The sequence below is a fragment of the Phyllobates terribilis genome, unplaced genomic scaffold (assembly GCF_046119375.1).
Source record: "Phyllobates terribilis strain yellow unplaced genomic scaffold, ASM4611937v1 Scaffold_2__4_contigs__length_985480577, whole genome shotgun sequence".
In the NCBI taxonomy this organism is placed as follows: domain Eukaryota; kingdom Metazoa; phylum Chordata; class Amphibia; order Anura; family Dendrobatidae; genus Phyllobates; species Phyllobates terribilis.
This window is the reverse complement of record NW_027362762.1, coordinates 833,818,442-833,890,530: the sequence shown is the minus strand read 5'-3', so window position 1 is coordinate 833,890,530 and position 72,089 is coordinate 833,818,442. Positions and strand designations below refer to the sequence as shown.

The following is a 72,089-nucleotide window of genomic DNA, read 5'->3' as shown; positions in this document are numbered from 1 at the left end:
CAGGTACAAGTAAGAAACCTAATTTCTTAGCCCACATTCACATGTTCAGTATTTGGTCAGTATTTTACCTCAGTATTTGTAAGCCAAAACCAGGAGTGGAACAATCAGAGGAAAAGTATAATAGAAACACGTCACCTCTTCTGTATTTATCACCCATTCCTGGTTTTGGCTTACAAATACTGATGTAAAATACTGACCAAATACTGAACGTACACGTGGTCTTAGGGTATATGCACATGTCATATGTTTCAGGTAGATTCTGACTGAAAAAGCGTTGCAAAACCACCCCAAAAAATGAACATAATGTGCACTAATGTCAAAATGATATTGCTGTGCACATTTCCGTCTTGGGTCACTTTTAACCGTTTCAGGGTTCAGAAACACTGAAGCAACTGAAAGAAGTAACATGCTCATTCTTGGGGCAGCTTTCTTTGGAAGCCCCTCACACTATTTAATGGAAAGTACAGAGAAAGGCTGCTGCAAAGATGACTGAAAAGACAGCAAAGACGTCTCAGGAAAATGACTGTGGGTTCTAAAGAAGTGTTTTTGCCTTGGAAAACTTGGATTTGTCTTGGAGCGCGGATTTGCCAGTCTCTTAACAATGCCATGTGCACATACCCTTAGACCCAGTGGTAATTTGAAGCTCATGAGCCCCAATGCAAATTCTTCTATAGGGTCCCCAACTATTGCAGGTTTTTAAGAGTAATAGTCTTTTCTTATGGGCCAGAGGGACCTTTTGGACCCCCCCCCCCCCCCTATGCTCCAGGGCCCAGTAGTGATTGCAACCAATGCATCTATTATAGTTACACCCCTGCTTAGGCTATATATTAGCAATACTTATGCTGATACTGCACTTTGTGACAAATAACCCTTTAGTATGTAAACCAATGAAGGGTAAAAAATAAAAAGAGAAATGTAATTAAAATATTAATATTAGAATTAATATTAAATATGGCATAAACTTGAAATGATATACAGTGAAACGTTGGATTACGAGCATAATTCGTTCAGGGAACGTGCTCGTAATCCACACCACTTGAATATCAAAGCAAATTTTCCCATAAGAAATTATTGAAACGCAGACGATTCGATCCACAACCCAAAAATATTTATTCATATAAAATTATTAATACCAAATAAAACGTAAAACAAATTAAACTGCACTTTACCTTACAATAAAATCATTGGTGTGAAGGAGACAAAAGAGATGGCAGATGAGAAGGGTTATTGAGAATGAGAATACGTCTGAAAAAGATATTGCGTGAGCATACCCTAAAGCGTTGAGGGGCTTTACGCTCTGTTCACATGAGCGGTTCTTATCCATCTGTAAAAGATCCAGTATGAAAAAGACTGAATGCATTACAAAAAGAACAAAAACAGATGCAAAAGAGAAAGCAACATTTCTGGTTTTGAATGCACCCTTCTTCAACACTACGTTCCCATGATGAGCTTTTGGTGCGTTTTTGATTTTGCAGAATTTCTGCACTTATTATTTAAATTAGGTTACTTGCGGTTTTTCTTTGCGTTTTTATGTGCGTTTTTTTTTACATGCGTTTTTTTGTTTCTTTTTGCTGTGTCATGTTTTTAATAACCTGCTTTGTTTTTTATACTTCCTGGTATTTGGTTTTGATAAAATTCTATTAATATACCCAGGTTAGGACTACCTGTATTTTTGATGCATTTCCCCTGCAGAAATGCACTTAAAACGCAAGTGCATTTCTTACCTGAGGATTTTCTGCATCTAATGCAAGTCTATGGGGAAATTCCACACAGGAAACTCAGTGTGCCCGCAAGAGAAATTGACGTGTTGCGGATTTGAATCATGCACCGCAGGTCAGTTTACGCTGCGTTAAAAAGAAGCACAGTGGGCTGGAGATTTCTATAAATCTCATTCACTTTGCTGGAACTGTTTTTGACACAGCAAAAATATGCAGCATCAAAAATGCGATAAAAGCTCATCGTGGGAACGTAGCCTAAAAAGGAAAAAAGAAACATTTAGTAAGAGACACTTTAATTCCTGTTTTTCATATGTCTTTATTGTGTTTTTAATGGAATCATTAGCAGACGACCAGATGTTACGATCTGCTTCCCATAGACGTCAATGTTAGAGGACCTGTCACCAGGAAAAAAAGTGGACAGTTATTGTTCCTATTTTATTAAGTTTTTTTGCTGTTTTTTTTTTTTTTTTTTTTTTTTAATCCGCCATCTAGTTTTAGAGATATGGGCCTTTTTCACTCAGTGCTACTTTCTATGGTCTTTACCAAGGAGGTGTTAGAATGTGACCATTAGAGTTGATGCAAATCGATTCGCAGGACAGGAGCCCTGAAAACCGCCTCTTACCTCTCGGTGTCCACGGCTCTTATATTGATTTGCCGGCCTGATGTGATGTCATCGTTGCTGTGTGACACGCATGCAAATTACATCATACCCAGCGGGCCAATCACAATAAAAGCCATAGACATTGGGAGGTAAGAGGCGGTTTTCAGGGCTCCCATCTGCAGCCATCTCCCATTTCCAGGGCTTCCATCTCCCATCCCAATAGAATGTATGAACACACGCGGATTTACCTGCGTGATTGAACGCAACATAAATACGTTGATTCCAAAATGCTGCTATTTCCTGGTCATGGGAACATACCCTTATTTAACCCCTTTACAACCCAAGGTGGTTTGCACGTTAATGACCAGGCCAATTTTTACAATTCTGACCACTGTCACTTTATGAGGTAATTACTCTGGAACGCTTCAACGGATCCCCCTGATTCTGAGATTGTTTTTCTGTGACATATTGTACTTCATTATTGTGGTAAAAGAAAATTTAAAACGGAAATTTCACAATTTTCAAACTTTGAATTTTCATGCCCTTAAATCAGAGAGATATATCAAACAAAATAGTTAATAAATAACATTTCCCACATGTCTACTTTACATCAGCACAATTTTGGAAACAATTTTTTTTTTGGTTAGGGAGCTATAAGGGTTAAAAGTTGACCAGCGATTTATCATTTTTACAACAAAATTTACAAAACCATTTTTATAGGGTCCACGTCACATTTGAAGTCACTTTGAGGGGCCTTTATGACAGAAAATACCCAAAAGTGACATCACTCTAAAAACTGCACCCCTCAAGGTGCTCAAAACCACATTCAAGAAGATTATTAACCCTTCACTTGCTTCACGGCAATTAATTGAACGTGAAAGGAAAAAATGAACATTTAACTTTTTTTTCACTAAAATTTTACTTTAGACCCCAATTTTTTTAATTTCACGAGGGTACTGTGAAGCCCAGCTGTGCTTGGTATCACAAATCCAAGAAGGGTGTATTGAAGGATTCCTCCACAAGAGGCCCCCATAACCATTCACACATCTCCACCTTCCACCTCAGACCACCAGAGGGAGCCCGTTAGGGATATAAAAGGGAAGGTGGAGCCAGGCAGCAGTTAGTTGGAGTCAGAGTCTAAGTGAGAGTCTGGTTTAACAGTGAGTCCAGTACAGCCTGAGTGGAGTTACCTCAGAGGACAAAAGCCTGTTCCAGCTCCTGCAATTGCTATCCCGCAGTGGAGCTTATCCAGATCAAGACTTGGTGTAGCTCAGTGAGGTGAGCTTTAGGTGTGCCGGCGCCATAAGATCGGTGAAGAGCGGCACGCTGCCGTTAGTGTGAGTAGCCTATTGAGCGTCCGAGTAGGCCGAAGGCGAAGAGTAGAGAGAGTTAGTTCATAGGGGGCAGAGGAGCTTAACTAGCTCACCCCGAAGAAGCAGTTACCGGGCACCGGGTCCGAAGTTTGCCGGGATCTCCATGACCCAGTAAGATAAACCGGAATCCCTGGAGAACTACAAGTCCCAGGATCACTAAAGTGCTGATACGTACCAGAGCCAGGAGACACATAGGCCCCGTAAGTCGGGAGCGTGCACTCCAAGAGAAGGCCCTACCACAAGGTCAGCCAGCGCAGGACAGAGACAAAGTTAGGCCTAGCTCCAGGCAGGTCAGAAACTTACTACGCTGAGGCAAGAAACAGGAGGCCCAAAACCCGCTCATTGGGGAGGATCCGGACATACACCCTTCACCCTACAGTGCTCCGGGGAGTGCCTGAATTTCCAGCAGTAAAAGGTACGGAAGTGACTATTGTGTCCGTCCCTGTTCTTGCTCTGACCCGGCTGAGTCTCTCTGTCCTGCATACCCCGTCCGTACCCTGCCCTGAGGCCTAGCTCCACCTGTGAGGAGCCATACCATCTAGCTGCCTTATCATCGGCTCAGTGGACTGCGCAGCGCTGGTGAATATCATCAGAAACCATAGGTGGCGTCACAAACTTTTATAAACTTGATATCTATCAACGCCTTTTTAAAGAGAGACCCCAGAGTACGGGCCCGGGAGCCGACCACCGCGACCTCCTTAAGGCTAAAGGCCCGGGTAACCGAGTCATCCCCCATCCCCTGGGCTTGTCAGTACCAGGAGAGATTGGAAACCAAAAGATGTGCAATTTCTCCTGAATACGCTGATACCCCATATGTGAGGGAAAGCCAATGTTTGGGTGCACGTCAGGGCTCGGAAGGGAAGGAGTGACGCTTTGGAATGCAGACTTTGATGGAATGGTCTGCAGGCGTCATGTCACATTCTCAGAGCCCCTGATGTGCCTAAACAGTGGAAATGCCCAATAAGGGCCCCCTTTTAGGAACTGATACCCGATTTGTGAATTCTATAATGTAGTTTTATACGTCAGTTGTGTAGGACAACCTGACGAACACTACACAACTGACGTATGACAACCTAACAAACACTACGTCAGTTGTGTAGTGTTCGTCGGGTTGTCATACGTCAGAAATTAATTTAGTAGTGCATGGAAGTATGGTACCTTTGGAAGCAGTCTTTCATGCACAGGCCAGGTTTGTCGGGGCAGGTGTTGCATTGGTAAGTGGTGTCCTTTCATATTCCCCTTTTGGAACACACTCGGCACCTCTTTTGTGACTTACTTTTTTTTCCTGTTTGAGGGACATCTCCCGGGAAATGCTGGCCTGGTACAATTCGAGGTCCTTTACTTCCGGAAGTACTGGGGCCCGCTCCGTCACCACTGCTAAATATCAGGGCCTTGATAACTGTCTCCTGGAAGTGAAGGTACGACGTAGAAGTCCTGCCTGCACATTGCGTTTTGCATTGCCATCTCAATGATGTGCACAGCCAGCTTCTTATACCATACCTTGGCCTTTCTCAAAGCACTGTATGGCTGGAGGACTTGATCAGAGAGATCAACTCCCCCATGTACTTGTTGTACCCCACTACACAGTCTGGTTTGACGACCTGTGTAGTGGAACCTCGCACAGTGCTGAGGGTGCTGCCATCACCATGTATGGGGTGGTCAAGAGAAGGACATCCCTCTTGTCCTTGTACTTGACCACCAGAAGGTGGTTGCTACATTGGGCTCTGCTCTCACCCCTTCTGAGCAGCTTCCCAATTAGCATCTTTGGGAGGCCTCTCTGATTTTTGCAGACAGTACCGCAGACTGCGGTACGTCACACAGAGAGAGACTTGAAGAGCGGGATACTTGTATAAAAGTTATCCACGTACAGGTGATAACCTTTATCCAGCAGTGGGTGTGCCAAATCCCACACAATTTTCCCACTCACTCCCAAGACAGGGGGGCATTCAAGGGGTTCAATCCGGGAGTCCTTCCCTTCGTAAACTCTAAACTTGTGAGTGTACCATGAGGTAATCTCACAAAGTTTATACAGCTTGATTCCGTACCTGGACCTTTTACTGGGCAGGTACTGCCGGAATCTAAGCCGCCCCTTAAAATAGATTAAGGACTCATCCACGCAGATGTCCCTTTGGGGCACATACACTTCAGCCAGTGGCGTACCGTGAGCTGGGGGGGCCCATAGCAGTCCAGGGGCGGACATACCGCTACTTGTGCAGCTGCGAGGGGGGCCCGCCGGTGCAGCGTCTCCCTGCTCATGGTGGGCAGGGAGCGATCCCTGCAGCTCCGCTGCTGACACGACAGAATGGCAGCGGAGCTGCAGAGATCCGTCCTCTGCTTCCTGCTCACCGCTTCCTCCCTCACACAGGCACGTGCTGCTTGATGACGTCATCATGCAGCGCGGGCCTGTGTGAGGGAGAAAATTGCAGACAACAAGGATGCTGCGGCCTGCGGGGGAACGGGCAGAGATGTAAGTGGTTTTTTTTTTTTTTTTTTTACTGAAACGCTGGGGAGAGCAATAATGGGGCTGATGGGGCTTAGAGAGCAATAATGGGGCTAATGGGGCTGAGGAGAGCAATGGTGGGGCTGGGGAAAGCAATCGTGGGGCTGATGGGGCTGGGGAGAGCAATCATGGGGCTGATGGAGCTGGGGAGAGCAGTGGTGGGGCTGATGGGGCTGGGGAGAGCGCTGATGGGTCTGGGGAGAGCAATGGTGGGGCTGGGAAGAGCAGTGATGCTGCAGCTTGAGGGGGAACGGGCAGAGAGGTAAGTGTTTTTTTTTTATTTTTACTGAAACGCTGGGGAGAGCAATAATGGGGCTGATTGGGCTGGAGAGAGCAATAGTGGGGCTGATGGGGCTGGGGAGAGCAATGGTAGGGCTGATGGGGCTTGGGAGAGCATCGTGGGGCTGATGGAGATGGGGAGAGCGCTGATGGGTCTGGGGAGAGCAATGGTGGGGCTGGGAAGAGCAGTGATGGGGCTGATGTGGCGGGGAGAGCAATGATGGGGATTAGTAGACCAATGACGGGGAAGGGGAGAGCAATGACGGGTTGCTGGGAGAGAGCAATGATGGAGGTGCTGGGAGAGTAATGATGGGGGTGCTCAGAGAGAGCAATGACGGGGGTGCAGGGAGAGAGCAAAGACGGGGGTGCTGGGAGAGAGCAATGACGGGGGTGCTGGGAGAGAGCAATAATGGAGGTGCTGGGAGAGAGCAATGATAGTGGTGCAGGGACAGAGCAATGATGGGGGTGCTTGGAGAGCGCAATGACGGGGGTGCTGGGAGACAACAATGACGGGGTGCAGGGAGAGAGCAATGACGGGGGTGCTGGGAGAGAGCAATAATGGAGGTGCTGGGAGAGAGCAATGATAGTGGTGCAGGGACAGAGCAATGATGGGGGTGCTTGGAGAGCGCAATGACGGGGGTGCTGGGAGACAACAATGACGGGGTGCAGGGAGAGAGCAATGACGGGGGTGCAGGGAGAGAGCAATGAAGGGGGAGCTGGGAGAGAGGAATGACAGGGATGCTGGGAGAGAGCAATTACTAGGGTGCTGGGAGAGCAATGACGGGGGTGCTGGGAGAGAGCAATGACGGGGGTGCTGGGAGAGAGCAATAATGGAGGTGCTGGGAGAGAGCAATGATAGTGGTGCTGGGACAGAGCAATGATGGGGGTGCTCGGAGAGCGCAATGACAAGGGTGCTGGGAGACAACAATGACGTGGTGCAGGGAGAGAGCAATGACGGGGGTGCAGGGAGAGAGCAATGAAGGGGGTGCTGGGAGAGAGGAATGACAGGGGTGCTGGGAGAGAGCAATTACGAGGGTGCTGGGAGAGCAATGACAGGGGTGCTGGGACAGAGCAATGCTGGGGGGGCTGGTAGAGAGCAATGACGGGAGGTGCTGGGACATAGCAATGACGGGGGTGTTGGGAGAGAGCAATGATGGAGGTGCTGGGACAGAGCAATGATGGGGGTGCTTACAGTTAATTGGGGAGAGTCACAGAGACTGAATAATTTATATTATTGGCAGGTGGAGATTATAGTTAATGGGGGGCACAGTGCTGCATATCACTTTATATTTTGATTACTAAGTGGCTAATAGTATATTAATGGGGGGTTACCGATCTGTATTCAGGGGTGCAGTGCGGGGGAGACACATGTATATATACAATATATGTGACCTTGTTATTATGTAGGCTGGAGATCATCATGACAAGACGAATTGTGACTGGGAGATGTCGATATGAAGGTCTGACCAGATGGAGAAGAAGCAGCAGAAGCCGACTCTGATCAGACGAGACGTAAGCGTTAAGTGCCTGGATGTAAATATTATTCTGTATCTGTGCTGTATGACTTGGAGTGATAATGTTACATGTAAAATCCCTTAGGCTGCATTCTCACATTTCTGTGAAATGTCAGATTTTTTTATCGGATGGTCCACGGACTCGTAGAGTTTTATAGATCCATTCACACATCCATGAAAATCACGGATCTGAGAATGAGGTCTGTGAGGGTCAGAGAATGTCCTGTTCTGATCCGATTTTGAGGATTAGAATAGCACATGCTCAATGCGTCTGTAAAACAGGGCAGCACACCGACACTGCACACAAATGCAGGAATGTAGCCGTATTATGTATCGCACAGTCCCTTAGTACATAGTGTACTCACTTATTATGTATAGCATACGCCCTTAGTATATAGTGTACTCGCTTATTATGCATAACGCCGTCCTTAGTTATATAGTTTCTCTTTTATTATGTATAACACCCTCCCTTATTACCTACCATCCTCTCTAGCTCTAGGGCTCACAATTGGGGGATCATACTGTGTCGGGGTCAGCAAACTTTGCCCTGGGAGTTGAGGTGAGATACAGTAGGGTCATTATACTGCACATGTGGAGGAATTCACCATGGGGGTATCATACTGTGTTTGGGGAACACTTTTGTTGATATCACACTTTATGGGACAATGAAAGAGAGATCTAGGACTACAGCAGGAGGAAAATTACTATGTAAAGGCTGGAAGGTTGTGTGATCTGCTCTTCTGTGACCCTGACAATTATTTACTTTTTTTGGGGGGGGGGGGGGGCAATTTTAACTTCTGCTATGGGGTCCCATGAATCCTATGTACGCCCCTGACTTCAGCAAACTTATTGTTGAAGTGCTCGATGACCGGCCGAACTTTGAAAAAACGATCAAAGTTCGGGTCATCGCGTGCAGGACACCTTGCATTATCGCTGTAATGCAAGAACTTGTGGATGGCCTCAAAACGTTTTCGGGTCATGACCATTCGGAACACTGGAGTGTTATACAAAACGTCAACACTCCAGTATTGCCGAAGTTCTGGCTTCTTCAGGATCCCCATATGAAGGACCAGGCCCCAAAACTTCATCATTTCTTCTGCGACTACAGGAGACCAGTTAGAAAATGATGAAGAGAGGTTTTGTTCCAAAAATTGATGAGCTTTCAAATTAGTTTGGCCCACCATGAGGTTTATAAAATCCTTAGAGAAAAAGACTTTGAAAAAGTCTATTTCTGTGAGGCCGGTGGTGTCAAACTTGATTCCTGATTCCGCCACAAAATCAGGAATCAGTGGCTCATAATTTTCGGAGAGAAGAGGTCCATACGGGGTCAGTAGTGGGAGGCGCTGGTTCATCTTCTAGCCTGGGGCGTCTTCGTGGCGGTCCAGCAGCACCTGAGGAGGAAGAGGAGGAGGAAAAGGAAGACGAGGAATCAGAAAAGTAAAGAAATGTGGGATCCTCGCCCTCACTGTCAGTGTCGGAGGCAAGGAAAGCGTATGCCTCCTCCGCTGAATAGCGAGTTTGGGATGAGCGGGACATTTTTTGTTGTGTATGTGGTGCGTGTGTGTCAGTACTTTATTTAGAGTGTGCATGTGTCAGTGTGCTTCGTGTGAACTTTTTTTTTTTCTGGAACAAAAAAAGGAACACCTGATGGGTGTGCGCGCGGATGTGTTGCAAATGAGGGGGAGTGTAAAACTGCGAGCAAAAGTGCGGATCAGTGATTTGTGGTCACTAATCAGCGCTCAGCCGCTGCAGAAAGCACAAAAAAAAAACTGAAAAAAGTCGAGAAATCAAGTACTGATCAAGTAATGATCAGCACTTGGTGGCAGAAAGGCAGATGGGAAGGGGGGAAGAGGAGATGGGAGAAAGAGGGATTGGGGTGGATGAGGACGGATCAAAAAATCCTACTTACAGTTGTCGTCTTTCAGGTGTCATCTTTCAGATGTCTTCTGTCAGATGTCTTCTGTAGCAGGATCGGCGATTGTGGTGTCACAGGCTTCTGTGGCACTGCAAGGCCCAGCACGGCGAACAATCGGACAGCGCAACCGCCCTCTACAAAAAAAAAGGTTAGTGGAAAAAAAAAAGTGTAAAGTAGCAAGCGCGAGTGCTGATCGGTGATTTGCGTCACCGGTCAACGTTCAGCGGCCGCTGGATGCACGCACGGAAGTGGTGCAAAGTGGGAGGGGGAAGGAGAAAAATGGACAGTGACAAAAAAAAAGTTCTGGAAAACAGCGAGCACGGACGTTAATCAGTGACGTAGTCACTGGTCAGCGCTCGGCTGCTGCAGGACGTACGGAAAAAAAAAGCACTCGGTGGCAGAAAAAGGGGATGGCGTGGGCGGTAAAAATAGAGGGGTGAGAGGGGGGTAAAATGAGGTCGGGGGGGGGGGTTGGGGTGGATGAGGGGAGAACAGAGATGGACTTACCAAAGTCTTCTCTGTTCTTTTTTCAGCAGGATCAGGAGCAGGGTCAATAGCAGGATCAGCAGCAGGAGACCAAAGACCCAAGCAGACCGGAGCAGGAGATCCAGGACACCGCAGCAGGACTGGAGCAGGACACCGGAGGAGCTGATCTAGAAGACTGAACACCGGAGCAGGTAGGAGAAAGGTCTTGTAGTGTCACAGAAAATTTGGTGGCACTACAGGGCTCAGCACAGAGCAGATCAGACTTGACCGCTCTGTAGAAATCCTCACCAAGTGTGAGGATCTGCAGGGCAGTCACAGGGGGGTGATAGGGGGGTGATAGGGTGGTGACAGCCAGGTCACAGGCCGGTCACCTCCCTGTCAGGTACTCTGATTGGTGCGATCGATGATGACATCGATCGCACCAATCAGAGATGGCTGGGGCCTGGGCACGCACCACAGGGGGTCACAGGGAGGTGACAGGCAGATCACAAGACGGTCCCCGTCCTCTGACTGCCCTGTCACTTGAGTTCAGATACTCTGATTGGAGCGATCGATGTCATCATCGATCGCTCCAATCAGAGGTGGCTGGGGCCTGGATTTACACTGCAGGGGGTCATGGGGAGGTGACCGGCCCGTGACCGTCCTGTCACCGCGCGGTCGCGCTATGAGCGGTGCGATCGATGTGATCGGCGATCACACCGACCATAGCCAGTTGGGGCCAGGGCTGGGGTCTACTAGCAACAGCCTAGGATCGGTGCTCTTAGGAGCACCGATCCTAGGCTGCACATCACTGTGTCCGGCAATCTGATTGCCGGAAGCAGTGAGAAATGCTGTGATTGGCTGTTCAGAATTGAACAGCCAATCACAGCGATCGTGTTAGCGGGGGGCGGCGACACCCCCCGGGATGACGGGGCCATCTACCCTGAGGTAAGATGGCGCCCTAAATTTAATGTGGTTACCGTGACTTCGGTTGCGTGACCGCATTAAAGATCGCGCGTAAGAGTACGTAGCTGGCCCTATAGGCCCAGGGCGCAGCTATGTACTATTACTGACAAGGTCGGAAAGGGGTTAAATTAGGTTATTTGCATTTTTTTCATTGCGTTTTTATCGCATTTTTTACTCTACGTTTTTGTCTCTGGTGTGCCATGCTGTAAATAAAGCTACTTTGTGTTTGATACTTCCTGTTTTTTTGCTTTAACAAAACTTTATTGATATACTGATGGAGAAACCTTTATGGAAAATTTTAGGAGAAACTCAAGAGGCTTCACACGTTTGCCAGTTTTGATCAAATCAGGGAATCGATCGATCAGAGACAAGAGAACACAACCAATTCTGTCTGTGTCCCAGACTTGTCTGCCCTCAGATGCCTGGTTACAAGTTTTTATTACAAACAACAAAGATAAGGAAAGTGGGAATGGCTTACATTACATTACCTAAAAAGGAAGATAAGTTGGGAAAAACAAAGTTGTAAATTATGTATTCCGCTGCATTCCTTAGGATCTGCCTTTATCTAGTTTACTATACGTTTAGAAACAAAGGAAGACTTTAATAAATCTCTATATCAGAGACAACACCCTGTTATTTATGAATAACTCTTATAAAGCTAATATTAAAAATACAAAATTATCAATTACATATATGAATTGTCTAAATAATGAAGCATAGTATAAATATTTACCATAACAATACTTAGGTGCAGATTACATGCGTTTTTGATGCGTTTCCACTGTGGAAATGCACTAAAAACTCATGTGTGTTCTTTATTTGTGGAATTTCTGCACCTAATGCAAGTCTATGGGGAAAACTCTGTGCACCCACAAGAGAAATTGACGTGCTGCAGATTTGAAACACTGACTGCAGCTCAGTTTACTCTGGAACTGTAAGATGATGCGTTTTTGACACAGCAAAAATACACAGCGTCAAAAAGTCACTAAAAACTCATCGTGGGAACGTAGCCTTACAGGTCCAGCAAAGTGAATGGGAGTTATAGGAATCTCCTGCACACTGTGCTTCTTATTTAATCAGAGTAAACTGATCTGCAGTGCGCTTTTCAAATCCACACCATGTCACTTTCTCTTGCTGAGTTTTCTGTGTGGAATTTTACCTATAGACTTGCATTAGATGCGGAAAATCCACAGCAATAAAAAGAAAGCACATGCGTTTTTAGAGTCTGTCCATGGAGGAAACTCATCAACAATGCATGTAATCCGCACTGTATCAATAAAGGTTTGTCAAAGCCAAATACCAGGAAATATCAAAAACAAAGCAGCTTTATTTACAGAATGACACACCAAACAGACAGAAACTGCAGCGTCAAAACGCATGTAAAAAAAAACATAATAAAAAAGGCAAATAACCTGATTTAAATAATAAATGCAGAAATGGTGCAGAAATTCTGCAACATCAAAAGCTCCTTGTGGGAACATAGCCTTACTATTTATTTTTTTTTGCTTTGTACACATCACACTGTTAGGCTTGTTACATTAAATAACGCAACAGTCATTTTCGGTGACTATCCTCGGCCAGTTATGTAGCTATGCTGGATAAAAAAAAATCTCTCCTTGTCCCTTTAAGGCGTTCAGTGAGTCAGCAGACCGCTGGAGTTTTGTCCTTCGGCAGCTGCCGTCCTAGAGTCTGATTTGGAGGTCGGGTGGCAGAGGTTACAGCTGCACCACGTGTGTGTGTGTTCAGCGCCGGCTCTGTCCTTCCAGCAGCGCGACCCTCCTCCAGCCCCAGCACAGAGGACATGGTGAGCAAGACGGAGGAGCCCGGCCTGCAGAGCCCCGCGGCCCCCGCACACTGCCCGGACAAGAGGCCCTGCTGCGGTAAGGGAGCGTCCTGCTCCAGTGTGACCTGCGGCTGACAGAGAGGACGGTCACAGGGGCGTATTAGTGTATGCAGATCGGCAGGGCACCCGCTGTGCTGCCCCTGACATTGCTGCCACCAGGATTTCTGCATAGAGTTAGTCACTAATCTTATTTATCAGCTCTGCAAGTTATATAGATTACTGCTGACCAATTACTCCAGACCGTCCGCTACTGACAGTCTGAATTGGCTCCTAATATGTGACTTTAGTCTTATGGCTTTTTTTTTAGGATACACCATAAGATACCGCCACATGGTGCACTGTCTCCAGAAACCGTCAGTGCACGCTTATTCCTGTCTGCTCCACCACTCAGCCGCTGATTGTGCAACTGTGTGCGGCCAGATGTAATGTCAGCCTTAGGCCACGGCCCCACTTTCAGTATTTGATCAGTATTCGGTCAGTATTTTTTCTCAGGAGTGGGAACCAAAACCAGGTGAGGAACAATCAGAGAAAAGGTATAATGGAAACAAGTCACCAATTCTGCATTTATCACCCACTCCTGGTTTTGTCTCCCACTCCTGAGAAAAAATACTGACCAAATACTGATAGTGGGGCCGTGGCCATACACATGGGCACAGATTGGAGATGAGTGGCAGCCGACATCACCTATAATATCGGGGGGGCTGTCTGTGAGGGGCTCAGGGGGTCTCTAGTGTTTGATTGGAATCAGGTCTAGGCGGGGGGCAGTATCAACCACTATGTTCTTTTCATTGGGTTTCATATAAAACAATGGAAACGTTGTGTCTCAGGTGAATTATCCTATAAAAGTATCTGGGCCCTGTACATGGCACGCTCTTGTGATGGCACTGCCATGTGCTTGTCTGGCAACCCGATGACCTGCTGTATGGTCAGTGTTGACTTAATGCCCTTTGGATCGGCATGGCTGGCACTATATGGTGCCCTTGTATTCCTGGCCGTGGACTACTTCCACTGCCCCGATGGCCTCTGATCCTGTAGTAAATAGCTGCTTGTTGTGGAAAGCAGCAATGTTACTGTAGGGACCGAAATGTGTATAAGTAATTCCTCTCCAGGCATGTTACTCTTGTATGGTGGGTGACATCTTTTCAGGGCAAGGGCTGTTGATGGTTGATATGTCTGATGTGCTGACGGCTCCAATGGCCTCATACATGGAGGAGGCCATTGTCTTCACATGATCCTCTGGATCTGCAGTTTGGACCGGTGTCCATCAGTGCATCCACTCCAGATTATTGCACAGGGACTGTGGGAGGAATATAATTTATCATTAGCCACGATTCAGCTTCACCTTCCAGGCTGCGGGAGTTGTGTGATTCCTCTTGTTGGTGGCAGGACATATATTTGTGCATTGTGGGATTGTGTCCTTCGCTGTGAGGTCTTCACAATATGCATCAACAGGTCTTGGAACGTGACCTGTTCCTGCATTTTTGTGAATGGGCTGTAAACCTTTATATGAAAAGAAGCAAAATTTATTTGCTGCACTTTAGTCAGTTTCCTGTCTGCTAGAAATCACTGACTGTCATGATTCCAGATGACTGTGACAACCTCCAATAAATATCTGCATGTAGCCGATTATAATACACCATCTTCATCAGTTTGTAATTGATTGCAGAGAGGCCTTTCCCACAGGCTGGATCCAGTGCTAACACACAACTGTCCTGGACCCGTAATGTCACTGATCAGAACGTGGGTCACTCCTAAAGCGTAAAGTGATCCGAGTTATGTTCTGTGTTGCAGGGTGTGCTGTGCGAGCCCCCTGTAATAAACCTAAGACTTCTCTCTTGTGGTCATAGTCTCAGGCAATAATATTCCATCCCTGGTTTATAAACCTGGAGATTCCCACGGATTATGATTGAGCCTCAGGCCGACGTCCTTTTCCCATGTACGAGATCTCTCCGTGCTTTTCTTGGATAGAACAGGTACTCATCATAGTATCTGGGCATCTTCACGGCTGTGTTGTTTTTGTGTGCACCAATAATCTGCAGGAATAAAACATGGAGGCTTGGACTCGAGATCAAACTCACTAATGCAAGTCAATGGGTTTGTGAAAAAACCTGTCAGCACAAGGATGCCATGCGAGGGCGGTACATTTTTTACTCCTTAATGGGTAGAGGTTTTGCAAAAGATATATATATATATATATTTTTTTGCATGCAACTCTGATGGAAAATGGAGGCACGGAGCAAAAAATGAATGATCAGTCTGTCATGTGAGCAAAAAGCAAAGGCCACTGAGCGCGGATTGACACGTGTGGAGTTAGTGTTTGCATGTGGTCTAATACACCACAATATCAACCGTTCAGTGTTTTACCTCAGTATTTGTAAGTCAAAACCAGGAGTGGGTGATAAATACAGAAGTGGTGACGTGTTTCTCTTATACTTTTCCTCTGACTGTTCCACTCCTGGTTTTGTCTTACAAATACTGAGGAAAAACACTGACCAAATACTGATCGCGTGACTGCGGCCTCAGCTGTTTACACCGTGCAGACATTCTGCTCCGGGCTGAGGATCTTATTATATAAATGATCCTTGTAGAGACCCGGATGTGTGAGCACTTCTATGGCCCCACGGGAGAAGTCCTCCGCAGACAGCAGCAATGACGCCACTGGTGTACATGGCCACTATCTGTACTGCAGCCCTGAGCAGCTGACTGCAGGCGGCCATAGCCCCCGTGTGTGGCGGTGACAGCAGAGCAGTGTAGGAACACGCACTCCACAGCTCCCCAGCGTGCTTGTCATCTGCTTCCCGAGCTTTCATCAAGGTCACCTTCATCCGACCAAACCATTTTCCCACACTTTTAGGGGTGCAGTGTAAATAGCGGTTCTAAGCGCAGGCTCCGTACGCCATTGCACATATTTAATTACAAATGAACTGCCGTGTTTCTCATTGTACGTAACACTACTCGGTCCCAAAGCGCCGCACGGATGCTGGAAGCTGGCTGTATAAAAGAACACCCCCGTGTAGTTTGATAGACTTGGTTGCGCCCCGTAACTCCGGAAGTGACTGCACGTCATGTTGTGGTTGGCAGTAGAAACAGGAAGTGAGTGCTAGGTTACTGAGCGGACACAGATGGTTAGGTTAACTCGTTGCGTGCCGCAGTTCATGAACCCCCTGCAGCTGCTGATTAGCCGCATTATCAGAGCTGGCAGACGTGTCAGTGCTGTGAGGGGATGTAAGGCATACATGCTCTTCTATGGCAGTACCAGCAATGTGATAATTGGGAAAGTTCACATTTGATGCGGATTTTTCTACTGTATCTGCAGCAATATTCAGTTATGCGCAATTGACATCTTTCCCGCCCATCAGTCAGCCGACTCCTCCATACACATTACATTGTTGGCCGAATCTGATGATATTGGGTGATTCAGCCGACATTAGTGTGTGATCGGGGACTTTAGGCTAATGGCCTGTTCACACAGGCAGACTGAGGAAAACCTGAGCGACGTGTAATAAACGGATGGCTCAGTGCACACAGGCTGCCATTTGTCTCAGCAGTGCCAGTCCTGATCACACAGGGTGATGCACGGCCAACAACCATGAGATTTCATGTGGTACACAAGATTTCACCCGTCTCACAGATTTAGCAAAGTGGATGAGATGTATAGAAATCTTACATCCACCCTGCTTTATTTTTTTTTCTTTTATAACAAGCGTAAACTGACCTGCGGTGCTTTTTGTTTTTGTTTTTTTTTTTAAATCTGCAACACATCAATTTCTCCTGCGTTAATTAAATATTCCTTTATGTGCATAAAATCTTATGTTTTTTAGTTTCCCCATAGACTTGAATGAGATGAGGAAAATCCACCAATAAAAAAGCAAATGCGTTTTAGTCTGTTGTAGCAGCAGAAAAAAGCGCCTGTAATCCACTCATGACCTTATCAATAGTTTTATCAAAGCCACGTAACAGTAAGTATCAAAACAAAGCAGCTTTATTAAAAACCTGACATACTGAAAAGAAACACAAGTGACCTTAAAGGGGAACCTGTCACCAGGTTTGTCCCATATGTGGTAAGACCCACCACCTTTCAGCCCTCTCATGCAGCATTCTATAACGCTGTATATAAGCCCCCAACCCGGCCTGCAAGACCAGAGAAAGAAGTTTTATTATACTCCACCAGGGGGATGGCTGTCCAAGGGGTGTCGCTCGTCTTGGTCTGGCGCTTCCCTCCTTCTTGTGATGCTGTCCTCCCTCTTGCTTCGTTTGGATGACGTGTCCCTACATCATCCACACAAGTCTCCCCGGCATCGCGCTCCTGCGCTGCCGCACTTCTCTGTCCTGACGAGGGCAGAGTACTGCAGTGCGCATGCGCCAGGGCTCTTTGGTCTTTTCTGGCGCATGCACACTGCAGTACTTTGCTCTGCCCTTCGACAGGGCCAGATGTTTTGCTTGTTTGTTACCGTCAGCCTGTTTACTGCAAGATTATCATGAAACTAATGTTCCAAGAGTTGAAGGGGTTATCCACTACTAGGACAACCCCCTTCTTCATCTAAATGTTTGGCCCCGATAAAATAAAGTCTATACTCTCCTCCTGTGCTGGCGCCATTCCAGCAGTGTCTGCACACGCGGTCCTAGGGCTCTCGTGTGGTTGTTGTGACACGTGATGCCCAGCACCCAATCAGCGCTGGCGTCACCTCACCACCCCACCCCCGTTCTGTCAAATTGAATATGAAGTGGAAATCTGAGCTGCAGCTGATCTGACTTCCTCTTCATGTTCAATTCATGTGAAGGCAGAGACACTGATGTCAGCGCTGATCTGGCGCCAGGCTCACGTGTCACCGCAACAGCGAGTGCCGACACCGTGGGAACGACGCCAGCATAGTGCGGAGAGTATAAGCTTTTTTTTCTATAATCGGGGCCAAGCGTGGGGTATGAGAAGGAATTATAGATATGCATAAACTAATAATCACAGTAGGTATAATATTTTATTGAATCAGGCAGTGTAGATGAAACACAATAAAGAATCTATAGAGAACATGGGGTAGATGATGCCCCAAAACAATCGGGTAATGGTAAGTGACCATAGCTAGAAATAAAAGGTATCAGATATGGCTCATCAGTATAGAGATATACCAGCCATATATGCCCTTGCTGGGTGTGTGCCAGCACAAGCTTTATTACTTTATGGCTACGTTCAGATGAGGGCTGAACTTTGCAGATCTGCCATGTCTGCAGATTGCAGAAGTTATTGGCTCCAGGTGCTCGCCAGCTATTAAATATGCTGAGATTTGTTGCCCATGCAGAAACTAATCACATAGTCTAACATTGGTCCATTGTGCACGTGGACCGAAAATGTGCTCGTCTGAATTTATCCTATAGATAGAAAAACCCTCCTCTAAAGTGGAGCTGTCTGGAGAAGTTTGTGATGGTGCCGATCCGGAGAGTGAATGCCTCGTGTGGAAGGCTGGTGTGGCATAGCCCCTATCCATTGTGGTTGGATGACGGACAGCCTCAGAGATGATTGGGGGCTCCTGGTCGGTGTCCTGAGTGGGAAACGCTGTCTGTCACCCATGTTCCCTAGAAGAGTCTACAGTGTGAGGAAACTTTTAGGTCATATCCTGGTTCCTGCCGGCCGGATGCGACTTGCACACAAATATTGAGGACCTGCACTTTAAAAACAAGGAGACTCTGTCCGAATTCAGATTAATTATTTGTTAGGTTTATGACAATAGTACTGTGCACTTTTTCTGCTGAAGGGCCGACAATAACAGTCGCCGATCGTATTGTCAAATCCTATTTTGGTTTGTTCTGGATTCTAAAAAGTTTTGACAAGTGTCGGGGGTCCTTTAGTTATTGACAGGAAAAATAGTGCAGCAAGCAGAATGATTGACACCTTGGTGGAAGTTATAAGACTTAGAAGGGTCCAAGGCGCCTCCGGCATCTGTTGTGTCCAGCATTGTGGCTTCCATTATAATCAGAGCGGTGGAGTCGGTATAAAATGGACTGACTCCGACTCCTAAAATATATAATAAATTGGGTGCAGTAGATCAATGCAGTTTGTGGGGAATATTTTTTCATAGGAATTTGGGAAAGTTATGAAATGTCCTATAAATGGCTGTTCTATTCCTGATCTAAGGCTACATTCACACACAGTGTTTTTGCTGCGTTTTTTTGAGGATACTTTTTTCAGCTGCAAAAGCACATCAGCTTTTTAAAAAAAAAACACATCACCTGAAAGGTTTTTGAGCTCATAGATAATGTTTTCAATAGCAAAAGCAGATTAGAAAAACGCCGCACAAACTGACATGCTCATTCTTTGTGAGGATCCGTTTTTGAGCCCAAAAACGGATCCTCACAAAACGATGTGTCTGAATGTCATATCTTGAAACCCATTGACTTTTCTGGGATGCCCAGAGACACTGCATTTTACTGCAAAAAACAGATCCGCAAAAAACGCTGTGTGTGAATCATGGCCGTAGCCAGCGAGGGGCAGGGGGGTCAGCTGCCCCACCCCCACCCCTAGAAGCAGGGCCACGCACCTATCAAAACTCACTTGTATGCTGCAGTGCTCCCATCCTGCACTGGCTCCAGACTGCAGGGGGCAATCTCCCCTCTTCTGTCCTGTCTTCTGCCGTCTTCACCAGAGAGAGGAGGGGGGAGGGGTGTCTGCCCTGCACAGGATCTGATTCCTGGGCCCGAGTTGGAGAAAGTGAAAGTACTACTGCTCATCTGTCACAGGAAGGTAACTAATGCTAATATTGTAGGTGATTATTATGTGCTCTCTGTACAATGTGTGTGAACTATATGTGCAATGTACTATTTGCTGGCTGTAGCTGTCATCTGTCTATCCCTCCATCTAAATGATTAAATGTCTGATGTTCACATTGTACTACAATAAATTTTTCACTTAAATATAAGCAATATATGTGGGAGGTGGAGTCTGAGTCGGTGTAAGGGAAATTGAGGAGTCTGAGTCGCAGGTTTGGCTTACCGACTCCACAGCCCTGATTATAATCACATTGATGAACCGGTCATGGTGTTTTCACTGCCTCCATTGGGACCTTGGGAATTTGACTTGTTGATTTTATTTTTATTCAACATTTTTTGTTCTGATACATCTAAATAAAATGAAGTTTACAATAGATATTTATCCCGTTGATATTTGATCGGTGCCATTTCCTCTAATCACGAGAACCAGGTTCCAGAACCGCATGTCCGACCTAACCGCACACCTCAGCACGGACGAGTGTGAATCAGGACCAAGTGTTTGGATCTGTGACAGTGACGGCCACATACAGCGCTCAGCTTTTTCTTACAGCCCTATACATATAGAATGGAGCGGCAAAGTAATGAGGGTGAACGTGGCAATTGGGGACCCTCATCCTAGTAATCATGGGGGTCCCATCGATCAGACATTTATCACCTATTATGTGCTAGATGTTATTTGTGGAAAAATCTCTTACGGCAGTTTTCCATTTAAATTTTTTTTCCCTAGGATTTCTCTGTTTAAAAGTTTCACAATCAATGTTTTATATCTGTCGCTACAGCGCTTCCCCTCCACTGGTGCCCCCAGATTTTGTAACATGGCTGCAGTGTGGACATCACAACTACAGTATGTGGCTGCTGCAGCTAATCTCAGTGGTCTTGTGCCACCTCCCTCAGCATCACCGCAGAGCCTAGTGATTGGCTACAGCGGTCATGTGCTGTACTAGTAGTGACACTGCAGCTATGTCAGTAAAGACCAGAGGCAGTGCTGGAACAGTAGGGTGGTTAAAGACTGATTTTGTTATTTTCCATTTCCAATAGTTGGGGGTTATTTGGAGTGGTGTCTGTCTGAAGATGACACTTTACCCAAAATGCTTAGCAAAACCTAATGCTCCGCGCCAATTCTTTGGAATGCACTACCCAGGACAGTTTGATTAATTCCCAATACCCACAGTTTGAAGCGGACCTTAAAAACCCATTTCTTTAGACTGGCGTATCGCCTAAAGACACTATCTGTCTGTCCCAGTTTTCCCCCATATTAAAATCTTCTTCAATTTCAGGTTCATACAACCATGTACTTAATAGCCTCGGTCAGGACTGTACACATACTGGCTGGCGACCAGTCCATGTATTATTATTTATCCTATTTAGTATATCAAGGCTGCATTATATAATATATGTACACTTTTTACCTTTTGTGTCTCCCCCATTTCCTCATAGACTGTAAGCTTGCGAGCAGGGCCCTCACTCCTTTTGATTTGAGAAATGCTTATTCTGTATTGTTTGTATAAGTCCCCCGTAAAATTGTAAAGTGCTGTGGAATATGTTGGCGCTATAAAAATAAAAATTATCAGCAACCCCTGAGTGTAGCTGTATTGTGGCCATCACACTGTCTTACTGTACGAGGCCTAGTCTACAACGGAATACAGCAATCCTGATCCGAGAACCGTCCTCAGCCATTTCCGACAGTCCCATAGACCAGGGTTCCCCAACTCCAGTCCTCAAGGCCCACCAACAGGTCATGTTTTCAGGATTTCCTTAGTATTGCACAGGTGATAATTCCAGCATCAGCACAGGCAATAGTTACATCACCTGTGCAATACTAAGGAAATCCTGAAAACATGACCTGTTGGTGGGCCTTGAGGACTGGAGTTGGGGAACCCTGCCATAGACCATGAATGAGGCCGAGCATGTGCACCTCCTCTCCATTCGAGATGTGGATCCCTGTTCTCGTGATCGGGGGGATCCCAGCGGTCAGACTCCAATGATCGGCAAGTTATTCAAGGTCTTATGGATAGAACTTGTGATTTGGGGAAAACCCCTCTAAAGATTTTTTTCTTCTTAAATAGTGTTGGGCAATACGTTTAAAAATGTTCCACTTCTTCTCCCTGGTCTGAAAGCTGTGCGGCATCGTTGCTGCATTTTGTAGATGTTACTGAAAAGTTGACCTTGATTCGCAGTTCCGGAGGGCACACGCTCCTGGTTTAGGCCTCTTTCACTATTCCTGTATAGGCGTCCATGAAATCCACTGTCTTTTGAGCGTCTGGGTATTGCTAGGTGCCCAGTACTGGCCTTGGGCCAATGACTTCATAGCCCATGCACCACCCTTCAGAATCACATTCAGGATCTGCAGGCTGTCCAGCCACGGTGCCTTTTTATTAATAGTAACGTCAATGCACAAGTGGCGAGTTGGGAATCATGCGGGTGAGAGGTACGTGTCCTATACAGAGGCCTCGTCAAGGATAATGGGGAACAGCATTTGTTGTCATTGCTGCGGACGCTGCCGACAAGTTGTTTTTCAGAAGCTGGGCACTCAGCCGGATGATGAAGCCACCTCACTTTTACGGGACTCGACAAGGACAAAGGCTTCTATGCAGGACCTAGCCGGCAGTGATTATGACTGCTGTCCGTACGGGACATTTGTTGATGATGAGCTTCAGACTCCGGCCTCAACCTTCTACCAAGATACATCTGAGGAGCTTTCCGAGGACTGCGCTGGTCAGGACTCTGAAGAAGACGAGGGGATCTGTGGTTGTGAACATGTTCACCCCCCTTCCAATCACTCAGGACGTTCTTCAGAGTCCTCGCACACTTCCAATGCCTTTCACAGTGACCTTCCAGCTGGCATGACGGCTGCGCCAGGCCTCCATCCCTCGCTCCCGGCCTCTGCTGCTCCAGCTTTGAACTTTGTTACTCAGCAGTCAGGGGGTCCGGGAAGAACAGCTGACCCCACCGTGGATAAAGCAAATAAAGGAATGCTGCAAAGTGAAAGGCTTGCAAGGGCTGCGGATCGCTACACTTCTGATTGTGGTAAAAGCCTGCAGATTCCCACTCCATTATGGAAGTAGATCGGGGGGAACTGGATACCAGTTGTTGTGGGGATTGTTTCCCAAAACTAAATCTCCCCGCTCCCCTCAGAAAGGGCTCCTCTTCTGTGCTGTGTATAATATTAAATTGCAGCCGCATGATGGTGAATTGGGCTGAGGTGCAATATCAGACTCTGCCATTGGGCAAGAGTGGCGCTGTACTTAAGGGGAGAGCCAAGATATTATTCTACTTTTACAGTTAACAAATCCTAATGCTAGCTATAACTATAACGAGCGGATTGTTAAGCCATATGCAACATTATGTGATGCTGTTGTGCAGCCATTAAAGAATTATTTCAATACACTAAGCTATTCCCTATCGAAAGGATAGGAGACAACTTGCTGATCGCAGGGTGTCTGACCTCCTAGGCCCCTCAACTATCTGTAAGAACATTGCACAGGGAAATGATCTGTGCAGAGTCTCGCCTGGGTAAAGGTGCGCTTCTGAAGATACAAGCAAAGAATAACCATTTAAAGTTTTTTTTCCCAATTTAGTAAATTATCCCCATTGCATAGGATGGGGAGCAGCTTACTGACTGCTGGAACCGCCAGCGATCCCAAGAACGAAACTCCGGAACCCGTCCGCTATAGAACCCTGTCTTGAATGGAGCAGATGTGCGCCTGCTTGGCATCCTCTCTACTCATTGTCATGGGACTGCTGAAGAAAACGGAGTAGCGTGCTCTCTTTCCAGCAGTCTCTACTGCTGTTCTGAACTGTGCACTCTTCTGTTGCAAGCAGAGGCAGATTTGTGACATTGGAGAAATGCATGAGTAATAAAGCTGGCTGGATCTAGCCACCTTCAGAGTAGCGCTTACAAGCGGTGTAGCTAATGGCTTGTAAGCACACACTCCTAGTCTAGGAAAAACAGCCAACTGATAGACGGCAGAGGTTGCCAGTATTCTCTGCAACGAGCTGGAGACTATAGAATTAAAAATCTTTCTGTTCTTGAGGGAATTTAAGTGAGAGGCGAATTGCAAAGTTGTTCGTTTTTACAAGCACTTTGCAATTTTATCCATTTATCAACTAAGACTACCCTTAAACTCCTCAGGCAGTTTATTGGTCACCAGTGCATAATCTTATAGGAGTTTGGCAAGTTTACCAGGAATCTGTTTAATCATTTTCTTGCGACCTGAAAACGTAAAAAAAAAAAAAAAGTTATTGCATAATAAAAGGTTATAATTCCTGAGCAACAAGATTTATGAACTGTATAGCGGAAATGATCAGTTGGGAGAATCTTGTAGAAGAAGGGAAGCCGAGAGGAACGTGAGAATTGTTCTGTGGTTTAATGATGCATCCGCGTGCGTCGCTTCTGTGTGTGACCGGCGTGCTGCTCGGCTTCCATCTCTGCAGGAGTAACACATAATATCCCTTGTTTGGATCATATGACGTTCCCGATTTGTGGTTAGTTGGAGCATGAAATGTTCCCTGCCAGGAGCTCAAACATTAAGCTGGCTCCATAACCAAGAGAGAGAATCTCTAGACGCGTTAAACCCACTCAGCCTGTTCTTCCCTCTGCCTCGGGTTGCGGACACACCCACAGCATTTTTCAAACTTTGTCTTCAATATTAGCCCAAATCTGCTCCCCTCGTGTAGTTATTACCGCAGTGCTACAGCTGTCTCTTATGGCCTCCTGTAGAGTAGTACCATGATACGCCGGTAATCATGGACATCACCGGGCTCGCTGCAGGTAACTCGGGTCATTTCTGTGTCTCTACATGATGCTTGTCGGTTCGTTTGCTTTCCTGAGCATTTCGTATGTTTGTGTCTGTGATCTCGAGGATTTCTGGTGTTAATCACATTTCCTAAGGCGGTATACAAAGAACATGTTCTGGCTGACAGAACATGTTATCTGTGGTGTTACATAGCTATGACTATCTATCTATAATTTTTTAATTTTTTTTTTTTTAATATATCTGAAGTGTTCCATAGCTGTGCTTTAACGAGATGTTCTTCCAAAAAATGGAGCTGACTTTATTGCGGACATGCAGGTTTTCCTCTATGCAGAGGGTGAAATACAGGGTGACAATTTGCAGTGTAAATGTTACAGATCTTACACGCGCACTGCAGGTTAATTTCCACAGCAATGAGATTTCCTAGAATGTAATCCGCAGTATCACGGACGGCAATCAGACAAAGTACAGTTGTCATGAGCCCTTATAGTGTAGAATACTATGGTTGAGGCTGCTGCTTGCTTTGCCACCTTGAAGTTTTTGATTTTATTGTTTCACCCATTTGTAGCTGGTGAGTAACACAAAACGTTGTGGGTTACAGTTGAGCTTGTCGACACCCGGATGCCAGACAGCCAGTTGCTACTGGCAAAAAAACTTCTTGGCTGTGTCTGTTCTGTGTAGGCTGTTGGGCCGTGGTCCCATGTAGCATAAACCTGTCGGGAAGCCTGAAAACATATGTAAAAAACAATTAATAAATAACATTGCATACAGATGTCTCCCGAGTTGCAACCATGTGACTGTCCATTGTTCAGTGTCTAAGGCTAGGAGAAGCTTGGCGTGAAAAACCTAAAGCAGTTTTCTTATTTTTTTTTAACATATCAAAGGGGGAAAAAAAAAAATGCGAATAGTCAAAAATGATCCCGAAACAGGCCCGCGGCTTATCTCCGGGAGAACAATGTGATCCGCAGTCTGAAATCTAACATGGCCAATCTACCTGTCCCCCCCGACAATCAATTGGCCGCAGTCCCATACACATTAGATTGTCAGCGGAGCCCATCGATATCTGTATTATGTGTAATACTAGATGGTGGCCCGATTCTAACGCATCGGGTAATCTAGAATATGTATGCGGCCGAACGGGCGCAATCAGCAGAGCGTTGTTTAAATTTGGCGCCAAAATCGCTGATTGGTCGCGGCCGGCAACCGCGACCAAGCAGCAAAACGGTGTTTAAATTTGGCGGCAATATCGCTGATTGGTCGCGGGTGGCAGCCGCGACCAATCAATCAGCGAACTGTGTTAGTGAGGACCGGAGAGCTTGTTTAAATTTGGCGATAAAATCGCTGATTAGTCGCGACCGCGACCAATTAGCAGAGCGGGGTTTAAATTTGGCGCCAATAATGCTGCTTGGTTGCGGCCGGCGACCGCTACCAATCAGCAGAGCATTGTTTAAATTTGGCACCAATCTCACTGATTGGTCGCGGATGGCGGCCGCGACCAATCAGTAGAGCGGCTTTAAAACTTGCCGCCCATATCGCTGATTGGTCGCGGGCGTCGACCGCAACCAATCAGCGTCATATTGGTGTGGGCCCGGGAGCGGCGCTGCTTGTGCGGCTCCATATTAGTGTGGGCCCGGGAGCGGCGCTGCCTGTGCGGCTCCTTCTGCTGGGAGATGAGCGGCTGCTCGCAGCAGAAGCTTCCCGACCGGCGGCGCCGCTCCCCGGTCCTCCGTTCACACTTGCTGTCGGGAGATCAGCGGGCCAAGCCGCTGATCTTCCGACGTTAGCCGCATGGAGGTCAGCGGCGCCGGTCGGGGTAGTTCTGCTGCTAGCGCCGCTCATCTCCCCACTGCATCGCCGCTGACCTCCGTCCAGCAGATGAGTGGCGAACGGCTGCCATCTTTTTTCTGAAATCCCGCGTCGCTGATTGGCCGCGGCCGGACCAATGAGCGACGTGGGATTTCCTGGACAGAAAGACAGACAGACGGGATAAAACAATTATATATATATATATATAGATGTGAAACACTGCGCATACAACCCTTGTGCCCACACCCTAAGCTACGTTCTGAGGTCCCCCTTGTGAAGTTCGTCCTGTATACATTCTTCTGCTTGTGATCAATTATCATGTCTGCTCTTCATGGCACGTGATTCTTGCTCAGCACTGACATTTTATATGTCTGGGTAAATGCAAGTCAACATGATTGCTGAGAATTTTATTTTGGCGTCAGCTGTGATACTCATCGGGTCAGTCAAGGTTATTGGCACCAAGCTGTACTGTCTGCAAGCACTTCAGCAAACCTTCCTGCAGTAAGCTCGGCTTCTGCATAGAGACTGGTTCACCTTTGTTGAATTCCTTGCTTTGTATCAGGATGTTCCGTATATTAAAGACTTAAGATGCCCTCCAAGTCTTGACCGCAAGAGTAACATCGCTTGTAGCCCTTCCCTTGCTGTTAAAATGACAGATGCGCCATTATAAATCAGTGTGGGCCGATGTACAGAGGCCACAACAAGCTTTGCTTACAGAGCCCAATGAAGTCCAAACCTTGAGCCCTCCCACCCATCCCCCTACTCTTGTGTGCTCTGTATAAATCTAGAACTCTTGAGTGAGCGATGGGTGGATTTTGCCAATTCTTACGTTTTCTCCATCTTTTTTTATTACTGTTTGGACTGTTGTTTTTTATTATGATTATGGGTAAGACAACACTGGAAGGGACCTGTGTGATGTGTAGGATTATAGGATACCACACTGTTCATGGTCATACACATGAGACCAGGGGTGCACAACCTTTTTTTGTTCTGAGGGCCACATTGTCAGATTGAACCAACCCCAGGGGCCGCAAAAATACTTGGTTATTAGTGGATATTGTCTGAGGCCATATCTAATAGGTGCTGCTTGTATTTTTAGGACATAAACCTATTAAGAGGCTAATGGTCCCCGCCCCTCCCCCTGTTCACTATACAGAAAGGAAGAGACCATTCATTAATTTCTCTCCATTGTAGTTAAAGGTATTGTCTGGTGTAATCTTGAACAGTGGGGCTCTGACCCCTGGGACCGTTGCCGATTGGGGCACTTTTATCTCCATTAGAATGGAGTGGCAGCGTGCATGCTCAACCGGCACTCCTTGCATTATCTATGGGGGACCACGGAGCTTTGCACTCCTTATTTTCTAGCAGCCCTTTGGAGAATGAGTGGATGGCAGTCAGGCATACGACCTGCCATTCCCTTTTGTAATGGAGAGAAGTGCCCACCATGAATATAGGAGAACTCATGCATGGCCACTTCTTCATCTCAACTTATCCATTATGTCTCCTCCCACTCGTCCATTACACCAAAAATTGGGGGTGTCCAAAAGATGCCTACACAGTGCACCATTAGTACCTATATGTCTGGTGCTACCCTCCATTCATCTTCTTTCTGACATGGAAATACATGTGAGCAGCTACCAGATACTGTCTGATGCCAGGCAGACCTCAGGGCTACACATTACAGTATTTTGGGCCACATGTGGTCCCGGGCTGCAGGTGGTGCACCCCTGCATAATACTAAAGTCAGCTGAATGCGCCAATAAACTTATTTTGGTGGGCCTGGCCAACTAAGGAACACAGGGACCACCCCCGACTTTCTCAACAGAAGATGTTGGTGAATGAGAGGCTTTCAGAAGAATTGTGGAGCTTAATAATTTTTTTTTTTTTTTTCTTAATAATGAACTTTGCTAAATTGAAATTAATTTGAAAAATAAGTGAAACACAAAAAGCTGATTTCAATAATGCTTGTGTTTTCTTTAAATGGCTGAAAGCCCTAATTCAAGATCAAGAAGTACAATCCATATGGCTTTCAAGGGCGGAATGATGTTGTGTGTTTTTTTTTTTTTTTTTTACTTTTTCTCCAGGAAATACATTGCTTAAGGGAAAGAGCTCATATAATGGGGAATTTTATTTTTTTTGGTCATCTTTTTGAACAGTATCGGGTTTCTAAGTCCCTGAATATTTGCAATCTGAAGATGCTTATTGCTGGGTTTTGTGAGCACTTGGAAGCTAAATATCAAATTTCATAACGCTGTGAAATACCAAACTTTCCATGCCCTTCAGCATTTTCCATATTGGTTGTTTATTAATAATTCATATTTCCCATTTTATGCTTCACCCCCCCCCCCCATTTTATGGCTTGCATTAAAAAAACAACACAAATTGTAACAAGAAAAAAAAAAGCTACAGTAACCCTTTTGTTTCTGTTGGGAAAAAAATTAAACGTCAAGATTCTGTAATACCTGTGATTTTTGACCATTTGTCATTTGAAGTTTTATACATTTTTGACTTATTGAAATTCTATTGCAATGAGTTTTATGCCCCAGCGCGTCTTTACAGGGTTGGGCAAACTGCGGTCCGCAGGCCACATCTGGTCCTTTGGCTGTTCCTGTCCGGCCCGCATCCTGAGACAGTGAAAGGGCTAGAAATCAAAAGCAATGCAGCAGTGAAGTGCCGACAGCATCGCAGTGTGCACCTGACGCGCGTCGACCCTTAGTCACCGGTCCGATGTGCATGCGACATAGGAGAACCAAATGGAAGGAAGGTGATCGACCGGTGAGATCGAGTATGGGACGGGATAAAGGCCCCAATTCATCAAAGCGTTTACCGCAGAAAACTTGTGCACAGTGTGGACTTTAGGCATTTTCACTCCAGTTTTGGGCAGGTTCACGAAATTGGTGGAGCTGAGGAGGAGGTGGTACAAGGCATGGCAATACCCACCCGTCAGTCATCAATAGTGGTGGTGCTTCTTACAAGGAAGCGCATGTCGCTAATAAGATAAGATGTTTCTCTTAATGAGGGGCTTGCAGAAATAAAATGCTCCCAAGTTCATTAAGACTGGCGTACAAAAAGCCAGTCTTAATGAATCGATGCTAAAGATCAGGACAAGTATAGAGATGCTTCAATATATAAAATAAAAATAATAGTTTTACTGGGTTTCGTTTTTATAAACTATAAAAAGCAGTAAATTATATGGTGTTGATTAGCTGCTGCAAGTAAGAATGTTACAACATCGTAACATGGATTAGCAGACGCAGCCAGTCATTATACAATGACATTATTATTAATAATAATAATATTCAATGTCAAGTGATACTATTAATATTATTTTAGATTAATATTTTTAATAAAAATAAAAATAAATTATATTAAGTTCAGCCTGTTGGTTCGGCCCTCCACAATAGTCACTGTCTCTTACCTGGGCCTCTCGGGGAAAATTAATATGCCTCCTTTTCTTCCTCAAACTTCATATTTTCTCTTTGTTGCTTTCCCAAGAATTTAGCATTTTTATATATGTGACTGAGATGTTAAGTGCTCTGGGCATGACAGAGCACTTGAGACTGTCTCCAGAGGTTGTACCCCCACTCACTGGTGCCTGACGTCATGCACACAGTGAATTATTAGTCCAGCTAAAGAGGCTGGTTCTGGGCGAGGAAGCGACTCTGGAGGCAGTGGCCCCTTATGTGCTCAGGAGAACTTAACATCTCATTTGCATATAAATTAAAATGCTAATTTCTTGCGAAAACAGCAACTGATAGTGGATATAAATGGGTCAATGGAATTACATTTAAAGACCTGTATGCACATATATGTGGTTTTGGGGTGTTTACTAAGATAAGGATGACTTGTATATAACAGGTTTTAATGTGGGTGTCTGCTTTTAGTTTCCCATACTATGGAGCATTGGGTTTTTGTGGAAGCAATGTCTTAAAGGGTCAGGATCTGCATACTACCTTTTGTCATATCCACTCACTAGTGAAGTGATACTTGGCAGCAGGGCTGTGGAGTCTGTATAAAATGGTCCGACTCCTAAAATATATAATGAATTGGGTTCATTAGTACAATGCAGGAAGTGCTGAAATTTTTTTTATAGGAATTTGGAAAAGTCATGAAATGTCCTATAGATGTCTGTTTCCTGACCTAAGGATCTCTGCTTTTAGTTGAGATGAATGTGTGCTGCACTTTATGTACACGCTCAGTAGTAAGGCAGGGCTGTGGAGTCGGGAGTCAGGGAAATTGAGGAGTCGGAGGTTGCTGTTGTTACCTAGTCACTGGCTTTGCAACATTGGGTTATTGGTCGTGATTTCTACATATTTTGATATAATCACAGCAGATAATTTGACGATCACATATAAAATTACCTTTTTGGACTTTTTTCATTAGAACATCCAAGCGGGATGACTGTAATGAATGGAGATGGGGCCCACGAGCATCCCGCCGAGGTGGAGCCAAAGCAAAATGGACATGAAGTTGGTGAACAAGCAGAGGATGGAAGTGAACAGGAGGTCATCGTTATTCAGGATACTGGCTTCACAGTGAAGATACAAGTCCCTGGGATAGAAACATTTGCAATTCAGGTAACCAGTCGCTGCTTACTTCTGCCCTCATTCTGTACTTCTTTGGGAATAGTGCCGAATAAATAAGTAACATTGAATTTGCTTTCTTCAGGTGTCACCCCAGGAGATGGTCCAGGAGATCCATCAGGTCCTTATGGATAGGGAGGACACCTGCCATAGGACATGCTTTTCACTTCAGTTAGACGGGAATGTGTTGGACAACTTTGCAGAGCTCAAGACCATAGAAGGATTTGAGGAAGGTTCTGTCCTGAAAGTAGTTGAAGGTGGGTGATATAACATGTTTTGTCAGTCTGTGTTTTATTTAATAAGGGGCAAAAGGGCGTTGTAGACTTTCAAAGTGGACATGCACATTAGATATACACTGCTCAAAAAAAATAAAGGGGAACACTCAAATAACATCCTAGATCTGAATGAATGAAATATTCTCATTGAATACTTTGTTCTGTACAAAGTTGAATGTGCTGACAACAAAATCACACAAAAATCATCATTGGAAATCAAATTTATTAACCAATGGAGGCCTGGATTTGGAGTCACCCCCAAAATTAAAGTGGAAAAACACACTACAGGCTGATCCAACTTTGATGTAATGTCCTTAAAACAAGTCAAAATGATGCTCAGTATTATGTGTGGCCTCCACATGCCTGTATGACCTCCCTACAACGCCTGGGCATGCTCCTGATGAGGTTGCGGATGGTCTCCTGTGGGCTCTCCTCCCAGACCGGGACTAAAGCATCCACCAACTCCTGGACAGTCTGTGGTGCAACGTGACCTTGTGACCTTGGTGGATGGAGCGAGACATGATGTCCCAGATGTGCTCAATCGGATTCAGGTCTGGGGAACGGATGGGCCAGTCCATAGCTTCAATGCCTTCATCTTGCAGGAACTGCTGACACTCCAGCCACATGAGGTCTGGCATTGTCCTGCATTAGGAGGAACCCAGGGCCAACCGCACCAGCATATGGTCTCACAAGGGGTCTGAGGATCTCATCTCGGTACCTAATGACGGTCAGGCTACCTCTGGCGAGTTCATGGAGGGCTATGCGGCCCTCCAAAGAAATGCCACAGAACACCAGGATTGGCAGGGTCGCCACTGGCGCCCTGTGCTCTTCACAGATGAAAGCAGGTTCACACTGAGCACATGTGACAGAATCTGAAGACGCCATGGAGAGCGATCTGCTGCCTGCAAGATCCTTCAGCATGACCGGTTTGGCAGTGGGTCAGTAATGGTGTGGGGTGGCATTTCTTTGGAGAGCCACACAGCCCTCCTTGTGCTCTCCCGAGGTGGCCTGACTGCCATTAGGTACCGAGATGAGATCCTCAGACCCCTTGTGAGACCATATGCTGGTGCGGTTGGCCCTGGGTTCCTCCTAATGCAGTACAATGCCAGACCTCATGTGGCTGGAGTGTCAGCAGTTCCTGCAAGACGAAGGCATTGAAGCTATGGACTGGCCCGTCCGTTCCCCAGACCTGAATCAGATTGAGCACATCTGGGACATCATGTCTCGCTCCATCCACCAACGTCATGTTGCACCACAGACTGTCCAGGAGTTGGTGGATGCTTTAGTCCAGGTCTGGGAGGAGATCCCACAGGAGACCATCCGCAACCTCATCAGGAGCATGCCCAGGCATTGTAGGGAGGTCATACAGGCACGTGGAGGCCACACACAATACTGAGCCTCATTTTGACTTGTTTTAAGGACATTACATCAAAGTTGGATCAGCCTGTAGTGTGTTTTTCCACTTTAATTTTTTTTTTTTGGGAGGGGGGGGGGGGGGCTCCAAATCCAGGCCTCCATTGGCTAATAAATTTGATTTCCATTGATGAGTTTTGTGTGATTTTTGTTGTCATCACATTCAACTTTGTACAGAACAAAGTATTCAATGAGAATATTTCATTCATTCAGATCTAGGATATGTTATTTGAGTGTTCCCTTTATTTTTTTGAGCAGTGTAGGTTGTCTGAATCTGCTCATTTTTGGTGGGATTGATTGATCATCTAATGCGAATTGTGATGTCCTGCTCTCCCTAGATGGCAGCTGTCTTGGGGAAAGAACAGATGGGGTTATGTTGAATTTTGTTTTTCAGCAGATAAACCACCTCTAGCTGTATCTGATGGCGACATACTCCCTCTCCTCTTAATGAATGCACATTTTTCCGAGTGTGTGTGTGTATGCGGAGGTCGGGAGTCATAGCTGTCGGCTGAAAACAGATTCAGACAACAGCTATCTAAAGTGTATGGCCAGTGTTGGCGCTTCATGGCCCAACTGGGCCACCTTGACCTTTCTTGGATGTACTTTGTACAGGTATATAGGGAAAATGACAACACTTCCACATAGAAGCACATGGGCCTCAATTAATCAAGACTGGTGTGAGGGGGTGGAGTGCAATGCGCACGCCTTAATGAATCATGCGAGGCACCTGTTTGTATACCTTGTCACACATCTTACTCTGTAGTAAGATCTGTCGTGTAAGGAATGCCGTCGCTCGTCATGAATTTGACGAGTGGGAGTCGCCATGCCCCATCACTACTCAGCTCTGCCCACTTTATCGGAGCTGCGCAAAAATGGCGTCGAAAGACCAAATGTTGCAAAATTTTTGCAACTCTTCAAAGCTTTTAACTCTAGAATTCTGGCGTAAAAGCTTTGATGAATCAGGGAAATTGTGTACAGTCATTTTAAGTGATTTGGTAGACTTTAGTTGGCACTCTTTGATCAAAAGATTTTTTTTTTTTAGATGTATGGTCTTAGTTTTGTGGCTGGCTGATTAGATTATAACTTGTGCATTACATTTTCACTTTTAGAACCATACACTGTGCGTGAGGCCAGGATTCATGTCCGTCACATAAGAGACTTATTGAAAAGCCTGGACCCCTCTGATGCTTTCAATGGAGTGGACTGCAACTCCCTGTCATTCCTAAGTGTCTTTACAGATGGCGACCTTGGAGGTAAGTCAGGTTAGATCCCTTGCTACACTTAAAAGTAGATTTTTGAACATACACACTGTTGCAGATTTTAGCTTTCAGCAGAATCATCAGCACAGACATTGAGAGAGAATGATAACCAAAACAAAAGCAGATCACCAGAAGTGAAATGCCATCTCCAAAATTAAACAAGAAGCCCAAACAAGAATCTAATAGGTATCTGAAGTGAATCAGACAAATAAATAAATATAATAAAGGGATACCCAAGACTCATTGGAGATCAATACAAAATATAGTCTTTATTCATAAACATATTTATCTAGACAAAGATAACATATAAAGAGGTATAGGGAGAAGAGCAGCTAAAACAATAAGAGATACAGGGTATATAAACCCAAGATAGTACGAGGACCGTAGCTAAAGCCCCAGATAAATATCACATAAATAGTGGTTTAATACAGATAAAATATATCAAGAAATGACAAGGTAATAATGCTGCAATGAAGCACAGAGAATAATGATGAATTTAAGATAAGAACAATCATTGAAGACACAATACCATGCTGGCTAGAAGAAAATATAATAATCTGGAATGTCTTAGTCTATCAAAAATGGAAGTGAGGGACAAACGGCTGATATAGATGAGCAGCCTAACATTAGTTAAGTCATGTAGCACTATACTAGCCAGTATTATGTAAGTGATTACCTTGAGTCATAGTAAGAATCAGGGGCTCGTAGTAGCGGTCTGCAAAACGCCTCGACGCGCGTTTCGCCTCCTCGGCTTCGTCAGGGGGCGTGACTAAGATAAGAGGTGGGTCCTATTTATATGAGTAAGATGTGTGTAACTGCCAATCGGCGCGCTGTCCCCCGCGATGCCGCGCCCCCAGCGATGACGCGGACCGCCGTGCTGCCCGCGCGATGAGGAGGAGGAACAACGTCACCCCCCCCCCATCGCCCAGGCAACCACGCACAGACCCCGACGCCGCCGGAGCGCCGCAGCGCGCGAGAGAGAGCGCGTCCTTAGATACACCGACAGGAGGGACTACGGACACAAGTGCCTGGTACTCGCTAATGGCGTCATTGCAGCCAGGGGGTGGCCAGTCCCCTGCTGCCAATGAGGACAAATAGGAGGGCAGGAAAAAAATATTGGAAACAGCCTGCCTATATCTATAATAATAAAAAGTATAGGGTAGGCATCTAATAGGTCATGCCAAATACCATGAAGTCCTATACTATGAGGAAGATTAGTGATCTTCCAAGTGCTATGCACGGTATAACGGTATGAACATACATAAATACTGATAAGTCAATAAGAGAAGACCGAAACAAAAAATATAAATACAATTATTGTGCACATATGCATAAGTAGATGGACTGCAGGTAGAAGGGAATCTTGATAGGAAGCCATCTGTAGAAGTCCCTCAGAAGATGTATGATGTTTAATGTCGTTATAGTGGAACATCATAGCCTCATATCAGGATAAACAAAACCGGTGATAAGATGATGGTCAATAGATGACAGAACACTGAGGGGTATCAAAGAGTATGGAATCAATAATGAATACAAACAATACATCACATAAAAAAGGTAAAAGAAAGACATAAGGGGACCCATCATTAAAAGTTGCGCACAGAAAAAATATTTACAAAAAAGACTTGAAGCTAACAGACTCATTTAAACCAGAGGGCATAACCGTGTCCAATATAATAATCCAACGTGTCTCTTTTTGGAGCAGTTTTTGTTTAATATTGCCACCCCTAATGCCCATATAAACTCTATCAATGCCTCGCGCCGAAAGACCCTTAGGGTTACAACCATGGGCATCAAAAAAATGCCTAGGGATGGATTTAAGTTGTTGAGGGTCTAAGCAGGAGGCGGCATTTTTTATGTCTCTAATATGTTCCTGAATGCGAATTTTAAGGGGTCTTGTAGTCATTCCAATATAGACTAAATCACAAGGACATCGAATATGATAGACAACTGCTTCCGTTTCGCATGTGATATGATGTACAATCTTGAAGTTTTTATTCCTACCGGAGTCTGAAAACTCCCCCGTTTTGGTAATGTATTTACAGATTGAACATCTACCACAGGCGAAACAGCCCCATGGTGGACCCTTACTGCCAGGAAAGAACTGTTTTTTTGGAGGGACATAATGACTTCTGGAGACGATATCTCCGAGGGTCTTAGCTCTACGCCATGTTATAAGAGGTTGTTTAGTGAGCTGGCCGCGTAAATCACGGTCCGTAAGTAGAATTGGCCAATGTTTAGCAAAGATCTTTTTAATATTGAACCAATTCGTATTAAATGTGGTAATAAATCTAGGTAATATGTCAGTATTCGTTTTCTTTTTAATATTAGACAGTAGACGTTGTCTACTGATGGCTTTGGCTCGTAAAAAGCCGCGTTTAATGTCCTGCTTAGGATAGCCCCTATCCTGGAATCTACGAGATAGATCATATGCTTGGTGGCGAAAGTTATTGTCGTTAGAACAAATACGTCGTGCCCGTAAGAATTGCCCTACAGGGATTGAGCTTTTTAGTTTTGGCGGGTGTGAGGAAGAGTAATGTAATAGTGCGTTAGTGGAGGTCTCCTTCCTAAAAATGTCAGTCTCAATTCTATTATCTCCAGATTTGGTGATAAGTAGATCTCGAAAATCAACTGAAGTCTGACTGTATTTCCAGGTTAAATGGATGTTACGGGTGTTTTTATTAAGGCTGTCAAGGAATATCTCCAGTTGCGAGATGGAGCCCTGCCAGATAAACAATATATCATCGATATATCTCGACCAGGACATGACGGCTTCATGGCCCCGTGTATTAAGGACCGTGTCCCTCTCCCACAGCCCCAGGAAAAGATTAGCATATGAGGGCGCACAAGACGCCCCCATTGCTGTACCCTGGAGCTGTAGGAAGGGGCGGTCCTTAAACACAAAATAATTGTGTTTAAGAATAAACTCCAAAAGGGAAAGAATGAATAATATAAGATCTGGGTCAAGATTGGTCATGGTCAGAAAGAATTCTACAGCCGTCATGCCCTGGTCGTGACGTATCGAGGTATATAAGGACTCCACATCGCAAGTGACGAGCCACATATCTTCCTCAAGAGTAATCCCATCTAAGCGTTTTAGAACATCAGTAGTGTCCCTTACAAAAGATGGGAGTGTCTCCACACATCCTTGAAGGTAAAAATCCACAAATTTGCATATAGGTTCACAAAGACCCCCAATACCCGAGACAGTGGGTCTGCCTGGTGGGTGGAGGGGGTCCTTGTGAACCTTAGGCAAAAGATAAAAGGTAGTCACCACTGGAAATTCGTGAAGCAGTGCCTCTTTCATTTTTGGGAGGATGACCGAGTTGTCCACGGCATCATCCAGTAAATGTGAAAGTTCTCTTGCAAAGGTTATGGTAGGAATACTATCCAGCCTTCTATAATTTTGAACATTATTAAGTTGTCTAAAGGCTTCACGTTCATATGCTAGAACAGGCCATAATACAACGTTCCCGCCCTTGTCCGCCCTTTTGATTACAATGTCCTTAAGATTTTTGAGTTCCTGGACAGCCTGTCTTTGTGATCTAGACAGGTTGTCCTTAAGGATACCCTCCCTAAGTTGAAGGAGGTCTTTTTTGACCAGTTTGACAAAAATGTCAACTTGAGAACAGGTGGACAGGGGCGGGAACGCATGTGAGCGTCTGTATAGATGTGTAGGAGATTTCGTAGTGTTATCAGCGCTTTCGGCCGCTAAAGATTCGAGATCCTGTAAGGCCCGAATTTCGGCATCCGAAGAGAGCGCTTCGGGTCTGTGTGATCCTGAACTAAAATACTTTTTAAAGATAAGCTTACGAGCAAATAATTCAAGATCTTTAATGGTGGTAAAGTAATCGTAGCCCTCCACCGGTGAAAAAGAGAGACCCCTAGATAGCACCTCGATCTGTGACTTAGATAGAGTATAACTGGATAGGTTGATTACCTTTAGGTTCTCTTTCCTTTCTTTTGTCTGAAGTTGTAGGGATGATTTTTCTTTTGTATATATGGAGTCCTGAGCTGCTGAAGAGTATTTATAGGCAATGCCTCGCCGGGCAAAGCCCGCTTGTCTAAAAAATGTCCTCCACATTCTTCTTCAGAGGTAGAAGAAATACTCGAGGCCGACTGAGACCTACTACGTAATTTATTGTATCTATTTTTGTGGTGCCAGTGATAGATATTCTTGGACTGATAATCCTCGAGATCCCTCAGATATTTTTTAGTTTTAAAATTCTGGATCTCAGATTCCCATTTGGAAAGTTCTTCCTCCAAGGATAAATCAAAGTTTTTATACTCATCAGATGGAAGTAGGGATAGAATTTTCTCCCTCAGGGAGTCAATCTCTTTTTCAATAGGTTCTAGCGCCTTTTTATCGGCACCAATAGTGCCGATAGTCTGTTAGCTTCAAGTCTTTTTTGTAAATATTTTTTCTGTGCGCAACTTTTAATGATGGGTCCCCTTATGTCTTTCTTTTACCTTTTTTATGTGATGTATTGTTTGTATTCATTATTGATTCCATACTCTTTGATACCCCTCAGTGTTCTGTCATCTATTGACCATCATCTTATCACCGGTTTTGTTTATCCTGATATGAGGCTATGATGTTCCACTATAACGACATTAAACATCATACATCTTCTGAGGGACTTCTACAGATGGCTTCCTATCAAGACTCCCTTCTACCTGCAGTCCATCTACTTATGCATATGTGCACAATAATTGTATTTATATTTTTTGTTTCGGTCTTCTCTTATTGACTTATCAGTATTTATGTATGTTCATACCGTTATACCGTGCATAGCACTTGGAAGATCACTAATCTTCCTCATAGTATAGGACTTCATGGTATTTGGCATGATCTATTAGATGCCTACCCTATACTTTTTATTATTATAGATATAGGCAGGCTGTTTCCAATATTTTTTTCCTGCCCTCCTATTTGTCCTCATTGGCAGCAGGGGACTGGCCACCCCCTGGCTGCAATGACGCCATTAGCGAGTACCAGGCACTTGTGTCCGTAGTCCCTCCTGTCGGTGTATCTAAGGACGCGCTCTCTCTCGCGCGCTGCGGCGCTCCGGCGGCGTCGGGGTCTGTGCGTGGTTGCCTGGGCGATGGGGGGGGTGACGTTGTTCCTCCTCCTCATCGCGCGGGCTGCACGGCGGTCCGCGTCATCGCTGGGGGCACGGCATCGCGGGGGACAGCGCGCCGATTGGCAGTTACACACATCTTACTCATATAAATAGGACCCACCTCTTATCTTAGTCACGCCCCCTGACGAAGCCGAGGCGAAACGCGCGTCGAGGCGTTTTGCAGACCGCTACTACGAGCCCCTGATTCTTACTATGACTCAAGGTAATCACTTACATAATACTGGCTAGTATAGTGCTACATGACTTAACTAATGTTAGGCTGCTCATCTATATCAGCCGTTTGTCCCTCACTTCTATTTTTGATAGACTAAGACATTCCAGATTATTATATTTTCTTCTAGCCAGCATGGTATTGTGTCTTCAATGATTGTTCTTATCTTAAATTCATCATTATTCTCTGTGCTTCATTGCAGCATTATTACCTTGTCATTTCTTGATATATTTTATCTGTATTAAACCACTATTTATGTGATATTTATCTGGGGCTTTAGCTACGGTCCTCGTACTATCTTGGGTTTATATACCCTGTATCTCTTATTGTTTTAGCTGCTCTTCTCCCTATACCTCTTTATATGTTATCTTTGTCTAGATAAATATGTTTATGAATAAAGACTATATTTTGTATTGATCTCCAATGAGTCTTGGGTATCCCTTTATTATATTTATTTATTTGTCTGATTCACTTCAGATACCTATTAGATTCTTGTTTGGGCTTATTGAGAGAGAATGAACTGTTTTTTTGGGACATATGGCAACAATTATCTTCATCAACATGGAGGATACAGGAAAGGGCTGACACAAACAAACCACTGAAGTCATACAGTACAGTCAAACTACACATCTTTACAAGCTGTGACAATTATCACCGCACCATCTGCTGTCTGCTCCACTGTGTCCTGTGCATAAGCCTGCAGCTGCTGTATGCTCCAGTGCACTCTTGCTTTATCTTCTAAGAAAAGTAAGGCTCTACACAGACGTAGGCCGGTTTCACACGTCCGCGTATCTCAGGTACCGGAAAAACCGGTACCAGAGATATCCATGTCCGAGTGTGTCACACATGTGGCAACCGTGTGCCGCATCAGGATCACACGGACGGAGCCTGAGAATCAGCGCTACAGTTAGCGCTGTTCCCAAGCTCTGGGTGCTGAACACTGCCCTCATCATGGTCCCCTGCCGGTGCTGCCATCAGCACCAGCAGGGATAATGATGAGCATAGTAGTGGTCTTCTCCTGTAGTGTCCGCCTGTAAAAATAAGAATAAAATAATAAAATCCATGTACTAGCCTCTTCTAGGTGTCCCCCGCTGTAATACTTGCGACTGCTGCTGCCAAGGAGCCGGGGAGAATGAGTTTCTCCGGAGCTACGCTCAGTGAGTGACAGGATATCGCTCCTGAGCCGCTCGTTCTCCCTGGCTCCTCGGCAGCAGTGGTCACATGGTTTACAGCGGGGGGGGGGGACACCTAGGAGAGGTGAGTACATGGATTTTATTATTTTTACAGGTGGGGACACTGTGGGAGCCGACTACCACTACCCTCATCATTGTCCCTGCTGGTGCTGATCGCAGCGCTGGCAGGGAACCATGATGAGGGCAGTGTTCAGCACCGGCACTTAGGAACAGCGCTAACTGTAGCGTTGATTCCCAGGCGCCAGTACGTGTCACACGGATATCATCCGTGTGGTACATTTTGCGGACAGTGTATCTGCAAAAAAAGTACATGTCTCCGTGGGGAGCACACGGACACACGGTTCGTGAAAACAAACTGCGACGTGCACAGACCCATTGATTTTAATGGGACTGCGTGTCAGTGTCTCCGGTACGTGTGGAAACTGTCACCACACGTACCGGAGATACTGACTTGTGAAAGAGCCCTTAGTGTAATATAGCCTGCGGTTTGTGTTGGGGGGGATTTAATAGACCTGTAATAAGTCATTGGGACTCATTACCAAAGTAATCAATTATAAAGCCAGAATTGTGAATACAACTTTTCTTTCTGATCCATCCTTAAAGCCCGGCAGTTTATAATCTGCTATGTGGATGTGTATGTGCCTCACGTATCTTTTGCATTATTTCAAAACTTGTATATACGGAGTTAAAAAAAATATCCAAATTGTTTTTTTGTTTTCTTTTTAATAGGAGGAAAATAACAGTAATTGTTTATCCTCTTGTTTTCAGAAAGTGGAAAAAAGAAAAAGAAAGGCAATGAACTTGAACAAATAGATTGTACCCCCCCTGAAAATATTTTACCTGGAAGCAAAGAGAGACCCCTATGTCCCCTGCAGCCACAGAGCAAGGACTGGAAGGTAAGTGATAGGGTTTATGGTACATTAATAGCTGGTCTTCTCCGTTCCCATGCCTTATTAGTGTATATGGATGATGTGAGAGTGGTGAGCTCAAGTTATCTATGTATTAATCAGCCATTCAGTATAGTAGTTGCAAACAGCAAATGACCCCAGCAAAATCAGCCAGGCTTTCCCTGGGGTAGGAGAAGCCCCCTGTGTGAAAATCTGATAACTGGGACTGCGTCCATTCATAAAGGTGGTATAATTCTCCAATAGCACCTTCAATCTGCTGCATCTTCAGACCTGTCTATGTTAATAAATACTAGGACCCCTTTCACATAACAATTTTGGGGCATTTTTTTCTTCACTTTCTATTGTGCTTTTCTTCTGTAATCCCCCTTTTTTAGAAGATATAAATAAATTGACATCTAGGTGTTACCAATCCTCTTGTTAGAGAGGCGTGTCCCACACCCTCTGAAACGATCAGCACTGATTGGACCATGTCAGACTGTCCAGGGACATGCCCCCAGCTGGCAACACCCAGATGTCAATTATTCTTAGAAGAAATAACAGAAGAATGGCACCATGCTGGGCGAATCCATATACACCAGGCACTGTATAGGGTCCTATGAGACATCCACGCCCACAAGTGCCCTCCACCCAGCGACTCTTTGAAAAAGGTTTCTCAAACAGAAACGTCAAGATGATCGCACCCAAGGTTCATCATTTAACGACTTCACGACATGCGCCGTACATGTCTTTTCCGGGCACATGTCAGCTGATTCTTACAGCGGACATGTGGCCGCAACAGCCGTGGGTGGAATCGCGATCCAACCGCGGCTGTTAACTAGTTAAATGCTGTTGTCAAACTCTTTAACTCGCGCTTCCGGGATGGGCAAAGCCAATTGGCGACCCCTGTCACGTGATCACAGGTCACTGATGTGTTGGCATAACAACCTGGGGTCTGGATGAGACCCCTGTGGTTGTCTCAGCCGATCTGCTATGAGCGCCACCCTGTGGTCAGCATTCATAGCAGATGAGCACTTTTGTTACACATAGCAGGGCTGAACTGCTATGTGTAACAGAGGCGATCGGACAATCACAGCTTCAAATCTCCTAAGGAGACTATTAAAGCAAGTAAAAAGTAGAAAAAATGTTTTTTAAAAAATATAAAAGTTTAAATCACCCCCCTTTCGCCCCATTCAAAATAAAACAATTAAAAAGAAAACAAACATACACATATTTGATATTGCCGTGTTCAGAATCGCCCGATCTATCAATATAAAAAAAAAATTAATCAGATCGGTTAACGGCGTAACGAGAAAAAAAAAATTCAAACGACAGAATTAAGTTTTTTTTGTCGTCACAACATTGCAATAACAGGTGATTAAAAGATCGTATCTGAACCAAAATGGTATCAATAAAAAACGTCAACTCAGCACACAAAAAAATAAGCCTTCACCTGGCTCCAGATCCCGAAAAATGGAGACGCTACGGGTCTCGGGGAAAATGGCGCCTTTTTTTTTTTAAACAAACTTTGGATTTGTTTTTCACCACTCAAATAAAAAAGAACCTATACATGTTTGGTGTCTACGAACTCATAATGACCTGTCATTATTATTCTCCATGGCACACTTAGCATTTAGTGAAAATGGTAAAAAAAATGAAAAAAATAAATAAAAAAAATTGTGGAATTGTACTTTTTTTGCAATTTCACCGCAGTTGGGATTTTTTCCCTGTTTTCCAGTACACGTTATGGTAAAACCAATGGTGGCGTTCAAATGAAAAGTGTGAGGCACTTTTTGACAATGATTTTTTTTTTGCAGCCTTTACAGTGTTTGAAAGTGTTCACTATGAGCGGCTGGAACCCCCCTCCCGGAAATAGGAAGATGCATGGAGATCTGATGTACCTGTATGTGATCACCATGGAGGACCGTCATGTCAGCATCACTGCGTCTACCCGGGGATTCTACCTCAACCAGTAGGTTTGGGGATTTTACCTGGGAATAGGCTTAGCACTGTCTGTCTGGTCATTCTGAGTTACATTTAGTGTATTCATATTAACACCGAACTTGTCTAGTTTCCTCTTGGCATATACTCTGCAGATATACATCAGCATATATAGGAATATAGACAGAAAAGTGAATCCACCTTTTACTATTTTTTTTTTATTTATTGGTTGAAAATAAAGAATGGATGAATATATCCCTCCATTGTTTTATATGGGCACCGTATCATTCTCTAGCAAGGAGTTGAGAGCTGGACTTTGCATCTTGGCTCTGGGAGTTTCTTCCATTTTCCTCTGTGGCCATCTGTTCAGCTCCTCTATCAAGTTTCATAGGTGTTTAATTCCCATCTTGTGTTCACTCTTATGTAAACTACTTTGTAACTCTAGGTTAATTGTTTTCAGATCTACAGCTTACACCTTCAATCCCAAACCAGCCAACCCCAGCTTCCTCAGTCACTCTTTGGTGGAGCTGCTTAATCAAGTCAGTCCTACATTCAAGAAGAATTTTGCTGCGCTACAGAAGAAAAGGTAAAGCTTTATACTTCCAAAAACATTAAATGATTTTCCAAACCTGATTTAAAAAAATAAATAAATAAAAAAATAACCTTACCAATCCCTGACGCTCGAAGTCTGCCCTGCTGGTCTTTGTGGTTCTTTTTCTGTCTGGCTACAGTGGTCACATTCCTATTCCAATCAATGACCATTGCATTGGCTCCAGCAGTCACACGTGTGTATGGCCAGGACAAGATGGAAAAGATATATATGTGTAATAATATTTTATTTTCTTTCAGTCACTCACAAAGCATTAAAGAGGTTGTCCATTACTATATCATTGATGACCTATCCTAAGGATAGGTCATGAATACCTGATCGTGGGGGTGCAACACCCGGCACCCCCGCCGATCAGCTATTCTCAGTTCCAACGGTGGCCACAAGGGCTCAGTCGCGGAGCTGCTCCGTCTGATAGTGGCCGCAGCCGGGTACTGCACATTCAAATTAATAGGGGGCTGTGCAGCTCCCGGCCGCGGCCACTATTGGATGGAGCAGCTCCATAACTGTGCACTTCCGGCCGCCACCAGCACCAAGAACAGCTGATCGGATGGGGGAGGGCCGAGATGTTTCACCCCTACCGATCACATATTAATTACATATCCTAAGGATAGGCCAACAATGATAAAGTAATGCACAACCTCTTTAAAGGCGTTTTCCCACGAACAAAAGTTGATTTTAATCAATAGATCTTGGAATAATAATAATTTCCACAATTGGTTGTGTTTAAATAAAATGTTCCTGTTCTGAGATAGTCTTATAAATGTGCCCCTGCTGTGTACTGTGTAATGGCTGTGTCTGACCGTGCAGGAACATGGTCTGATCATACCACAGCTCCTGGGCAGGGGAGGAAGCGAAAGAGTATACTGACAGGACAGCAGGGAATCACAGCTGATTCTTTTTGTGAGGTAAAACATTTCACTGCCTGATTTTAAACAATGTTTTACTTCAAAGAATCATTTGTGATCCCCTGCTTTCCTGTCTGTAAACTCTTGCTCTTACTGTGGTATGATCAGACGATGTTCCTGCACGGTGAGACACAGCCATTACACAGTACACAGCAGGAGCACATTTATAAGATTATCTCAGCACAGGAACATTTAATTTAAACACATCCAATTGTGGAAGTTATTATTATTCCAAGATCTATTGATTAAAATGAACTTCTGTTTGTGGTAAAACCCCTGCAACTGCCTAGGGTCAGATAAACCGCCGCCAGAATTCGGCTTCAGTTGTAGAACCAGTCTTAATTTTTTGATTCCATCGGCATGAGATTTCACTCTAAGCTAGCCTTTTTATTCCGGTGGAAGGTCAAATTCACATTTTACAGTTTTTTTTCAGCGCCCAAAGGGAGGAGAAGTATAAAGTTATGTTCACAGGTGGCAAATATATTTTATGTATATAACACAGGACAAACGCTTAAAGAAGTTGTCCACTACATGGACAACCCCTTCTCATACCCCACACTTGGCCCCGATAAAATATAAAAGCTTATACTCATCCCCCGTGCCGGCGCCATTCCAACGGTGCCAGCAATTGCTTTGCCTGGGGCTCCCATGCAGTTAGGACACATGACCCTGGTACCTGATCAGTGCTGGCGTCACTGTTACCGCGTTCGGACAAATTGAACATGAAGAGGAAGGTCCGGGCTGCGACTTATCTGACTTCCTCTTCATGTTTAATTCGACAGAAGGCGGAGACAGTGACGCTGGTGCTGATTGGGCGCAAGCCTCACGTGTCACAACAGCCGCACGGGAGATCCAGGACCGCGAGTGCTGACACCACTGGAACAGAGCCGGAACATGAGGGGAGTATAAGGTGTGCTTTTTTATTTCATCGGGGCCAAACATCTAGATCAAGAAGGGGATGTCCTAGTAGTGGGTAACACTTTTAAGGAAAAATCTGCAGAAGAAATTAATTTGGTGAAACTGCAGGAGTAATTTTCTACGTGTGCGTGTACCCGAATTTTAATCTACAGTAGTGACCTGGACTCTAAACTCTGAATTTCTCTGGATTCATGTAGGCTTTGCAGTGTATGAACCAGACTGTGTTCACACTTTTCGTACTTTGTGACATGCACACAGGCAAATGCAATCCCCTACAGAAAAGTAGCCTGTGTGCCGGCAGATCTATAGCTCGTGAGGCCTGGGTCTGGGAATGGGCTGAGAAGTGATAACATTTTGGCGTATTTTTATTAGTTTTGATGCAGATTGAGTGTTTTTTGCATAAGTATGTCTAATTTGTTTGAAAGGCATATTTTTGGGGATATGTTATGTCTGTAAGGATCCATTGATGTATTCATGGAAAATGCAGCTATATAAGTCTATTGTACTCGAGTAAGTCTCATACTTGCCGCAGAATTGGTCGTCCCCAGTACAGATCAGTGTCTGCCTGTGTGTGTGTGTGTGTGCAGCACCTGCTTCTCTGTGCACAGCCTAATCGTGTGTGTGGCACCTGCTTCTCTGTGCGCAGCCTAATCGTGTGTGCGGCACCTGCTTCTCTGTGCGCAGCCTAATCGTGTGTGCGGCACCTGCTTCTCTGTGCGCAGCCTAATCGTGTGTGCTCGGTCTGCCCGGTGCAGCAATTAGTCTGGCATTCTTGTAGACGGAGTGGGAATTTTTCTGCTGACTGTGCTGGGAAGTTACTGAGACTCTGCGGGAGACACCTAGATGTGATGACTCCCTGTGTAAATCCCTGGGATTCTCTCATTAAATCATATCATTGGTGTAACCCAGCATGCGCTGAAAATAGATAGGAATTCATTGTGATCCATCACAGTGGGGAAGCCGAGGCGTCTCTGAAATTAGGATTGTTAGTTTGTATCTGGTTTACTTGCCTAAGTTAGTGCTTCAGGATTTTTTTTTCTACATTTACATTTGATAGACTCAGTTGTGTTTTTGTTTTGTTTTTTACCCTTGACATATCTGCATAAGCTAACTTATTAAATGTTCTTTTTTTCTGACAAATAGTATTTTCTATGAATCACACTTGATCCTGCGCTCATATGTGTTAGTTATGACATTATACTGATGGACTGCCCTATTAGAATTTGCTACAGAGCAGGGATGTCAATCTTACCCATAGAGGGCCAAAATGAAAAAACGTGGAAAAAATTGCAGGCCAACCAGTATACAGAATAATGGGCCCCCCATAGTCCTCGATGCAGCATAATGGGCCCCCCATAGTCCTCGATGCAGCATAGTGGGCCCCACATAGGGGTGGCGGTTCTGCTGTCGCGGGCCAAATGTAACCACCCTGCTGGCCAGATTTGGCCCACTGACCAGAGTTTGACATGTATGCTATAGAGAGAGCCTAGATACATAGACACATCCGGCCTGAGGACCTGCATGGAGACTTGCGCATTTGTTATCGAGCAGTACTTACGAAACCAAGGACTTTGGCTATTTTTTCTTAGATCTTTTACACCTGATGAAGCTGGTGGACTTGCTTTTAAAATTCTTGGCAAAGTATTCCAGCCTGATATTAGGCTGAGCATTTTTTTTTTCTCTAGCTGGACTTGTAAAATGCTCATTTCAAGAATTCATATTCAGATTATACAGCTATTATGACATGGATTTTCAAAGCAAGTACACCAACCTCATCAGAAGTAGTGACTCTATTTAGAAATGCATGCATTTTGTATTGGGAAATGTGGCTAAGTCCGAATAGCAGATAGAGATTTGACATATTACGGAGAAAGGTGAAGGACCCCTGAAGCTTTTACTTGCAAAAGTCTTCTGTAAAGAGACAATGGAATGAAAAATGATTTTGACCTAATTATTTCCAGGGTTCAGAGACATCCCTTTGAGCGGATCGCTACCCCATTCCAGCTCTACAGCTGGACCGCCCCCCAGGTGGAACATGCCATGGACTGTGTTAGGGCAGAAGATGCCTACACTTCTCGTCTGGGTTATGAGGAGCATATTCCTGGTCAGGTAATGAAAACATTTTGTAGATAGTCAGTCATGGAGTAATACGCGCCATTATAGACGTCCATTCCTACATTGTTCATGTATCGGCTCTATTAGAAAATACCAAGAGATGCGTTACTGATATTTCTATTTCAGACCAGAGACTGGAATGAAGAACTGCAGACGACCCGGGAGCTGTCCCGCAAAAACTTGCCTGAAAGACTGTTAAGGGAAAGAGCTATTTTCAAGGTGAGTGTTATGATGCACGATCCTGACAGGTTAGCAGACCCTCTGTAAAACATCTCTCTATATAGTGTCTTTTACCCCTTCACGACCTTTGAAGTACATTTAATTTACATCAAAGGTCGTGTCCCTGCCTCAGATCGAGCCCATATCTTTCCCAGCACATGACTGCTGATTATACAACCATCATGTGCTGGTAACCAGTTAAAGTCCTTCATCGTCGCGCCCATCACGTGATCGCGGGGCGCCGTGGGTCTGATGACGCCTGTGCCTGTCAGTACGATCCTCCTGTGAACTGCAGCCTGTAACTGCCATTCATAGATCGTGATTTTCAATGCTGATGCACTGCTATGTATAGTACAGGCGATCAGACGATTGCTGCTTCAAGTCCCCTAAGAGGGTTCTTCAATATAGTAAAAAGTAAGAAAAAAAAAACACAAGTTCAAATCACCTCCCTTTGCCTCAGTAAAAATAAACATTATACATTTGGTGTTCAGGAATGTCCGATCTGTCAAAATATATAATAAATTAATCCAATCAGTAAACAGCATAACGATGAAAAAAGAATCAAAACAAGAGAATTACTTTGTTTGGCCACCGCAACATTGCAATAACGGGCGATCAAAACATCTTATCTACCCCAAAATGGTATCAATAAATACGTCAGCTCAGGGCGCAAAAAATAAGCCCTCACCCAGCCCCATATCACGAAAAATGAATGTTGCGGGTCTCAGAAAATGGTGACATAATCAAAAATGTTATCTTACAAATTTCCGAATTTTATTTTACCATTTAAACAGAAAAAATAATGTGTTTGGTATCTGCATACTCGTACTGACCTGGAGAATCATATTGCCAGGTTAGTTTTACCATATAGCGAACATGCAAAATATAAATCCCAAAAAAACAATTGTGGAATTTCACTTTTTTTGCATTTTCAACTCACTTGGAATTTTTTTTCTCACTTTCCAATGCATCATATGATAAAATTAAGGGTGTAATTTAAAAGTATATCTCGTCTCATGAAAAACAAGCCCTGATACAGCTATGGGGACGGAAAAATAAAAAAAGTTAGGGGTGGTGGAAGAAGGGGAGGAATAAACGGAAAATCGCAAGGCCATGAAGGTGGGTTGAAGGGGATGTATCATTAAGAAATAAAATATTGAATTCCGTTTTTTGTGTTAAATGTATTTAACATTTATGATTTCTTTTTCTTATCACAATTTTTCATAACAAAATTAAACTTTGCAAACTTCACTCAGGCCACAAAGGCCATATGTCAGACTCCTAATACCTGTTCTTCAAATGGACTTTCGCAGCAGTAGACTGACTCAGACCCTACGGATAGAGAAACGTTATCTGATCATGCTCTAATCTGGGCAAAGGTTCTTGTGAAGGGAGGGGGAGAAGGTGAGCTGTGCAATCTATTGTTTGGTGGATCCTGTGTACTGAGGTGTTACCTTTGTAATCCTGTTCTGTTCAGAACACTTTTCAGCAGTCCTTTATCATCACAGGCAGGAAGTAAGAGCCTAATGGTTGATATTAAAACGGCAAGATTTCTGGTTTATTTCGTATAGATAGCGCTATAGAAAATTAGAAAAAAAAACACAAAAAAATTTGTTAGAAAACGTATTTAGCAAAAAAAAAAAAAAAAAAAAATAGGTCATTTACTGATGAAACATTCCACTCACTTTAGGATCTAGTATATTAAAGAGACGGTCACCAGGCTTTTGTTGCCCCATCTGACAGCAGCACGATGTAGGGGAAGAGACCCTGATGCCAGCGCTGTGTCACTTACTGGGCTGGATTATTTTTCAACAGAAGATTATCACTGGATGACTAGCAAACCTGCTGCAGTGTCGTCCTGGATATTCATGAGGTCTGCACAGAGTAGGCTGAATGCAGTCAGTCATTGGTTCAGGCAGGTTATACAGAGCTCATTATTGAGAAGACTAGCAGAGCTGCAGTAGAAAACACAGAATATATCAAATCACAGCAAGTAGCCTGGTAAGTGACACATCGCTGGAATCAGGGTCTCTACCTGTACATTATGCTGCTCTCAGGGCAGCAAAGCCTGGAGAGATTGCCCCTCAATGTGTAATAGTGGTCATCAAACGCTCCTCAGCAGTGGATGTTGTGGGATAGAAGGATGAGCCATGTTGAACGTCAGCATGTCCGATCCCTTATTCCCACAGTAGATGAGCAGCTGGCGAGCTTTCTGGTAACTGTTTATTCCCCTTCAATCCATTGAGATATATCATTCTTTCAGGTCCACAGTGACTTTACAGCAGCTGCTACCAGAGGTGCCATGGCCGTCATCGATGGGAACGTCATGGCCATTAACCCCAGTGAGGAGACTAAAATGCAAATGTTTATCTGGAACAATATCTTCTTCAGCTTGGGATTCGACGTCAAAGATCACTATAAAGATTTTGGTGGGGATAGTGCCGCCTATGTATCTCCTACAAATGATCTGAATGGAGTGAGGACATACAACGCAGTGGATGTAGAGGGACTATATACATTGGGGACAGTGGTAGTGGACTATCGAGGATACAGGGTAACGGCACAATCCATTATTCCAGGGATTTTGGAGCGGGAACAAGAGCAGAGTGTCATTTACGGGTCCATTGACTTTGGCAAGACTGTTGTGTCCCACCCCAAATACCTGGAGTTATTAGAGAAAACGAGCCGGCCGCTTAAGATCCTAAAACACAAAGTCCTTAATGATAAAGAAGAGGAGGTGGAGCTGTGCTCCTCGGTAGAGTGCAAAGGGATCATTGGCAACGATGGGCGCCATTACATTTTGGACTTGCTGCGCACTTTCCCACCAGACCTTAATTTCCTACCTATAGAAGGTGAGGACATGCCAGAAGAATGTAAGAAGATGGGCTTCCCCAAAGAACACAGACACAAGTTATGCTGCCTACGCCAGGAGTTGGTGGACGCTTTTGTGGAACACAGGTAACGCGGCTCTGGTGTTCGGAGGTGGCGAAAATACCGTCCTATAGATCTAGGTGTAGGGTGGAGTCCGGATATTTAAAGGGAACCCTGACAGGCGATACATACTGTCCAAATCGCAGACCTCATGAATCAGAGCCTGACTGCACGATCACAGCCAGGTATATTCTCAAACGCTCCGGTGCTTCAGAGACTATAGTTCGAAGATCGGATCAGGGACCATAGGCGGAGACGGGGCTAGTCCGGCTCCAGGTGATGGACAGGTCAATCGCTATGGATTGTACAGCCGGTCCATGATTCAGGCTGCATGTGGTTAGGACAGCATGAATCCGCTGCCAGGTTCCCTTTTAATAGCTATGGGGTGATGCCATGTGGGCACAGTTAGGGGTAGGTACTCCTGATACCAGTGATGGAGAGCAGGAAAATTCTAGACAAATGAAATCCTTTTGTGCTTTTATAACCCCTGACAGGCAAGCTGTTGTTTTTTTTTTTTGTTTTTATTCTTTCCTCTCCACATGCCCCTTTACACCTTTGCATTTTTGGCTCTCCACATTTTAGCAGCTAAAACTTTAATTTGTGTGTTGGGTATGACGCCTTGTTTGTATGCAGGGAAATATATTTTCCAGCTACAGGAGTTTCCGCTACGGTAAAGAATGTTCTTAGAAACCTGCAAGAAAGATCCGCTACGTCTTTAGAACCAATCACTCTTGCTGATTTTACAGGTTTTTATGAATATTATTTATTGTGCGGCATAAATTCATATTGCCACTTTATATTCAGCGTGATGTGTGTTTTTTGGGGTTTATGCTGCAAGTTGCACAGTCTAGAAAAAAAAGGTTATTTTTGGGCAGTTTTATTTATACTGTACTAGATAACTTATCCAATGTATACTTCAGGTTACTACGGTCTTGTGAGTGCGTAATGAGTGTCATGTATTTTCACAAAAAGCTGTTTTTTTTTTGTTTTTGGGGGGAGAAGGATTGTAAGCTTTTATTACAAAAACACTTCCAAGAGACGTACATTTATTTTATTTAAATTAAATTGTATTTATTTAATATATCCCCTTTAGGAGCCCCCGTTAGAAGTAAAAAAAAAAAAAACCCATCTTGGTCTGCTAAGGTCCTGCAGCAATGGATAAGCGCAATGGAACTGAATCTGGCCGAATCCAGTGATCCGCCTCCTTGTCTTGGAGACCATCCACCACTGATGCACTGCAGAGGTGGATGGTAACCTAGGCAATGAGCAGTAACTATTGCTGTAAAAATCTTCTCCATTCTCAAGGATAGAGGGAATTTTTAACAAAGGATAAATTGCAAAGCTGTTTGATTTTACAAGCCATTTTATCCATTTATGCTAAGTAAACTCTAGTAACTATATATTAAAGGGGTTTCTCAAGTCTGTACCTAGATAGCACTGGTTAGGGTAGACCCAATTGTTGGAAAGCTGGCAATGTTTTTTTTCTAATACATGTTCCATGGAATGGGTTGTTCTAGCCAAAAGTCACATTGTGGCCATATCCCCAACATCCGTTCCATTCCCCATATTTGATAAAACGTGGACCACGGCTGACAAATGCCCGTTTTCATTACCCCACGCTGACTCCTTACACTTGATGTTCCTTCAGATACCTCTTGTTTATGAAATTGGCTGCCATGCAGCTCATGCAGCAGAAGACCTCCTTACAGGAGAACCCCGCGGCGCTGGAAAATGGGGAACCTGCAGCCTCCGCCGACTCCTCAGCTCAAAGTGATCCTCAGGAAAAGAGCCAGTCTGCAGAGAAGACGGTGGACAGTGTGGACGGAGAGTCTCAGCTCAAAGAACTGGAGGAAAACGTGGCTGCCCACAATGAAACAGGTATCCGAATAAAAACATGGACGACTGTGAAATTATCGGTGCCTGGGGCTATCGTACAGGGGCTAGGTCACTTCTGAATTGTGCATAATAAAGCTGAAAACCTTGCTTGAACTACAACTTGGTCCTGTTATGGCCATCCAGATCTGTTGCGTGGCACGATGGCTTCCATCATAAACTGAAGCTTTGTAGGGTTTTATGAATTGGTTCTTCAGAATAAATTTTCTGTGTGACCTATACAGTCTGGTGGAAAAACCTCTATGTGGCTACCCTTTGATATATGAAGAACACGGAATATGCCATAGACGCTCATTCACTAATATGGAGGCAATGTTATTGTACGGTTCAAAATGGGACTATAATACATCTGTGAGCACGACCCCTTACAACAAGCTTATTCCGCTGTAATGCTTTTTAGTAGCAGAATGTGTCCATCTTCACCGGGCAACATCTTGCCAAAGAAACAGCTCAAGTTGTATATTTGGAAAGGTGTTCACAAAGTTAGCGCCAGCATTTTCTGCAATGTTGGCATTACAGAGGAGGAAGACTTTAGGCTGCAGTGATTTTCTTTTTGGCAATGCTCACGTTTGCATCTCAGCTTTCATCCAGAAAATCATAGAAGTCTTTTTCATATTTGTACACCGATCCGCTTCTCTTTGTCGCACCTCGTCTGTACCTGTGCCGGCATCGGCAGTGCCCTCTGTGCGACAGATCCAGCCTTGTGTTAATTAATAGGAAGAGACCCCAATGTATTAATTCCATTTTAATACGACGGAATCTCAGTATTTCTATTGCTTTTTTTCCATTTGCTTTTAGTGGATCAGAAGAGTAGAGAAGTGATCCGGAATGCATGCCAGGCGGTGGGCTCCGTCACAGAGACCTCTTTTGATATTCGTTTCAACCTAGATATCTTTTCTCCAGGTAATTCTTAAATAAATATTGCGAAAAATAGGTATTCATTAATTCATTCGTACATACGTATAATGGCTGCAGGCTTTCTGATAACACTGTAAAATAACCATAAATCACCGCTCAAAGCCCCCCTGCTCTAGAGAAGCTTCTCCGGTGGTCCCTGCCTATTCTACTGTGATGATGACATGTACATACATAGTTCTCGTCATCGCTGCAGCTGATCGCCACTCTCAGCAGTAATGCTGGCGACATATGACACATGGCTGTTTGTGGGTAGGAGAATGATGTATGCGATCTAGTGTCGACTGGAACAACCTCTCTGAACAGTAGAAGGCTTGAAGCTTTTATAGTTATTTTATTAAATGCTCACATTGCCTGTCTGCTGTTAGGCATATTTAATTGAGATTTGGATTCCCCTCATTCTTTTGAGGATCAAATTAATTTGCTGTTTCTTTTGGCTTGCAATGAATGTATTGTAGACATTATTTTGAGTCCTTTAAAGAGAACCTGACAATAGAGTTGGTGAGAAATGATTAGCAGGACCCAGTCCAGAGCTGGGTCAGTCAGTTCTGGCCACTGGCCAGAGCCCTGGGAACCTCCTCCTGACATCCGCGGGTCACACCAGGCCGGCTAATCACCAGAAGAGCTGCGGAGGCTGGGAGGTAGGAGGTTCTCGGGCTCCTGTCCAGTGGCCACAGATTATTGCCCTTGTCTGCTGGGCTTGGGAATCGATTGACACCCACTCTACCCCTCTCCTCTGCTCATTATGTCTGTTTCAGCAAATAAGCAAAATCCATATGAAACCTCTTTTCTGCGTTGTGCTGATCCTCTTAGACATTTTTGAGTAAATTGACAGTCGGGTGTTACCAGTTGGGGTGTTTCCCTGCTGCTGTCCAATCAGTGCTGAATGTGTGGGGACGCGCTCTTTAAACAACACCCAGTTGTCATTTCATACATTTCTGCTCCAGGATTACTAAGACCTACAAGTCCAGAGAGCTGAGGACCTCCCTCCAGCAGAGGCCATAACTATGGTGATTACTGAGGCACTGATGAGGAGGAAATCCCTTTTATCATTGGTGTCACTACGTTGTTCATAACCAGATCATTAGGGTCATCGGGTAACAATGTCTTTCTTGTGTCTGTCCTCTGACAACAGGGGTGCGTTTCCCCGAGTCCGCACAGGCTGAAGTCCTGAATCAGAAACAACTGCTGAAGGACGCAGCGGCTTTTGTCCTGTCCTGTCAGATCCCATGTCTGGTAAGAACTCTGCTTCATTGTGTATTAAAGGGGTTGTCGCTTTTTTTTTTTTTTTTTTTTTTAACTTAAATGCATGTAATTGGGGCTAAAAATTATTTTTGCAATTAGACTTAACAAAAATGTTTCCACCTTTTGCCGTCTATTGCCAGCTGCCGAGTGAGTTAACTGAGAATCTGTCAGCTCACTATGATGGTTTGACTAGGAGTTTTGTTACTCTGTCTGTCTTTTTCTGAACTGATGTATAAGCGTAGACTATATCAAAGTTGAATGTGCAAACAAAGCCCAATAAAACAATATTTTTAATTAAACATGTAACCGTTAATATAACCATTTGCAAAAATGTTTTTAGCCCCAAATATATACATTTAAGTAGAAAAATAAGTGTCCCCAAAGGTGGGAAACCACTGTAATGTCAGCTGTCATAGTCATCCCCACCCTCCAGCTGCCTGTAATTTTGCATATGCAGAGATGGAGACGATGGATGCAATAAAATTGACTCTCTTGCAGATCAAGGACTGTCTTGACCACAATGTAGTCCCCATGGACGGAGCCACCCTGGCTGAAGCAATGCACCAGAGAGGAATCAACATGCGCTACTTAGGCAAAGTTATAGAAATCGTCAAAAAATTCCCTCTACCATCCCAGCTGGATCATGTCTATGTGAGTGTTTTTTTCCTCCTAAAATCAGGTCCAAGTTCTTTGTGCATTATACTGAGAAATTATCCGGTCATTAAATGGGAACTTACCGCAGTGATGGCCCATTTCTTGATAGTCTGCTTTCTAATAGTTTACCACCATGCAGCGGCTTTTTTTGTTTTTATCATTAAAATATTTTTAACTATTTGATGTTACTTTTTTAGAGTTTTTCCACAATTCAGCTTATTCTCTTTGAAGCTAATTACACTTCTATCAGAAAATTAAATAAAGTTTATCGTACATTTATTTTTCTAGAAAATACTAATAAGTGAAGTGATTACCAGGTCTGCAAAGCACATCTTCAAGACCTACCTGCAGGTAAGACCTCAATCTACACGAGTGCAAGACTCGCCTTAGGCTGGGTTCAGACAGGCGTATTTCATTGCTCATATACGGACGGCAATGCTCGTACTGATCGCAGGTCTCCCGACCTGAACTTACAGCCTCGTAGACACACAGGAGACTGTATGTTCAGGTCCGAAGACAAGCTGTCAGTCTGGGCATGGGGGTCCATATACCAACCGTGAAATGCGCCTGTCTGAGCCCGGCCTTAGGTTTACCTAGTCCACAGTAGAGAAACCAAGATAAAAATGAGCAAATATCCTCTAATAAATAAATTAATAAATCGTAATAGTACATGGAAATAGCATATGTACTTGCTCCATGCACACAGAAGTGCCATATGTACTTGGACACACGAGTTTGTGTTTCTCTACTACAAATACCCAGACGCTCCTTGTGCTGCCACATGGTGCCACTATATAGCACTGTACTGTAGATAATCATTGAGCTTGCCACCATTTTTTTTCTTATTTTTTGTTTCAGGAGTCCAAAAAAACAAACCTAAATTAGTTATATAAAAGTAGTTTAGGCCCCTATATACTGCTATGAGTGCTCAGTACACATCTGAGGTTGCACCAAACTCTAATTCTCCTGTGTGCATGAACCCTTAGGGAAATCATGACTAAAGACCTTGCATAGAAGCACATTGTGTCTTCCTGTGACTAGAGATGGAAACTTTTATATAAGTATTCAGAATAAATCCCTAAATAGGCAATAATTTAATGTAAAGCTGGTAACAATATGGGTGGCTGTAATTTCTGCTCACAAACCTGTTTTTGTACTGAAGCTTCTCCATTTTTTTCTCTCCAGGGGGTAGAACTGTCGGGTCTGTCAGCTGCTATTAGCCATTTCTTAAACTGCTTCCTCAGCTCCTTCCCCAACTCGGTCGCTCACCTTCCCGCTGATGAGCTGGTCTCCAAGAAAAAAAACAAGAGACGTAAAAACCGCAACCTTAATAGTGCTGACAACACGGCCTGGGCCAGCGTCACCCACCAGGAGCTATGGAAGAACATCTGCTCTGAAGCCAAAACCTACTTTGACTTCAGTCTTGAATGGTAAGCGATCACCAGAAGGTTGTGTACTTAATCCACATTACTAGGAGACGTAACCCAAGATCATTAATGTTTATATAATTGTAAAAAAATATACATTTTCTAGTGAAAACGTGGACCAGGCCGTGGAGATGTACAACCTCCAGAAGATCAGCCTGCTCCGAGAAATGTCTATCAAAGTTGGCATCCAGGTACCGCTCGGATCTGCTTCAACTCAATGCATGATCACAAGGGTTTAGTGATGAGGTTGCCTGCTCTTGCCCAGCTAGGCCTCGGTTTAGTCCCCGCACTGACAGTTAAAGCTCATCCTAAATCACACCGGTCAAATCTATTTTCAGTGACCTAGTAATGGTGCCTTATGGCATAGGTAATAGGTACAGATGTGAATATTACAGGGAATCTGTCAGCTGGTTTTTGCTATTTAATCTGAGTAGCATAGTATAGGACAAGAGACCTTGATTCCAGGGATGTGCCACTTATTAGGCTGTTTTTTTTTGTTTTTTTTTTTAGTTTCAATACAATAAGTGTTTTATCAGCAGGAGAGTCACTACAGGACTATAGCTCAAGTGCACAACAGTCAGGCTAATCTGTGTAACCCCGCCCCCACCACTGATTGGCTGCTTGCTCGCAATGCACTGTGTGCTCAGGAAGCTGCCAGTCAGGGGTGGGGGCGGGGTTATATACAGTTTAACTCTTGGCTCTGCTACCTCTCGATCAGAGAAAACAGGTATTCTATGAAAACTACACCAAGCAGCCCAGTAAGTGACACATCCCTAGAATAAGGCTTTCTTGCCCTATGTTATGCTGCGATCAGATAATATAGCAAAAACATGCTGATATATTCCCTTTAACACCTTAAGCCCCGCGGGTGGTTTGCACGTTAATGACCGGGCCAATTTTTACAATTCTGACCACTGTCACTTTATGAGGTAATTACTCTGGAACGCTTCAACGGATCCCCCTGATTCTGAGATTGTTTTTTCATGACATATTGTACTTCATGATTGTGGTAAAATTTCTTCGATATCACTTGCGTTTATTTGTGAAATAAACGGAAATTTGGCGAAAATTTTGCAATTTTCAAAATTAATTTTTATGCCCTTAAATCAGAGAGATATGTCACACAAAAGAGTTAATAAATAACATTTCCCACATGTCTACTTTACATCAGCACAATTTTGGAATCAAAATTTTTTTTTGTTAGGGAGCTATAAGGGTTAAAAGTTGACCAGCGATTTCTCATTTTTCCAACAAAATTTACAAAACCATTTTTTTAGGGACCACATCACATTTGAAGTCACTTTGAGAGGTCTTTATGACAGAAAATACCCAAAAGTGACACCATTCTAAAAACTGCACCCCTCAAGGTGCTCAAAACCACATTCAAGAACTTTATTAACCCTTCAGGTGCTTCACAGGAATTTTTTGAATGTGGAAGAAAAAAAATGAACATTTAACATTTTTCACAAAAATGTTACTTTTAGACCCATTTTTTTTTATTTTCACAGAGGTAACAAGAAAAAATGGACCCCAAAATTTGTTGTGCAATTTCCCCTGGGCACGCAGATACCCAATATGTGGGGAAAAAACACTGTATGGGCGCACGGCAGGGCTCGGAAGGGAAGGAGCGCCATTTGACTTTTTGATTGTAAAATTTGCTTGAATAATTAGCGGACGCCATGTTGAGTTTGGAGAGCCCCTGTGTGCCCAAACATTGGAGCTCCCCCACAAGTGACCCCATTTTGGAAACTAGACCCCCCAAGGCACCTATCTAGATGCATAGTGAGCACTTGGAACCCCCAGGTGCTTCACAAATTGATTCGTAAAAGTGAAAAAAAAAACCACAGGAACTCTCCAAATGCAACATGGTATCCGCTAGCAAATTGTCGGCTCAAATTGTTAGCGGACATCATGTTGCATTTGGAGAGCCCCTGTGTGCCCAAACATTGGAGCTCCCCCACAAGTGACCCCATTTTGGAAACTAGACCCCCCAAGGCACCTATCTAGATGCATAGTGAGCACTTGGAACCCCCAGGTGTTTCAAAAATTGATTCATAAATATGAAAAAGTGTTTTTTTTTCATTTTTACGAATCAATTTGTGAAGCACCTGGGGGTTCCAAGTGCTCACTATGCATCTAGATAGGTGCCTTGGGGGGTCTAGTTTCCAAAATGGGGTCACTTGTGGGGGAGCTCCAATGTTTGTGCACGCAGTAGCTCTCCAAACGCAACATGGCGTCCGATAACAATTTGAGCCGATTTTCCATTCAATTTGTTAGCGGACACCATGTCGCGTTTGGAGAGCCCGTGATGTGCCTAAACAGTGGAGCTCCCCCACAAGTGACCCCATTTTGGAAACTATACCCCTCAAGGATTTTATTAAGGTGTATAGTGAACATTTTGAACCCAGAGGTACGACACAGAATTTGTTTACATTAGGTCATCATATTGAATAAGTTGTCATTAGTCTTGAGCGCAAGTGCTCGCTGCTTGAGTTTGCATCGGGTACTCAGGTATGCACCATGTACAGCGTGTGCTCGAGTCCCTGCTCTGCATGTTTCACGGTTATTAGACACCCAAAAAAAACCATGCGGGGATCGCTCGTGCATGGCAGGCAATCCCCCTAAAGTTTTTTTGGCCGCGAAGCATATGGGGCAGAGACTCGAGCATGTCACTCAAATACCCACGATACTCAATGCATACCAGAGCACCCGATGCAAACTCAAGTAGCGAGCACTTGCGCTCAACACTAGTCGCCATATCGTCATCTTTTTTCTTACTTTTGAAAAAAATCCCAACCCCATCACAACCCTAACCCCAACCCCAACCCTAACCGTAGCACAATCCTAACCCAAGAGTTTATTTTTGACGCCGTTCCTTGTGCGGTATAAGTGATTAGACGACTTTATTCTTCGGGTCGGTGTGATTACAGCAATGCCAGAATCATATGGGGTTTTTATGACTGACAGCTGTCACACACAAAAAGACGCATTTTTTGTAAAATCTAGTTTTTGCATCGCCATATTTTGAGAGCTATAATTTTTCCAGATTTTGGCAGACAGTCATGTGACGGCTCGTTTTTTGCGGGATGAGTTGACGTTGTTATTGGTGCCATTTTCAGGCACGTGACATTTTTTGATCGCTTTCTATTCCGATTTTTGGGAGGCAGAATAAACAAAAACCAACAATTCAGGAATTGTCTTTTTTTTTTTTTTTTATTCTGTTCCGCGTGTGGTAAAAGTGATAATGCAGCTTTATTCTTCGGGTCAGTACGTTTACAGCGGTACCACATTTATATCGTTTTTCTATGTTTTGCACTTTTACATAATAAAAGCTATTTTATAGAAAAAAATATTTTTTAGCATAGCTTTATTCTGAGAGCTCTAACTTTTTTATTTTTCGGCTGATGGAGCTGTATGTCAGCTTGTTTTTTGCGGGACGAGATGACGTTTTCAGCGGTATCATTTTTATTTATATTCGTCTTTTTGATCGCGTGTTATTCCATTTTTTATTTGGCGGTATGGTGATAAAGCATTGTTTTTTGCTTCGTTTTCTTTTTTTTTTTTTTTTACAGTGTTCACTGAAGGGGTTAACTAGTGGGACAGTTTTATAGGTCAGGTTGTTCCGGACGTGGCGATACCAAATATGTGTACTTTTATTGTTTTTTTTATAATAATATTTATTGATGGGTACATTATATTTTTATTTTTGGTGGATTATTTTATTTATTTATTTTTTTATATTTTTGCAATTTTTTTTTTTTTTTTTTTTTTTTCACTTTCTGGGTGTTTTTATACTTTATTACTTTGTCCCACTATGGGACTTTCACTTTTTTTTCTCTGATCGCCTGCATGGCACAGGAATGCAGCACCATCCCTGTGTCATACAGGCTATCAGCGCTGCACAGTGAGAAGATTGTTTGGAGATGCACTGCGCATGTCCAAACAATCTTCCTGCTGTCTGGTGACCCGGATGTTGTCATGACGACATCGGGTCATCATGGCAACACCCTGGAAGCCGGAAGAGGAGGTGAGTATCTGTGATCACCTCCCCTTGCCCCCGCAATGCTGCGATCGACTTCGATCGCAGCATCGCGGGGGTTAATGTGCTGGGAGCGGTGCAGGACCGCTCCCTGCACATAGTACCGGGTGTCAGCTGTGACAATCAGCTGACACCCGGCGGCGATCGCGCCCGCACAGCCTGTGTGCGCGCGTGATCACGATGACGTACTAATACGGGTCTGGCTCTTAAGTCCCAGGGCACAGACGCGTATTAGTACGTCAGATGTTATTAAGGGGTTAAAGGGGGACAAGGGATTTCCAAAATTAAAAAGCCTCAACAAAGTTTGGATTTAAAAAAAAAAAAAAAATACAAAAAAACCTGTGCTTTCCTCACCCTCTCTGGTCCAGTGCTGAATCTCCACTACTGCTCCCAATATCTAATATTGTCTGCGGTGCTGACGTCGCAGCAGCTCTGCCTAAGTTGACGGCTCGGAGCTGCTGAGCTCACTGAGTGGTTTGTAGAAAATAGCAGAACCTGGGAGCAACAGAGACTCTGCACGGGACCTGGGGAGGGTGAATAAACAAAGTTATTTTTTTTTTTTTTTCTTTAACAAACTGCAGCTGGGGGACAAGGGTTTTCTGACACCAGAAAACCCCTTTTTAACCACATCCGTACAGCTCTGCTGAATATGAAAATCCAAGTTCCTTTACAAGAGCCAGGACCTGATCCTTTCATCTGTTGTGCTCTGCTGAGGCTCCCTCTTACAATCAGTGGTTTGGGGTAACATGCCCCCACATATGCCGTATTGGCCCATTTCTGGCTGCAGGCTCAGTATTATGGATGATCCATAGAACGTCTGACTCCATAGCACTGCAACGTGCCCTTCTTGTGTTATGGGTATATTGGCACCATTACCCAGATTAGCAATGCAAAGTGAATGAGAATTACCCTCAATAGGTTGAGAGAGAATACAACATTGTGTGATGTTTAGTTTTTCTTCACAATCTCAGGTCCTGCTCAAAGAATACCACTTTGATAACAGACACAAACCCACCTTTACTGAAGAGGACATCTTGAATATTTTCCCTGTGGTGAAACATGTTAATCCCAAAGCTTCTGATGCTTTTCATTTCTTCCAAAGTGGACAAGCGAAAGTGCAGCAGGGTGAGCATCGGTGCTGCCGCTGGGAGGGGTGGGGGGCCTGCGGCTCCGGTGAGAGGGGTGGGGGGCCTGCGGCTCCACTGAGTGGGGTGGGGGGCCTGCGGCTCCGCTGAGTGGGGTGGGGGGCCTGCGGCTCCGCTGAGTGGGGTGGGGGGCCTGCGGCTCCGCTGAGTGGGGTGGGGGGCCTGCGGCTCCGCTGAGTGGGGTGGGGGGCCTGCGGCTCCGCTGAGTGGGGTGGGGGGCCTGCGGCTCCGCTGAGTGGGGTGGGGGGCCTGCGGCTCCGCTGAGTGGGGTGGGGGGCCTGCGGCTCCGCTGAGTGGGGTGGGGGGCCTGCGGCTCCGCTGAGTGGGGTGGGGGGCCTGCGGCTCCGCTGAGAGGGGTGGTGGCTGCGCTGCTGCCTGGGAGGGTCTTCCCCCTACATTGCTTGTCACTAGAGTGGGAACCATGGTATACTGGGAAGTCCTATAAAACTAGAATTGTATTTGAGGTTTCCCACTTAATATTCAAAGCTGATCAGTTAGTATGACCCTCTAAGGCCGGATTCAGACCACTCTGTAATTATTCACAACAAAGGGGGTGAATGCCCTTGGGGGAGTGGTCTTGTATCTGAAACTGGATTCAGATGATGGAATTGTTGACTTCAGTTGGGCAAATGGAGTCCATATTGTAAATCATACATTTATTTATACTGGCTGTCACAATGTCAGTTTCTTAAGATTCAGGCCCTAAGCTTGACTGACTGGCCCACCACCAGAAGGAAGGGCAAATGTAGTCCAAAGGCAGCAGCTCCCCGACAGTCATTATCGTGGGTCTGAACGCGGCCTTACTTAGCGGTTAAACTTTTTTTTTTCCTCCATAATTATGTTGTAAAATATCAGAGTAATTATACAATTTTCTTATCTTTCCCAAATGTTCTTAGGTTTCCTAAAAGAAGGGTGTGAACTAATAAACGAAGCCTTAAATTTGTTTAATAACGTGTATGGCGCAATGCACGTAGAGATCTGCGCCTGCCTGCGACTACTCGCCCGCCTCAACTACATCATGGGCGACTACTCAGAGGTAATAGTCCAATTAGAGTCCAAATAAATAAATAAGAAATGGCCGATAACGAGGTGACACTGAGAGGGTTTTTTTTATACAAGTTTCTTCTAAGTCTTGATTGACAAATGACTTTTGTATTATAAGGCCTTAAGCAATCAGCAGAAAGCCGTACTGATGAGCGAGCGGATTCTGGGTACTGAACACCCCAGCACCATCCAGGAATATGTAAGTGCCATGTAATACCTGACCACTGGCTGATTTTCTTCTCTACTATATCGCTCCTTTTTTGTGATTCATGTGAATATATGTCTGGTGTCCGCCCTGCCCCTCGTGTTTCCTTGCAGATGCATCTGGCATTGTACTGCTTTGCAAATAACCAGCTCTCCATTGCATTAAACCTGCTGTATCGGGCGCGTTATCTGATGCTCCTTGTGTACGGAGAAGGTCACCCCGAGATGGCGCTCTTAGATGTAAGTAAATTCCAGGACTTGTAAAATTGCCAACATGTTACATTTGATGAACCCTTAATTTGGAGGCTCCTCTTCACAGTACAGTGAGCCACATACATTTCGGAGACCAGTTTCTCCCCAGAGGGGCACAATCCCAACTTGTGTAACTCAATGTAACCGAAATGTCATCTAGACATGAGAATTGGCCATACAATCTGTGACCTGGTTTTCATACCCGATTAGCCAAATACTTGAATATCTAGTTGGCTTAAACGTGCTACCCGTCTAGGACAAGCCCCTGTTCCTCTGATGGTGACCTGTGCCCCAGCCTCTCAAACCCACCAAAATGAAACCCTATAGAACAGGGATGTCAAACTCAAAACACTCAGAGGGCCAAAATGAAAAACATTGACAGTCACAGGCCAACCAGTATACCATATGATGGGCCCCACATAGTCCCCCCCCCCCCCCCCATACCGTATGATGGGCCCCACATAGTCCCCCCCCATACCGTATGATGGGCCCCACATAGTCCCCCCCCCCCCATACCGTATGATGGGCCCCACATAGTCCCCCCCCCCCCCATACCGTATGATGGGCCCCACATAGTCCCCCCCATACCGTATGATGGGCCCCACATAGTCCCCCCCATACCGTATGATGGGCCCCACATAGTCCCCCCATACCGTATGATGGGCCCCACATAGTCCCCCCATACCGTATGATGGGCCCCACATAGTCCCCCCATACCGTATGATGGGCCCCACATAGTCCCCCCATACCGTATGATGGGCCCCACATAGTCCCCCCCCATACCGTATGATGGGCCCCACATAGTCCCCCCATACCGTATGATGGGCCCCACATAGTCCCCCCATACCGTATGATGGGCCCCACATAGTCCCCCCATACCGTATGATGGGCCCCACATAGTCCCCCCATACCGTATGATGGGCCCCACATAGTCCCCCCCCATACCGTATGATGGGCCCCACATAGTCCCCCCCCCCCCCATACCGTATGATGGGCCCCACATAGTCCCCCCCATACCGTATGATGGGCCCCACATAGTCCCCCCATACCGTATGATGGGCCCCACATAGGGGTGGTGGTTCTGGTGTCACAGGCCAAATATAAGCACCGTACGGGCCAGATTTGGCCCATGGGCCACAGTTTGACATGTGTGGTTATAGAAGGTGGACTATGCTACTGCTAATATCTGCTGTGGATAATTCCTTCTCATATGCACATGCTGACAAAGTGGAGCACAGACACCATGAACACGGCCTACAGAGTCATTCCATTTTTCTCCCCTTTAATTTTTTAATCAGATTTTTTTTATTAAACATATAAGATATGAAACATTTATAAAACAATATCATGTGCATGTATATAAATATCTAGATCTATCCAAAATTCATTTTTCTCCCATTTATAATCAAGTTTATATTGTCTCCTCAGAGCAATATTGGCCTGGTACTACACGGGGTGATGGAGTACGACCTGTCTCTCCGTTTCCTGGAGAACGCACTTGCCATCAACTCCAAATATCACGGCGCCAAGTCTCTCAAGGTTGCACTCAGGTGAATAGACATCTGCTCCCTAGACCTGGTTTATACCTACGCTCGCTGAATATTATTGGAAGTGGCACTTGTCACATTTGGATTTCTACATGTTCAGTATATTCTGTGATCAGAGCCAATTACATTGTTCCCCAGCGTGCGATCAGATAGGGAGAGGCACAGCGGCTGGGCGAGGATCCCATTACTGACAATAGAACTGATGCATGATCCTTGCTGGCTATCATGCATATGCAATTGCTGCTGTGAGATCTTACTGTTTTTTTTATTATACTCGCGTGCATGTATTTGGACGTAAAAATCATTTTTGCAATTAGGTTTCATGAAGCATTTTACAACATTTTGCTTTTATAGTCTGTTTCCTTGCACATTCAGCTGAGAGGAACTCAGAAAAAGACTGATAAGGATTCCAAATTCTTCTGTCACAATCATTTGAAGGAGCTCACTAACAGATTTTCAGTTAACTCATTCTGCTCCCAGAAGTGTAACACAGGGACTATAGAAGGCAAACGGTGCAAAATCTTTAATATAATTCAGAGGCAAAAGTGATTTTTAGCCCCCAAAATCTTCCATTCAAGTAATAAAATAAACTGTCCCCATGCATAGACATCCCCTTTAATAAGATTCTTTGTCGCCTTTTGCAGTCACCATCTTGTAGCTCGTGTGTATGAAACTAAAGGAGAGTTTCGCTCGGCGTTGCAGCACGAGAAGGAAGGATACACAATCTACAAGAACCAGGTGAAGTGTCGGCCTTTTCTAGACCGCTGTGCTCTTCTAGCTTTTCATGTTTCCAGAATGTCTATGGTGGTCGTGATTTGTGGGCAGCAGTTTGAGATTCATATTACTTTACATTGAAAGCCTAACAACTCTTACTGTTGCTGCTCTGCATCTGGTATATTAATGTTTCCTCTTGTTGTTTTCCAGCTGGGGGAGCAACATGAAAAGACCAAAGAAAGTTCTGAGTACTTGAAGTACCTGACCCAGCAGGCGGTAGCTCTGCAGCGCACCATGAACGAGATCTACAAGAATGGATCCAGTGCCAATATCATGCCTCTTAAGGTATGCGACCGGTGTTTGTCGCAGTAAATAATGGAAGACTTGTCCGTCCTTAGGCTGCATTTACATATCTGTGTGAGTGCTACCATCCGAGAGAACTTTTTTTTTTTTCCACTGAAGTAGGTAGATTGTCTGAACTTTTATCATCCATTTTATTGATTCTTGGCAATGTATTAGTTAAAAATGGATGAAACTTTATGTAAGGGCTCGTGCTTACTAATTATATCGGGCAAGTGTTATCCGTGGTTTTCTTGATCCGCACTCGTACCCATGATATTCTATGGGGCTGTGCACATGTCGACTTTATTTATTTTTTTCTCAGTGATCAGAGTTAAAAATCGGAGACCTGATTTTGATCGGAGTGTTGCTTCAAAACCAGCAATGCAAGTCTATGGGTCCGTGAAAAAAATCGGACCGCACTTGGATGACATACGAGTGTAGCCCGATTTCCATGGAAAAGGTGAAAAGATGGAGAAACCTTCTTTTTTTTTTTTCTTCTCCACCTCCGAGAAACTGATGCCACTCTGATCAGAATAATCTGACCATTTTTCGCGAATGGGGAGAAAACTGTCATGTGAGCCTACAGCTCTGCAGTGTGTACTGCCTGTCCGATGTAGCAGAGTTTAGTACGCTAGATGTAGGAACGTTGACTACAGGATACAGAGTTGGCACTACTACATCTGACATTTAACTCTGCTATATCTGCGAGACTCTGCTTTACTGCTTCATTTAGACAATACAGCGTCCTGACAGGTGGCGCAGCGCCGGATGTCGGTAGAAGCAGAATCTAGTGTCATGTAGTAGTGCTGACTCTGGAGTGGCTGAGCATATGTACAACTAGCTCCGATAAAACCGCAGACTGGGGGGAAGACACAGCCCCACTGTTCTTGTCAGCACTGATGCCCCTTAAGTGGGATTTCCAGTGATCAGACAGATTAGTTGTATTTGAGCCAGCACCTCTCGGGAGGAATAAAGTTCACTTTCTCCATGATGGCGCACATTCATGGCCGGGGATCTTCATAATGCGATTAACGTGCAGAATAACTTTATATCTGCAGATGAATGGCATTATGCAACCTGACAGGTTCCCTTTAAATACATGTATTTGGGGATAAAAATCATTTTTGCTTTTCGGTTTCTTTAAAATTTTTGCAGAGTTTTGATTTTACAGGCTGTTTGTTTCCTGGCACATTCAACTTTGATGTGGTCATAAATCAGCTGAGTGGAGCTCAAAAAAAGTCAGAAAATAGTTAGTGCACTGATTTTGGTGGGAGAGCTTCTGACCGTCAGACAATGCATTATGTGCCCAGCAATGGACACTGCAACACACAAGCTATGGATGGCAATCGGCTCAAAATTTTTAATGAAACCCAATTACAAAAATGATTTTTAGACAAAAATAAAGTAATTTACTTAAGAACACAAATGTCTTCATAGGAGGACAACCCCTTTAAGTACTTGGCTTGTATGGAGATTAATATGATTGTGTGCACGGAGTGTAATGGACGCTGTAAGTGTGGGGCGCTCACATACGTGTGTTCCCTTTCAGTTCACGGCTCCCAGTATGGCCAGTGTCCTGGATCAGCTGAATATCATTAATGGAATCTTGTTCATCCCACTCAGGTAACTGACATTTTTGGCCTGTACTTTTTTTATGCTTTTTTTATTGGGTTACAAGGTGCGACCGAGAGCAGTTACACAGACCTAGTGGCACAGAAATCGGCATCTCATCCCTGCTCACATCCCTACTTTCTCAGGACCCACTTCTTGCCCCTACAGATGTGTGGCCAAAATTGTAATCCTCTGATATACTTTGTGTTCATCCCCTCTTTTCACGAATACTTTTGTAGTGTATTGTCTCTTTTGACACTGTGTATTGTAACAACATTGATATTTTTGCAGTCAAAAAGATCTGGAAAATCTGAAAGCCGAGGTCCAGCGTCGTCAGCAGCTACAAGAGACCATTAAGGGAGCCGACAATCAGAAGCCTGAAATCCAAGAAACCATAACATCGAAATCAGCCGGAACGAGCGCAGTCACAAGTGACGACGCTGCAGACACGCAAACCTCGGCTTAGTTCTGTCCCCGCTACCTTCTTCAGACGCCACTTTTTAAAACTCTAATCCCTCCACAGGGTTTTCACCAAGACCTATAGATTATAGAGCACGTCTTGGCAATATTGTTGCACAGGTACAAATGCTGATAATTGACAATGCAAGGAATAATGTCTGATCCATCAATGATTTGTGTCTGCTGCACCAAGACCCCCTCCGTCCCTAAGCAGCTGTGCACATGCGAGAATCGGGGGCTTCTCATGGCCCAGTCCCGGGACTTCAGTGTGTGTGCAAGCTGGGTATGTGTACATGCAAAATCCATTTCTGCATTTTGTGTTTGTACCTTATAGGTAACCGCTCTGCTTCCAAGTGACAGAATATTTCTCAGGTCAGTTAGTGATGTGGACTGGGACCGAGTCCATCAGCGAAATTCAAAGCCAGAGCTCCCGAATTCCTGGCCACAAGGCTGCGGTCTGAGCCTATAGATGTATCTTCTGTGGCCCCAGAATGAAGCCATACACTCAATGAGGAATGACCCCCGAAATCATTATTCCATAGCACTCTTGGGTGAAGCAGACATGGACGGTGTATGTGTCGACCTTTTTCCTTTTCTAAGGGGAGGACTCTGTTTAAGCCATTTGCTTTTCTGCTTTTTTTTTTTTTTATTACTAAGGACTTTTGGGTTTTTTATGATTTTTTTATTTTTTTTCTTAAGATGATTCTACGACCTGTGATTTAGTATGCCTGTAGTATTCAGCAGATTATCCAGTGACATGACATCTGCATATGTGTAAGGACAAGAAACCGCCCTTTGTCCATGCTCATCACCCACACAATAGTGCCTGAATGTACAAAGTGGGGTCAGACCGCATAGATCACACAACCCTTGCTGAACTCCGAGGTTCTGTCTTGTGGAAGGGGTCGATGCTTTGTCATCTACACTCATTTGCAGATGTATTATGGTTACGTCACTGCTCGTTTGAGACATTTTGTCCTTTAAGCTTTTTACAGAATCTCCTGAAAAATTTTTTTTTTCTTCTTAAAGATATGGTTCATTTATTGATCTAATATATAATAGGCTACAAATGGCATACTCCTCACATGTGGGTTTTGTACGGCTGTGATGTTAAGTGCTCACTCTTTGTAATTATGCAGCATCTGATTGTAACGAGCATTTTTCACTCTCTTCTGCCTTAAATCCCAATGTTCCCTCTGCGCTCTGTGTTACCAGTATTGTCCGGTCATCGGCCTCTCCCTCCATCCACAAGGAGTTTTCTAAAAAGGTGGCTGGGTGCTCGCCTAGGGTCAGGATGCATTAGGCCAGGTTCACACTTTGTCATTGCCGCATGTGTTTTTCATCATGGGGGAGGAGGGTGGAAACTTAACGGAATCATATTATGTTTTTACTAATAAATCTAGTGTTATGGCTGTATAGGGCACGGTAAAACAATAAAAATTACACCTGTTTTGTAATAATCCGATGTGCCAGTGCTGAGAAATCAAGCTTTGAAGCCTCATGCAATTTAGCCTAAGAGCGTGGAGAGGTTTCTGCTCCGAATACTCGGCAAAAAAAAACCTCAAAGCTTAAGGGGTTTTTTTGGGGGAAAGAGTTTCTAGTCCGAAAAAAAGTGTGAACTAACCCTTTAAAGTGCATTGTGGACGTGCCATAGTACTTTGACATGCCATCAATCCACTTCCAGGCAGCAACTTTAAAGCTTGATTTCTCAGTGGCTTCACGTCGGATTACTACAAAAAGTGCGGTATCGTTTTACTTGGACCTTATCGTCATACAACTATTTATAATGGTGAAATCGTCCCGACGGCTTCCATTTAAAGGAAAACTTTCTACTTGCCACTTTGGCATCCATTGCCAGTTTGCCCAACTACAGTGTAATCTTGAACTCATGTAGTTGAGGTCTATACGATTTCACCAAAAGTCGCAGTTGGATCTCATTCTAAACTTTTTTTTTATCTGCATTTCTATCTTGACGAGAGGATGTCATTCTCAGCAGGGATCCAGTCTAGAAATCTGATTTCAACAGCTTCACATTTTTAATGAATAAAAGTATTCAAATGTAATTTTTTTTTTTAATTGTAGTTTTTTTTTCCTGTTTAGTTCGTTGTTTTGAATGTTTGCTGTATGAATTCATGCGATTTAATATTCTAGAATGTTCTCTTGTTGTACGTTTTCATTCATTTTATATTGTTTTGGATCTTGTTCTTATATTAACTTAAGACCTCCTTGCCCTGCGTACAAATGACAGTAAAACTATAATCCAGTGTATTGGGGGACTGAGAGCTCCTATGGCTAAGCTGGCGCGTATGATTGGTTGCAGGATTTTTGGGAAGGTGTGTTTAGCATATCCAGTGACTACTGCTCACCTCCAATACCTGTTTTGTAATTGTCTAAATGCTGCTCTTTACTGTTTCATGGTAAGTGTATTTTTGGGAAATAATTAACTTTACCAGGCAGCAGTAGGTAAAAGCACTGTTGTCCTTTGTCCTAAACAGCATATTCCTAAAATTTGAGAATTTTAGCCTTTAATAAATTGATGATAACGCATTTCATGGTTTTCTGGTTTTATTACAATTACTTATTTTAACTTTTATATTTCTGACTCAACTGAACTCTTACAAAATATTTGGGGGAAACCTTTTTTAGACTTTTTTTTTTTTTTTTTTTTTTCATGTATAATACAAGAGAAACCGTAGCTACTGAAAAGTTTGTTATAGGGGTATTACAGGTGAGTGGCGCCAATGATGTCCTGTCTAAAAATACCTCTCGGGCAGCGTACATAATCGGAATAGCTCAGGTGCGTGCGTTCCAGGTATTGATGGATGCGACATATCGACGCAGCTTGCCTCTTGATACGCTAGTGAACAGCGCTTGTATACCCCCGTTTAATATATCCACCTATATGATCAAGTATGTTACAGGGACTGTGTGTCGTCAGAAAATGACCTATTGCTTAAATCTGTTTTTTTTGTGTAATGTATCTTAAAAAAAAAAAAAGGTTAGCAATGATCTTTTCATATTGCGATTAATAAAAAATGGTAATCTTGCTATTTTCACACTGGCCACTGGGGCTTTTTTAATCTCGTTCACTTTTTTTTTTTTTTTTTTTTTCCATGAGTTTTCAGCAGTCTCCTTACCAGCAGAGGCAGGATTTCATTGACAGGCAACTTCTCTTTACACAACTGATAACAAAATGACTTTTTCACACTGATTAGATGTGTTAAAACCTGATTTAAGATTGAATATTTTCTTCCTTTCACCTCTCCCCAGAGAACACATGAACGCTTGGTCAAGCATTCATATATATTGGAAAGTGGGAAAGAAAGCGGTCAGCCAAAAAATGTTTTGCTTTGGGCACTCTAACTTTTCAGGCTGCAATTTTTACAACTTTATTAATTTTCATATCACTTTCTCCAGCCTTTTGCATGTGCAGACATTTGTTTTTTGCAGCAAAAAAATCTGTTGCAAATACTCAAGTGATGGCAGGAAAAATACAGAGTGAAA

The 72,089-nt window shown here is 44.3% G+C and overlaps 1 protein-coding gene across 2 annotated transcripts; it reads left to right on the top strand.

The window, feature by feature from the left end:
* The first annotated feature begins 12,977 nt into the window (after positions 1-12,977).
* CLUH (clustered mitochondria homolog) lies at positions 12,978-71,132 on the top strand. Of its 2 annotated transcripts, none has more exons than XM_073667798.1 (26): positions 12,978-13,211; positions 30,877-31,070; positions 31,162-31,333; positions 33,874-34,017; positions 41,340-41,467; positions 43,273-43,427; positions 43,857-43,982; positions 47,791-47,938; positions 48,071-48,163; positions 50,427-51,121; positions 52,743-52,972; positions 53,786-53,890; positions 55,038-55,138; positions 55,646-55,798; positions 56,090-56,152; positions 56,987-57,231; positions 57,335-57,419; positions 62,239-62,392; positions 63,309-63,448; positions 63,575-63,655; positions 63,775-63,900; positions 65,341-65,462; positions 66,104-66,197; positions 66,384-66,518; positions 68,065-68,138; positions 68,418-71,132. In XM_073667798.1, exons 1-26 carry the CDS (start codon positions 13,133-13,135, stop codon positions 68,590-68,592), a joined length of 4,017 nt encoding a protein of 1,338 aa, XP_073523899.1. In that variant the 5' UTR covers positions 12,978-13,132; the 3' UTR covers positions 68,593-71,132. The 2 variants fall into 2 exon arrangements, with proteins under 2 accessions (XP_073523899.1, XP_073523900.1); XM_073667799.1 differs by lacking the exon at positions 12,978-13,211 and adding an exon at positions 24,556-24,704.
* Positions 71,133-72,089: the final 957 nt, after the last annotated feature.

Coding starts and splice junctions, on each gene's coding strand:
- CLUH (XM_073667798.1), top strand. CDS start 13,133: ATGGTGAGCAAGACGGAGGAGCCCGGCCTGCAGAGCCCCGCGGCCCCC. Junction 31,334..33,873: donor TGTCCTGAAAGTAGTTGAAG/GTGGGTGATATA, acceptor TTTCACTTTTAG/AACCATACACTGTGCGTGAG. Junction 62,393..63,308: donor ACAAGCGAAAGTGCAGCAGG/GTGAGCATCGGT, acceptor AAATGTTCTTAG/GTTTCCTAAAAGAAGGGTGT.